Genomic DNA, 72089 nt, shown 5'->3' with positions numbered 1-72089 from the left:
TCTTTTTTATTCTGTAAATTTTTACTTTTTTCTTTTGTAAAACTCTAATAAAAATTTATTTAAAAAAAATAAATTAAAGGATTTCCTTTGCTTTTTAGGCTTCGGTCTTTGCACGCCGATATAATTTGGTCAACAAAAGGGGAGCGACCTCTGTTTTCAGTGTCTCCCTTATCTTCCCAGATGGTTCTAAGAATGATTTAGGAGTACTTACAGTTCCGTATTGCTTATTCTTTTTATGGAGGAATTGGTCACTGATGGTTGCCAGGCTCGGAGCTTCGCAGCTTTGAAGAGAGCAGTGCCGCTGTGCCGTGCCTCCACCCCACTCACTCTCGGGGCTCTTACGAGCTTACCGGGGAATGGGGGAGTCGCAGAAAAGGCATCTGCCAGATAACCAAGTCCTCAGAACGCCCAATCTGAGGTTTTTAATGGGAAACTGTGTCGCTCTCACAGTCTCTCCCTTCTTCAAAGTGCTGGAGTTCTTTCAGCCGAAAGAACTCTCGACTGCCATAACCACGTGACCAACCAGGAAGTCAGGGGTGTGGAAACTTTTTCAATCCCTTCTGGATAACCTTCAGGTACGGTTGCTGGATGAGGCCAGAGGCAAAAGTAGGCAGAGCAATTGCACATACAATAAAAACCACATGAAACCATATTTAAAAAGTTAAAACCAGATAGCTACTGTGGGAAGGCATATTCTTAGCTGCCTGCATAAGCAATAGAAGATAGAAAAGCTTTCAGCAGGTGTTCAAAAGGTTGGCACAGAAGGCGCCCGCTGAATCTCTAGTGGCAGAGTGTTCCACAGGACCAGCCCTTGACACTAAATGGCTGGTTTCTTGTTGTCAGATGAGCCTCCCCATCTTATGAAATGACCAGCAATGTGCCTGCAGATTATCTTAATGGCTGAGCTGGAATATAAGAGTTCAGGCGATCCCTGAAGTTCGCTGAACCAAAGTTGATCAGGACTTTGTAAATTTTTTCAAGGACATTGAACCTGGCTTGGTAGCAGATGGGCAGCCAGTGCAGCTGTTTTAACAAGGGTGTCACATATTGTTGGCCAGGTCACCCCAGCAGCAATCTGGACGTCACATCCTGCACCATCTGCAGCTTCCACACTGGGCAGCCCCACACAGAGTGCATGGCAGTAGCCCAGCCCCAAGGTTACCAGCACATGGACTGTCAGTATATGAGAACATCGCAGCTGCAGACAGCCAGCTTGTTGACATCACAAGATGCGGCTAGCTGTGGGAAAGAAGATTCCCGGAAGTTCACAGGCTTCTCAGAGCTCTGTGAAGAGTGTAATTTGAAACCTTCCGTTTGCGTATGTACAGGAAGTTTGTCAGACTTGCTAGAAGAACTGAATTGATCGGACATGTTTTTCTGTAGTGCTGTAAAGTCAGAAATAAAAGAATGTAAATAGATGTTTCTGACTGTCTCCTTTCGCTGCTAGGGACGCAGGAGGAGGGGGTGTGCATTTACCCACGCTGGGAAAATGTCGCCTATCAAAATCTCCCTGGTCTGTCCGGGATGTCAGCCAGAGGAGGTTACCGGTAAACAAGCTGCGGAAGAGAGTCCCCGCGCCACACTGCGCCGGTTTAGCACAGCACTCGGGGACTCACTGAGTGGGCGGCTTGGTTTGGGGGTGGCTTGTGGGCCGGTTAAACGGCCTTCATGGGCCACTTCCGGCCCATGGACCTTAGGTTGCCGACATTGGGTGCAGGGGTTAGAGTGTTGGACTAGGATCTGGAAGAGACCAGGGTTCGAATTCCCGCTCAGCCATGAAGCTCTCTGGGTGACCTTGGGGGCCAGTCACTGCCTCTCAGCTTAACCTACCTCACAGGGTTGTTGTGGGGACCAAATGAGGAAGGGGAGAATCAAGAAAAGTGGCATATAAATGCAATACATTAAAAATAAATAAATCCCCTCTCCACCTCTCACTCTCTCCACTTCTTCCGTTGGGACTTCAGTCTGGTCTGGAGTGTCTTGGTTGAGTCATCAGCTCTTACTCGGTCAAGAGACACACAACGCACTTCTACTGCTGGGGAGCAAAGGGTCACGGGTAGTGTCATCTTAGAAAATACTGGGCTTCCTGCAAGGAAATGTCTAGCCTGTTCAGCAGCCAAACAGTCCACCCATTTAAAAGACAGTTGGAGAGGCTCACCTTCAAAGCTCATGGGAAAGGAAAGATCACGTGTGGAAATGCAGGAGAAGAGAGTGTGATAGGAAAACTGATGTGGAAGCCTGTGAGTTTCCCCTCAAAGGAATTCCTCTGGCATTTGGACCCAGAAGAAGTGGAGCCTAAGAGCATATTTCTAACCGTCAAGTCGGACTCAGTTGGCAGCAGTTGCGGCAAGGAAGGGGAGGCGAGAGGCTCTCCTGAATACAACCCCTTCCCCACACAAGAGCGCCACTCTTTTCTCACTTATAAACATCCCTGCACATCTATGAACAGGGAAAGAGCTTCTACATGTGTGGGCCCAATAACGCTTAACCCCATAACAAATTTAGAAATTAAGTAATACCACATGACATAAGTTTTTTTCCAATTCATGCATTGTTAGTCTTTTAGTCTAACAGTGGGGGGGGGGGGCGGGGGACAGAATTCTGCTCAACATTTCACTTGGTAGGTCTGCCCTAACAGAGTAGCCTGACTGCCGACATCAGGTGAAAGAGGACTTTCAGCAACAGACTCTGCATCACCTCAGCAATGCTCACCCTGTTTTGTACTCGAGATCTCTTCTTCCCACTGACCACCCCCATCCACTTTATAAGTAATTGGGGCAACAACAATATGTTCCTGCTGCGGCTTAGCCTCAGAAAAATGCTCGCTTGGCGGGGGGGGGGGGACTTTCCTCTTTTTGTGAAGATAAGTAAGTTATGCGCTGTGCCCTTGAGTATAATCTGTGCATTTTTTTATCTGCAATCAGTGTTATTTTCTTATCATAGCTCAAGATAAATTTGCAAAACCAAAGAACTCAGTATCTCCTCTTCCACACGACGCCCTCTTGTGGCACCTGTGTCAAACGTCACCATCCTGGCTGATCTTCAAAACGTTGTTGGACTACAACTCTCATTGGCCATGCTGGCTGGAGCTGATGGGACTTGTAGTCTAAAACACTTAAGAGTGTGTTAAATAGGAGGCCATTTGTGGCTGCAGATCATTGCTGTCACCCAGCTCTAACCTGCAGGCTGAAAATGGCCTGTTACAATAGCCTGAAATCCTGAGGCTTAAGAAAGCACAGCCTACTTGAGAACAGGCTGAGAAGAGCTGTTCTTTGGCTGCTGGGTCAGGCCAAAGGCACAGGGGCCTACTCCTAGGGGCCATGGGGGTTTCGGCCCCCACAATAAAATATTTGAGGGGCCAGGCCTCCACAAAGTGGATGGACATTCCCATTCAAATGGTGTGTGCACACTGCATCATGTGATCAGTTATGCAAGGTGGGGCTTACCTGGCACCCCACAATATTTTCTTTAAGTTGGCACCCCTGGCCAATGGTCCATCTAGCCCAGCCTCCTGTTCCCACAGTGGCCAACCAGATGCCCCAGTGGAGAACTCTCGAGCAGGATCTGAGCACCAGAGCAGTGTGTGTGAGAGTGTGTAGGAACTAACCTACTGCACAAAGGCAATTATTTATAGTAGTTGCTCCACCTACTTCTGCCTCTGGCCTCGCACGCTACGGGCATGTGGCCCTCAGAAGGCTAGCCAGAAGGAAAGTTGGCCCCCGGGCTGAAAAAGCTTCTTCACTCCTGCAGCGATAGGACAATGTGGCTTACATGCTTTCATGTAGGCACAGGCAGGTTTGATGAGGCCCTAAGCTCCTGAAGGTAATGGGGCCCTTTATATGTCCAGCTGTCCTTTGCCAACAACAAATTGTCGCTATTTTTGGTGTTGAATATCGTTATGTACTGAAGTTCTCACCCTGGGCCAGCAGGGGGGTACTGTAGATAGTTTTCACTCAGGTCCACATATGCAAATAAGGAATTGAAAATGAGTTCAGTGATTGGATAGTTACAGAAAGTTGTTACTGTTGCTTTGTAGTTGAGCTCTATATAAGCAGGTTGGCCGAACCCTTCAGCCCAGTTCTGTTATGGCCTGTGAATAAACAAGAGCGGTTTGAAGAATCGCTGTGTCGTCTGATATGTTCACCCACAACTTAACAAATATATGCTATATGGTACATTATGGACCTAATAGGTATCTCAAGCCATTTGCACATAACAAAATATGTATTTTATCAAAGTAATTGTTGAACTGAAATACAATTAAGAAGAAGTATATTAATAGTGAAATAATTATTAAGCTCTAACTGTACATAGGTTTTATTTTGTTTTTTATCTCATATTTTGGAAATGTACATCCAGTTTTTTTCTCCTTTAAATTTTTTTGGGGCCCCCAAGAGAGTGGGGCCCTAAGCTATAGCTTGTTTAGCTTATATGTAAATCTGGCACTGGGCACAAGGCTGGCTGCAAACTAATTCAGACTTAAGAACATATTAAGAGCCTGCTGGATGAAGCCAATGGCTCCTCTGTCCACTTCTGACAGGGGCCAACCAGATGCCCCAGAGGGAAACCCAGAAGCAGGATCCAAGCTTGAGAGCAACTCTTTCCTCCTGCGATTCCCATCAGGTGGTCTTCAGAAGCATTACTGCCTCCGATTGTGGAGGCAGAACATGGCCATTGTGGTTAGCAGCCATTGGGAGAATTGCCTTCCAAGCGTTTCTCCAGTCCTCTGTTAAAGCCATCCCAGTTGGTGGACATCACTGCCCCCTGTGTGGGTGAGCTCCGCAGTTTAACTATGTGGTATGTGAAGAAGGACTTTCTTTTGCCTGACTCTTCCAACTTTCGGTTTCATTGGATATCCTATGTTTGGATGCCATGAGAGAGGGAGAAAATGATTTCTCTGCCCACTTTCTCCATGGGATGCACATTTTATATATTTTAATCATGTCATCTCTTACTCACTAGTTCTCTGTGGGATGTAACATAAGCAGCCAAATACAACACTTCCTGTTTGCCCAGCGTGGACACACACAGAGGAGGACTCACCTGCGTGAGTGCCTGAGGGCCCGCTCCTGCCACTCACTACCTGGCCCAGGGTAGGGCCTGGCAGGCCTCACAAGGACGGTTGCTGTCACTGCTTCTGCTGCCCAGGAGGACCCGGAGGGGGCGCGGAGTTCTTTTTAAAATGTTTTAAAATTTTCCTTTCCCTTTTGACTTTTTTGTATGTGGGGTGGGGGTGGGGGTGGAATGGATGTTTGGTTGGGCTTGGGAATTTAATAATAATAATAATAATAATAAATAAATAAATAAATAAATAAATAAATAAATAAATAATTTTATTTATATCCTGCCCTCCCCAGCCGAAGCCGGGCTCAGGGTGGCTAACAACAATAAAACAGTACAAAAGTACAACACAAGACAACACTCTAAAATCATTCATTAAAAAATTAATTCAAATCAAGCCACTGGCAACCATTGGGCCAGAGCTCCGCGAAGATTGCCGAGGGAGGAGGTCAGGCTGTGCCCTGGCCAAAGGCCTGGTGGAACAGCTCTGTCTTGCGGCCCTGCGGAAAGATGTCAAGTTAAAAAATAATAATAATAATAATTGTTTGATTTTGATGGATTTGTAATTTTTACAGTTTTTTGTTTGTATTGTTTTATTATTTTCTGGGGGGTTTTTTGTTTTGTTTTTGTTTTAAGGTTTTATTTTGTTCTTAAGGGGAGGGGTCAGGGCTGCCAGGGAGTGGGTCCCAGCCAACAAAATGGCTGGGGCATGTTCCACAGAGGGGGATGCGCTGGGACAACCGTTCTCAGTGATCACGCGTAGGAGGAGGAGATACGCTAAGACCAGACCATGTCATTACAGAGGAGGCAGGTTTAGTCGTTGTCTGAGGACTATCCCTGCCTCCGGGTCTGGTCCTGACCGGACGGATACTAGAATCAGCAAGGGATACCCACATGACCTGAAGGTGCTGCTGTGCAATGCCAAGTCAATGATTCATAAGACCACTGCCATCCATGACTTGATCATGGATGGAGGACTTGTCCTGGCATGTGTAACAGAGACTTGGTTGGATGAAGCAGATGGGCCTGTCCTTGCTGCTGCTTGTCCACCAGGTTTCTCTTATGCACAGCAACCCAGGCATTGTGGGCGGGTAGGGGGGGGTTGCAGTGATTTTTAGGAAGTCAATAGTTTGCACCAGGCATCCTATTGGGAAGACCCAGTTCTCTGAGTGCATGTTCTGGAAGTTGGGCAATAGGGGCAGTACAGGATTCCTTTTGGTGTACCGACCTTCCCGCTGCACCAAGGATTCCCTGCCCGAGCTGCTTCAGGTTGTGGTGGATGTTCTCCTGGAGACACCTAGTTTGGTTGTCCTAGGGGATTTTAACATCCATGCCGACACGACCTTACAAGGGGCCGCTCGGGACTTCGTGGAAAGCATGGCCTCCATGGGGCTGTCCATAAATAAGTCTGGCCCAACCCATAGCCGCGGACATGCCTTGGACCTGGTGTTTACCTCTATGGATGTTGGTGATCTGACACTAAGTAAAAGCGAAACGAAAGAAGTGCCATGGTCAGATCACTTCCTGGTGCAACTGGACTTCTCTGCGACCCTTCCCCTCTGCAAGGAGGTGGGACCAATTTGGATGGTCCGCCCCCGCCACTTAATGGATTCAAATGGTTTCCAGAGAGTGGTAGGGGATGCTTTATCCCGTGTTGATGGCCTTTCAGCCGATTCCCTGGTGGCCCGCTGGAATGTGGAGTTAACCAGAGCTATTGACTGTTTGGCTCCGAAGCGCCCTCTCCAATTGCATGGAGCCCGAACAGCCCCATGGTTTTCCACGGATCTGAGGGCAATGAAACAATCGTTGAGATGGCTTGAGCGCCAGTGGCAGATGACCCATTCTGAAGCTGACCGGACACGGGTTAGAGCTCAATGTCGAGCCTACCAAGTGGCGGTAGCGACGGCGAAGAAGACTTTCTTCACCGCCTCTATTGCATCTGCAAAAAACAGCAGCAGGAGACTTTTCCAGGTGGTTCGCAATTTAGCGGAATCACCTGCTACATCGGGGCCCAGTACGGGCCACATGTTCTCCTGCAATGATTTTGCAAAGTTTTTTGCAGATAAAGTTGCTTAGATTCGGGAAGAGGTAGACGCCACCGTGGGAGCAGAGCCGGAGCGGGAGAGTGTTAGAGCCCTGTCTAGTCAAATTGTGTGGGATCAATTCCACCTCCAAGGATGTGGACAGGCTGCTTGGACGAGTGAAACCAACCCCCTGTCTCCTTGATCCTTGCCCATCCTGGCTTATAAAAGCTAGCCGGGAAGGACTGGACGATGGGCTACGTGGGATGGTGAATGCTTCCCTCCGTGAGGGAGCCTTCCCACTGAAAGAGGCGGTTATTAAACCGCTTCTTAAAAAACCATCTTTAGATGCGGCCACAATGGCCAACTATCGCCCAGTCTCAAATCTTCCATTCTTGGGCAAGGTGATTGAGCGAGTGGTTGCTGAACAACTCCAGGCACGCCTGGAAGAAGCGGACCATTTGGATCCCTTCCAGTCGGGATTCAGGCCTCATCATGGGACTGAAACTGCCTTGATCGCACTGGTTGATGATCTCCGGCGGGCTAGGGACAAAGGTGAGAGCTGTTTCCTAGTTCTGCTGGATCTCTCAGCGGTGTTTGATACCATTGACCATAACATCCTTCTGGACCGTCTTGAGGGGCTGGGAGCTGGGGGCACTGTCATACAGTGGTTCCGCTCCTTCCTCCTGGGCCGTGTTCAGAAAGTGGTGGTGGGGGATGAGTGTTCAGACCCCTGGGCTCTCACTTGTGGGATGCCTCAGGGTTCTGTCCTCTCCCCCATGCTTTTCAACATCTACATGCAGCCGCTGGGAGAGATCATCAGGGGGTTTGGGCTGGGTGTTCATCAGTATGTGGATGATACCCAGCTCTACCTCTCTTTCAAATCAGAACCAGTGAAGGCGGTGAAGGTCCTGTGTGAGTGTGTGGAGGCAGTTGGAGGATGGATGGCGGCTAACAGATTGAGATTGAATCCTGACAAGACAGAAGTACTGTTTTTGAGGGACAGGAAGCGGGCAAGTGTGGAGGATTCCCTGGTCCTGAATGGGGTAACTGTGCCCCTGAAGGACCAGGTGCGCAGCCTGGGAGTCATTTTGGACTCACAGCTGTCCATGGAGGCACAGGTCAAATCCGTGCCCAGGGCAGCTGTTTACCAGCTCCATCTGGTACGCAGGCTGAGACCCTATCTATGCAGGCTGAGACCCCTTGCCAGAGTGGTGCATGCTCTGATTATCTCCCGCTTGGACTACTGCAATGCGCTCTACGTGGGGCTACCTTTGAAGGTGACCCGGAAAGTACAACTAATCCAGAATGCGGCAGCCAGACTGGTGACTGGGAGCTGCCGCCGAGACCATATAACACCGGTCTTGAATGAACTACATTGGCTCCCAGTACGTTTCCAAGCACAATTCAAAGTGTTGGTGCTGACCTTGAAAGTCCTAAACGGCCTCGGTCCAGTATATCTGAAGGAGCGTCTCCACCCCCATCGTTCTGCCCTGACGCTGAGGTCCAGTGCCGAGGGCCTTCTGGCGGTTCCCTCACTGTGAGAAGCCAAGTTACAGGGAACCAGGCAGAGGGCCTTCTCGGTAGTGGCACCCACCCTGTGGGACGCCCTCCCACCAGATGTCAAAGAGAAAAACAATTACCTGACATTTAGAAGACATCTGAAGGCAGCCATGTTTAGGGAAGCTTTTAATGTTTGATGCTTTACTGTATTTTAATATTTTGTTGGAAGCCGCCCAGAGTGGCTGGGGAAGCCCAGCCAGATGGGCGGGGTATAAATAATAAATTATTATTATTATTATTATTATTATTATTATTATTATTATTATTATGTTACTCCAGCCAGGAGGACTTCCTGTCACACCTGGTCTGAAGCATCCTCCCCCTGCGTGTGACCAGGTAGATGGGTGTGACCCTGACAGACCCTGTAAAAGGGTCACACAGCCATATCTCTCTCTTGACCATTTTCTCTTTTTTTTAATTTTAAATATTTTTTATTAGGAATTTCAACAAGACATTTTATCAAAAAACATATCATCCTTAATCCCCCCTAATAATAATAATAATAATAAAAATTTTTATTTATATCCTGCCCTCCCCAGCCGAAGCCGGGCTCAGGGCGGCTAACAACAATAAAACAGTACAATACAACACTCTAAAATCATTCATTATAAAATTAATTCAAAACAAACCATTGGCAACCATTGGGCCAGAGCTCCGCGAAGATTGCCGAAGGAGGGAGTCAGGCTGTGCCCTGGGCAAAGGCCTGGTGGAACAGCTCTGTCTTGCAGGCCCTGCGGAAAGATGTCAAGTCCCGCAGGGCCCTAGTCTCTTGTGACAGAGTGTTCCACCAGATCGGAGACACAGCCGAAAAAGCCCTGGCTCTAGTTGAGGCCAGCCTAACCTCTCTGTGGCCTGGGACCTTCAAGATGTTTTTATTTGAAGACCGTAAGTTTCTCTGTGGGACATACCAGGAGAGGCGGTCCCGTAGGTACGAGGGCCCTAGGCCGTATAGGGCTTTAAAGGTTAAAACCAGCACCTTAAACCTGATCCTGTACTCCACCGGGAGCCAGTGCAGCTGGTATAGCCCCGGGTGAATGTGATCTCGCAGCGAGGACCCCGTAAGGAGTCTCGCTGCAGCATTCTGCACCTGCTGGAGTTTCTGGGTCAGTCTCAAGGGCAGCCCCACGTAGAGCGAGTTACAATAATCCAGTCTGGAGGTGACCGTCGCGTGGATCACAGTGGCTAGGTCAGGGCGAGAGAGGTAAGGAGCCAACTGCTTAGCTTGGCGGAGATGGAAAAATGCCGCCTCTGTTATAGCTGCAATCTGCGCCTCCATGGAAAGGGAGGTGTCGAAGATTACACCCAAACTCTTAACGGACAGTGCTGGCACTAATTGCGCCCCCGCAAGAGATGGGAGTTGCCCCCCCAATCCCATATCGTCCCGTCCCAGCCACAGGACCTCTGTCTTCGAAGGATTTAGCTTCAACCGGCTCCCACGTAACCATCCAGCCACAGCTTCCAAACATCTGGTCAGTGTGTCTGGGGCCAAGTCAGGATGGCCATCCATCAACAGATAGAGTTGGGTGTCATCAGCATACTGATGGCAATCCAGCCCAAAACTCCGGACAAGCTGGGCGAGGGGGCGCATAAAGATGTTGAAAAGCATCGGGGAGAGTATCGCACCCTGAGGTACTCCACACACCAAGGAGTGGCGCGATGACAATTCCCCCCCAAGCGCCACCCTCTGTCCCCAACCAGAGAGAAACGAGCAAAGCCATTGAAGGACTGTGCCCTGGATCCCCACGTCGGCAAGGCGGTGGTCCAGGAGTTCGTGATCGGCCATGTTGAAAGCTGCTGACAGATCTAGAAGAATCAGCAGCCCCGACCCGCCTCGATCCAGCTGTCTACGATGATCATCTGTTAGGGCAACCAGAGCCGTCTCGGTCGCATGACCAGCGTGGAAGCCGGACTGGAATGGATCCAGAGCCGATGTTTCATCCAGAAACCCACCAAGCTGTTCAGCAACCGCTCTCTCAATCACCTTACCCAGGAACGGAAGATTCGAAACCGGGCGGTAATTGGATAGATCTAAAGGATCTAACGATGTTCTCTTTAAGAGCGGGCGCACCACTGCCTCCTTCAGTTCCCCTGGGAATGTCCCCGTGCCAAGGGACAAATTGATGATATCCCCCTGGAGGGCCCGCACCTCGTCTGGACACGCTTTAATCAGCCAAGACGGGCACGGGTCGAGAGGACAGGTGGTGGGCTTTCCAGCTTGGAGGAGTCTGTCCACATCAGCTGGGGATATCCGGTCGAAGTGGTCCAATACTGGACCTGAGGACAGTTGAGGGGCCTCCAGTTCCTTTATTGTATCCAAATTGGCAGGGAGGTCATGGCGGAGCAACAAGACCTTCTCCGCAAAAAAGCTCGCAAATGCCTCACAGCTGTGTGTCAGATTGTTATTTAAATTTGGCTGTCCCTCAAGGGACGTTAAAGACCTAATTATACTAAATAATTGCGCCGGACAAGAACTAGCGGATGCAATGGAGGCCGAGAAGTAAGTCTTCTTAGTAGCCTTCAACGCCATCTTGTAGGTTTTCATAAAAGCCCTATAAGATGTTCTTGAGGCTCTGTCACAGGCACCCCGCCATACTCGCTCTAGCCGTCTGAGGTCCCTCTTCATTTTCCGAAGCTCCTCGGTAAACCAGGGAGCCCGGTTTCTGCCGGGTCGCAGAGGGCGCTTAGGTGCGATCTCATCGATGGCTGCCAGGAGCTGGATATTCCAGCCCTCAACAAGCTCAGTCAATGAGTCGCCAGGGGGAGCAAGGTCCCGCAAGGCTTGGCGGAATCTATCAGGGTCCATCAGCCTCTGCGGGCGAGCCCAAATCGGCTCGCCACCGAAGCAGGGTGGGGGTGGAAAGTCAATCCTGGCTTTCAGAGCGTAGTGATCAGACCATGGCACCTTCATCGAAGGAGACATGATCACATCTATACCTACGCCAAAGATCAAATCCAGCGTGTGGCCTGCTTGATGTGTGGGGCCCAAAACAAACTGGGAGAGCCCTAGTGTCGCCATGGAAGACACCAGGTCCAGAGCCTGTGAGGAGGGAGTGGCATCAGCATGGATGTTGAAGTCCCCCAATACCAATAGGTTAGGGAACTCCAAGGCCCACCCGGCCACCGCCTCCAGTAGGCCTGACAGGGTGGCTGCTGGTGCGCTAGGTGGTCGGTACACCAGCCAGACAGCCAAGCTCTAATCGGAGCCCCACACTAGGCCAACACATTCAATGCCGGGGATCGATGGCGATGGTAGAGCCCTGAAAGGACAATCTTCCCGGATTAATAATGCCAACCCTCCCCCCCCCCCGGCCCACAGTCCGCGACTGGTGGAGGACGGAGAAACCCGGGGGCGCCATCTCTCGTAAGGTAACTGTTTCTCCTTCGCGCACCCAGGTCTTCATCACACAAGCCAGGTCGACCCCCTGCGAGGTAAAGAAATCTCGCAGGGTGGCGGTTTTGTTGCCTATAGACCTGGCATTGCACAGCGCCAGTGACGGAGGTGAGTAATCCTTGCTCACCCTACCCTCGTCCCTCGGGATGAGGCGCAGATTGGAAGGGGTACGAGCATATCCATATCTCGATCCCCTTCGCCTATAACATCCCCTATTCCCCCCTCCCCATAAAGTAAACCCCCCTCCCCTCCCCTCCCCCCCAGACTTCCCTCAGCTCCTCTCTCTGGTTTATCAACAAATGTTATGTCACGGCTAAAATGGCTGCTGTTTCTTTAATGCGAATAAAGCTGGGTCAGCATGACTCAGCGGTCTGCACCAAGTTGTATATATAAGTGAGAAATGTTAGTTTGTTGCTGTGGCTGGTGTTTGGGTTGGTTGGTTAGTGCTGGTGTGTATAGTTATTCAGTCGTGTTTTGCACAAAGACTTTTAAGAATAAAACTCTGCAAGGATATTCTCGTGGACTCTTTTATGCAGACAAGGGTCCGAGGACCAGGCTGAAGAGACAAAGGGAGGTCAGAACCCTTTCCTTCTTTTTTTTTTGCTTTTTACAAACACTGACAGGTTATGGGCCCAGTGTTTCTGAGCATGTGCAGAGTGCAAAATGACTGGAAGCATCTCAGCAGGGAGCTGGTGAGTCCTGGTGGTGTATAGAGCCAGTGGCTGTGCGTTGGAGCAGTTGGTGACAAGCTGTAACTGTCTACAGCGACGTTGGAGCGGCTAGGATCTGAGGATCAGGGAAGCACTCAGCGTCGGCTACTGGAACAGTTTGAACTGCTAGAGGACCACAGTAGGCGACTCACAGAGCGGCTACACCAGTTGCAGAGCTGGGCGGGACCTGAGGGTCAACAGAGGCAGCAGCTAGAAGCCGGTGAGTGCCAGCCAGGACCATCCAGTTGGACTCTAAAGAGAGAGTCAGGAGAGATTGCTGGAGGCCCCACAGAAGGGGCTCAGCAAGCACCAGCAGAGATGGCAGATTTCCAGTCTTCCCAAGTTGTAAATATTGGGGGAGGCATCCCTTTTGAACTTCTCTCAGAAAGCAACTGGCTGAGTTGGTCAATTAAAATGCAACAGTTGTTAAGGAGAGATGGACTATGGGACTGTGTTGAAACTGAGGTTTTGAGACGGGACTCTGCTGAGAAAAAACGGCTGGATGAAAGGGCTCGTGCCCAAATTATGCTGTGTTTGAGCAACTCTCAGTTATTGCATGTAGCAAATGCCAGCACAGCGTTTGAGTGCTGGAATTTATTAAGGGCAATGCATGTCAGAGAAACTGCTGGAACTATAATTTCTCTGACCAGAAGGCTGTTCAGGACTGTTATGAAAGAAGGTGAGAGTTTGGCAACTCATCTTCAAACGCTGAAATCTCTGTTTCTTCAACTACAACAGAGAGGTAAGCGTTATGATGAGACCGACCAAACCTACATTATCCTTTCAAGTTTGCCTGAAAGCTGGTTGCCTGTGATTAACAGCATGGAGAGTATGCGTCCCCGAGATCTGACCCTTGAGTATGTGGTTGGAAGATTGACCGAAGAAGCAGAAAGAAGGTCAGATAGACAGGCTGAACTCCAAGAGCGGAGGAGTTACAGTCGAGGGGGCCAGCAGCAGAATCTGCCAATGGAGCAACGCCAAGGCTTGGACTTGGCCATGGCGGTGAGGAGGTGCTATAGATGCAACCAACCCGGGCATCTCCAACGTCAATGCAGGGCAAGACTTCCAGGAGACGACGTGGAGCAGAGACAGCAATCGACGCAGAAACGTAAGCAGAAGGAGTTCTCTTCAGGGAAGAAGAACACGCGTTCTGCTCAGTTTGTGTCTGCATTTTCTCGGGAGGAGAGGAAGATACCTCGAGGAACATGGTTGCTGGACTCTGGGAGCAGCAGGATTATCGGCAACCGCCGGGAGGACTTTAAGACCCTGGGGAAGCCAGCTGATGGAAAACACTCTATCTTGCTGATAGTCATAGAAGCAAGATTGATGGCCAGAGAACATGTTTCCTGCAGTGCTTGAACACTACTCTACCAGAGACTCTGTTTGTCAGCAGTTTGGACTACTGTTTACTGTCTGTAAGCTGTTTGATTAATGCAGGGTATAGTGTTAAGTTCACGCAGGATGGCTGTCTGATAAAGAATGGAACTCAGGTATGTGGCCATGCAAAGATGGAAAATGGATTATATGTAATGCAGGACAAGCCTGTTAAAGCAGCCCAGGTGGTTCAGGATAATTTGCCAGTTCATAAGGGGTGTGTACATGAACTGCACAGAAAACTGGGTCACGCCAATTTCCGTGTGCTTTCAGAAATGCAAAAGGTGTGCAAGAACCTAAAAGTAAATAGCTGTAACTGTTTCCTAAATTGCAATGTATGTAAAATGGCCAAATCTAAGAGGAAGCCTGTGGCTTCTAAAAGTGACAGAGTATCTAAAGAGGTTTTAGAACTTGTCCATTGTGATGTGATAGGTCCTTTTCCACAGAAGACTGAAGGGGGCGCCAGATATGCTTTTCTGGTAATTGATGATAAATCACGTTTTAGTTGGTTGTTTTTGTTAAAGCAGAAATCTGAGTGTTTCTCCACATTCAGAGAATGGGTTGCCCAAGCTGAAAAGCCCTTCGCTCGGCCTGTTGTGCAGCTGCAAACAGATAGGGGCGGAGAATTTCTGAACAAACAATTTGGGGCATGGTTGCGACGTAAGGGGATCACTCATTGCTTGACTAACCCTTATAGCCCTGCTGAAAATGGTCTGTGTGAAAGACGTGGGGCTGTAATACAGTCAGTAAAGGACTGCCTGCTAGTGGATGCAGGATTGGGTCACAACCATAGGCTGTTGGGCGAGGCTTTTCTGACAGCGAACTTTTTGATTAATAGAACCTGGTCTAGCTCTATAAAAGATATTCCTTATCGAGTGTTGTTTGGGAAAGAACCAGAGTGGAAAATGCTCCATAACTGGGGTTCTTGGGCACATGTAAATATCCCCAAAGCTCAGCGCCAGAAAGGGGGCGCTAGAGCGCAGAAACTGCGGTTTGTGGGATATCAGTCCTATGACAAAGGATGGCATTTCAATTTATGCCCAGGACGTGTGGTTCTGTCACGAAGCGCAGACTTTGCTGACCAGGACAGATGGACTGCGATCCATGCCAACCCAGATTGCCTACTGCCCCTGCAAGTAAGAGAAGAGGCTTCTTCTCAGCCATTGGCAACACAGGAGCAGGATGAGGAGGAGGCACAGATTTCCCCAAAAGATGTAGCAATAGATAATACTACTTCTCTAGAGGAAGAGGAAGAAGAGCCAGAGATAAGGGGGGGAAGAAGAAGTAGTTGTGCCTAGGCGCTCCCAGCGTTCAAACAAGGGTGTACCTCCTCAAAGTTTGACCCTAGGAGGAGTGAGAGTATGCAATGTGAGTTGTGTGGAACCACAAAGTTATAATGAAGTCTTAGACTTACCCCCTGGGGAACGTGCTTTGTGGGAACAAGCCATGAAAGAAGAAATGGACTCTTTTAAACGTAACAAAGTGTTTGAGGTTATAATGCCGCCACCTGGTGGCAGAGTGGTGTCATGCAAGTGGGTTTACAAAAGAAAAACCCTTGCATCTGGGGAACCACGTTTTCGAGCCAGATTAGTAGCCAGAGGGTTCACTCAGATTAAAGGGGAGAGTTATGATGAAGTGTTTTCTCCCACCGTAAAGAGTGAAACTTTTCGTTTAATGCTTTCCATTGCTGCTGTAAGACAACTAGCAGTGCACCATTTTGATGTTGATGCTGCATATTTGCATGCAAATTTAGACCATGAAGTGTTAATGAGACAACCCCCTGGGTTTGAAGAGGAGAATGGTGCAGTCTGGCGTTTGAAAAAGGCTGTTTATAGTCTCAAACAAAGTGGAAGGTGTTGGAACCAGTGTTTAAATGAAGCCCTTGTAAAACTTGGTTTTAAAAGGAGTGTGGCTGATCCATGCCTGTACACTAAGGGGACAGGCAACAAATATCTAATCCTCTTAGTCTTTGTTGATGATTTGCTTGTGGCAGGGAGTTCCACAGATGAGATCCAGAAGCTCACAAGTCAACTGGAAAAGAGGTTTAAGCTTAAAGCCTTAGGGCCTGTAAGCAATTACTTGGGAGTAGAAGTAAGGCAGGAAGCAGATGGAAGCTTCCTATTGAGCCAGAAAGAGAAAATTATTCATTTAATAGAGCAGTTTGGCATGGAAAATTGCAAGCCAGTTCAGACTCCCATGACACCAGATTTCCCAAAGACAGTGTGTGATGATGAATTTGATCAGCCTGAGTTGTATCACTCAAAAATAGGATCACTGTTGTATTTAAGCCAGTGGTCAAGGCCAGACATTGCATGTGCTACAAATGTTCTGAGCCAACGTGTATCTAAACCCAGTACTGCCGATTGGTGTGCTTTGAAAAAGGCTTATCAGATATCTAAAGGGGACATTAAATGTATGTTTGAAGATATCTAGTACACAAGATGAAAAACTAAAAGTATTTGTTGATGCGGACTGGGGAAGCTGTGTAGCTACCAGAAAATCTACAAGTGGAATGGCTATGATGTTTGCCAATTCCATAATTGGATGGATATCAAAGAAACAAGGAATTGTTGCAACCTCATCCTGTGAGGCAGAATATGGGAGCCTGTCGCTAGCATGCAATGAAATCATGTGGTTTATACAGATACTAAAAGATCTAGATTGTAAAGTAGATTTGCCTATCTAAGTGTATGAAGATAGCCAATCGTGCATTGCATTAGCGGGCTCGGAAACAATGAAATCCGCATCAAAACATATTGCTATCCGTCATGCGAATGTGAGAGATTGTGTACAGAATGGGGTAATCAAACTGGAGTACTGTCAATCACAAGATAATATTGCTGATTTGTTTACCAAGCCTTTGCCAGCAGCATGTCATAATGAATTGATGACAAAACTGGGTTTATGTATATACTGTATGTATGTATTCTATGTATGTATTGTTTCTGTTGGGGTTTTTCGCATTTAAGAAACAGAAGGGGTGTCACGGCTAAAATGGCCGCTGTTTCTTTAATGCGAATAAAGCTGGGTCAGCATGACTCAGCGGTCTGCACCAAGTTGTATATATAAGTGAGAAATGTTAGTTTGTTGCTGAGGCTGGTGTTTGGGTTGGTTGGTTGATTGGTGCTGGTGTGTATAGTTATTCAGTCGTGTTTTGCACAAAGACTTTTAAGAATATTCAATGGTGGATAATAGTAATTTGATAGATATCTGGCGTCTCAAACACCCACTAGATAAACAATTCACCTTCCACTCGGAACCCAATCAGTCTATGTCACGGATCGACCAGATATGGACCTCAAGTGAATTATGCCCAAGAATTAAACTAATAGAAATAAGACCGAGGGTAATTTCAGATCATAACCCGATAGAGTTAGAAATAAAAAGCCTGGAGCCAAGAAGTTTTAGATGGAGATTGAAGGATTATCTTCTGGAAGACCAAAAAATTGTTGAGACGGCGCAGGAAAGACTAAAGCAATACTTTAAGGAAAACAGTGGTAAAGGAACAAAAGCTAATGTGGTGTGGGACGCAAGCAAGGCAGTAATAAGAGGCTATTTTATCCAGCAAAATGCAATTAAAAATAAGAATAGAGAGAAAGGGAGGGAGGAAATTTTGAGGCAGATAATGGTAAATGAACAAAAATTAGCCCAAAAACCCAATTGTCAGAAAGCAAAAGAAAGAATAAAAATATTACAAGCCCAATTTGCCATAATAATAAACAGAGAGGTGGAGTGGAATATCAAAAAATTAAGACAAAAAAACTTTGAGTTTGCAAATAAATCAGGCAAATGGCTTGCCTGGCAAATAAAAAAGAGGAAGGAACGGAGTACAATAAATAAAATAAAGGTAGGAGAGGAAGAGAAAACAGACCCCAAAGAAATTAGGAGAGAGTTTCATGACTACTATAGAAGACTATACTCTAACAGGGAGAGAACTAATTTAAGGAGAATAGAAAGATTTCTGAGGGACAAAGGGGTGCAGAAAATTTCAATGGAGGGAAAACAACGACTAAATACCCCAATAGGAAGTGACGAAATAGAAGATGTAATAAAAGAGCTAAAGAGAGGAAAAGCCCCAGGTCCAGACGGATTTACTGCAGGTTATTATAAGGAGATGAAAACTGTATTGATGGGACCTATGAAAGAAATTATGGATAATATTCTAAGGAAAGGAGAACTCCCAGAGACTTGGAGGGAGGCATTTATTACGTTCATTCCTAAACAGGACGCGGATTTAACCCAGGTCAAAAATTATAGACCGATCTCACTGCTGAATATAGATTATAAAATTTTTGCAGGGATCCTAGCGAGAAGGTTGAGGAGGTTGTTATCAGAAAATATTCACAGAGATCAAGCAGGATTCCTGCCAGGTCGGCAGATGAGAGACAACACAAGGAATATAATCAATATGTTGGAGTACTTATCTGTTAGGATTAACAAACAAGCTATAATGATGTTTGTAGACGCCGAAAAGGCATTTGACAATGTCATTTGGGACTTTATGCTGAAAAATTTAGAATATATGGAGGTGGGGGAAGATTTCTTTAATGGAGTAAAAGCTATATATACAGACCAGAAAGCCAAATTGATCATTAATAACATAGTGACAGAAGAGATAAAGATACAAAAAGGAACGAGACAGGGCTGCCCGCTCTCCCCGCTTCTGTTCATAATGACATTGGAAGTCCTATTAAATTCTATACGGCAGAACCAAAAAATAAAAGGAGTGTGGGTCGGACAGAATGTATACAAGATCAGAGCATATGCGGATGATGTTGTAATAATGTCAGAGGAACCAACAACTGCAATGGAAGAAATATTGAAAGAATTAGAGCAATTTGGAGAGGTGGCAGGGTTCAAATTAAATAAGAGTAAAACCAAAATAATAAGCAAAAACTTAGATCAGAAAACCACAGAAATAATTCAACAGCAAACACAAATAGAGGTAGTCAAAAAAGTGAAATATCTTGGTATTTGGATAACACCTAAGAACATAGATTTATTTAAAAATAATTATGAACCGACGTGGAGGGAAATAAAAAAAGACTTGGAAATATGGGGGAGGTTAAAACTGTCATTTTGGGGCAGGATTAACACAATTAAGATGAATGTATTACCCAGGTTGATGTTTCTGTTTCAAACTATCCCAATAATTAAAGGAAGCCGAATTTTTAAAGAGTGGCAACGAACGCTCTCGAGATACATCTGGCAGGGAAAGAAGCCGCGGATTCAGTTTAAATTATTGACAGATATAAAAGAAAGGGGAGGTTTCGCATTGCCGGATGTGAAGTTATACTATGAGGCGGTTTGCCTAAGTTGGGTTAAGGACTGGGTAAAGTTGGAGAATAGGGAGTTATTGGATTTGGAGGGTCATGACAACAACTTCGGCTGGCACGCCTATTTATGGCGGGAAAAATGGAGGATACACAGGGGGTTTGGAAATCATATTTTTAGAGGACCACTAATTGAAATTTGGGAAAAATATAAAAACTTGCTGGAACCAAAAACGCCACATTGGCTTTCACCTCTGGAAGTAATGTGCGTAAAGGCTATTAATATGAGAAGTAACTGGGCAAGATATAATCAGCTAATAATTAAAGAAGACGGTAAATGGAAGGTCCGACCATACGATCAGGTCAAAGAGTATGTTTTCGATTGGCTACACCATCTCCAGGTGAATCAGATGTTTAAGAAAGATCTTAAAGAGAGAGGCTATGGAGAGAAGGAATCCAAGTTTCAGATGGAGATTATAAATAAAGAAGAGAAAACTGTTTCGAAAATGTATAGGATACTGTTAGACTGGAGTTTAGGAGATGAGGAAGTTAAATGTGTGATGATTCGCTGGGCACAGGACGTAGGACATAGTATACTATTTGAAGATTGGGAAAGACTTTGGAATGAAGGATTAAATTTTACGGCCTGTACAATGATAAAGGAGAACGTATTGAAGATGTTTTATAGATGGTATCTAACACCCATGAAATTATCAAAGATGTATAAGGTGGATAATAAATGCTGGAAATGCAGGGTTAGTGAGGGTTCCTTCTACCATATGTGGTGGGAGTGTGGAATAGTGAAGCAGTTCTGGGAAAAAATTTATATAGAATTAAAGAAGATCTTAAAATATACGTTCTCAAAGAAAGCAGAACTTTTCTTATTAGGCATGTTAGGCCATGAGATAAAGAAAAAAGATTGTAAACTAGTGTACTATGCAGTTACAGCAGCAAGAGTAATGCTTGCTCAGATGTGGAAAAGACAGGAAATACCAACGGTAGAGGAGTGGAGATCTAAACTACTAGATTACATGGAAATGGATAGACTTGCAGGTAAAGTAAGATACATAAGAGACCAAAAATTTACCAAGGATTGGGGAAAGTATGTGGATTATCTGGAACTTATTAGTCAAGGGAAAATAACGCTAAGGGGATTTAGAGATGCACTGTAAGTGAATATGAGTTATTGTTTGAAGATAATAGGAGTACAAATAATGTATAACGAATAATGAATAGTATATATTAAGAAATAAATATAAAAAAGTATAATGACAATATTTACTAAGAAATGCGTAGCTTAAAGTATTATTTCGAATGATTGTCGGGAAAGCTAAAGGAAGTCCCGAAAGTGTTAATTTAAGAAGGAGTAAATGTGAAAATTAAGTTTTTTTTTTCTTTTATATTTCTTCTGTTCTTACTTTTTTTCTCTTTAGTGGTGTATGATTGTGTATGATTTCTATTTTTATTAGCTCATGTGTGTGTAGATAATTCTTTTGTTTAATCTTTTTCTTGATGCAAGTAATAAAAATTAAATGTGAAAAAAAAAAAAAAAAAGACTTTTAAGAATAAAACTCTGCAAGGATATTCTCGTGGACTCTTTTTGTGCCGACAAGGGTCTGAGGACCAGGCTGAGGAGACAAAGGGAGGTCAGAACCTTTTCCTCCTTTTTTGCTTTTTACAAACACTGACAGTTTGCTTAAGAATAAATCAACAAGGAGTCTTTGAAGGAGGTTTTAATAATAATAATAATAATAATAATAATAATAATAATAATAATAGTCACTCTGGGCGGCTTCCAACAAAACACTAAAATAAAATAACCTATTAAACATTAAACGCTTCCCTAAACAGGGCTGCCTTTAGATGTCTTCTAAAAGTTTGGTAGTTAGTTTTCTCTTTGACATCTGGTGGGAGGGCATTCCACAGGGCGGGCGCCACTACCGAGAAGGCCCTTTGCCTCGTTCCCTGTAACTTGGCTTCTCACAGTGAGGGAACCGCCAGAAGGCCCTCGGCGCTGGACCTCAGAACGATGGAGGTGGAGACTCTCCTTCAGGTATAGTGGACCGAGGCCATTTAGGGCCTTAAAGGTCAGCACCAACACTTTGAATTGTGCTCGGAAACGTACTGGGAGCCAGTGTAGGTCTTTCAAGAACAGTGTTATGTGGTCTCGGTGGCCGCTCCCAGTCACCAGTCTAGCTGCTGCATTCTGGATTAATTGTAGTTTCCGGGTCACCTTCAAAAGTAGCCCCACATAGAGTGCATTGCAGTAGTCTAAGCGAGAGATAACCAGAGCATGCACCACTCTGGCGAGACAGGACCAGGGAGTCTTCCACACCCGCCCGCCCCTTGTCCCATAAAAACAGTACTTCTGTCTTGTCAGGATTCAATCTCACTCTGTTAGCCGCCATCCATCCTCCAATTGCCTCCAGACACTCACACAGGACCTTCACCGCCTTCACTGGTTCCGATTTGAAAGAGAGGTAGAGCTGGGTATCATCCGCATACTGATGAACACCCAGCCCAAACCCCCTGATGATCTCTCCCAGCGGCTGCATGTAGATGTTGAAAAGCATGGGGGAGAGGACAGAACCCTGAGGCACCCCACAAGTGAGAGCCCAGGGGTCTGAACACTCATTCCCCACCACCACTTTCTGAACACGGCCCAGGAGGAAGGAGCAAAACCACTGTATAACAGTGCCCGCAGCTCCCAGCCCCTCTAGACGGTCCAGAAGGATGTTATAGTTGATGGTGTCAAAGGCCGCTGAGAGATCCAGCAGAACTAGGAAACAGCTCTCACCTTTGTCCCTAGCCCGCAGGAGATCATCGACCAGTGCAACCAAGGCAGTTTCAGTCCCATGATGAGGCCTGATCCAAATGGTCCTCTTCTTCCAGGCGTGCCTGGAGTTGTTCAGCAACCACTCGCTCAGTTACCTTCCCCAAGAATGGAAGATTTGAGACTGGGCGATAGTTGACCATATTGGCAGCATCTAAAGATGTTTTTTTAAGAAGCGGTTTAATAACCGCCTCTTTCAGCGGGTCTGGAAAGGCTCCCTCACAAGGAGAAGCATTCACCACCCCGCAAAGCCCATCGCCCAGCCCTTCCCGGCTAGCTTTTATAAGCCAGGATGGGCAAGGATCAAGGAGACAGGTGGCTGGTTTCACTCATCCAAGCAGCCTGTCCACATCCTCGGAGGTAACAGATTGGAATTGATCCCATGCAACTTGACTAGACAGGACTCTAGCACTCTCCCACCCCGGACCTGCTCCCACGGTCTACCTCTTCCTGAATCTGAGTGACTTTATCTGCAAAAAAATTTGCAAAATCATTGCAGGAGATCATGTGGCCCGTACTGGGCCCTGATGTTGCAGGTGGTTCCGCTAAATTGCGAACCACCTGAAAAAGTCTCCTGCTGCAATTGGAATTTTTTATTTTAGTTTTTTATTTTTATTGGATTTGATTTGATTTGATATGTTAATTAGATGTTGTTAGGGAACTGCCATCGGAGCCAGAGGGAGAGGGAGGGCTCCAGAGGGAGTCTGGAGAGCGTCCCGGGAGGGAGAGAAGCAGCACATCTTCTGGGGAAGGAAATCAGCGTAGCACCAGTGGAGAAGGGGGGCAGATGGGGGAATCGGTGAGGTGGCTTCATGACTCCTCGCCGGGGACCAGCGGGGAGAGCACGGGTCCTCTGCTGCCCACACCCTCCCTGCGCAGAAGGCTTCCGCGCAGGGAGAGTAGGCGGAGACTAGGTGTCAAAGAGCTTCTTTGCTGGAAGAAGTTCAAGAAACGCCCACTGACGGATTCTGCCAGCGATTGAGACAGCCACGGGCGAGTGGCTGTCCGGACAGAAAGGGTTCATTCAGGCAACCCAGCCAGGTGTGGCGCCGATTTACGCACGAGCAACCCCTAGAACCATTACAGATGTTCTTATTGGAAAATTAATAAACACTTTTAAAAAAAAAGGGAACTTAGTATTTGTCATTACAAAAGACTGGCCAGGCTCCCCAGGGTATCCAATCAAGTGAGCATTAACAGGGAACCTGCCAGACAGGAGGTAAACAACACACTCAGATTTCTGTTGTAGACCGCCCTTTCTGTGATGTAGGTACGATGTATCTGGGGGGTGGTCTTGGACCTGAATGAACTGCAAGCTTGTCCTACAGTCCTCCCAAAACTCTCTTTTGTGGCAACACTCTGCAGGAGGTAATTGGTAGTAGAAGTTGAGCTGTCTGCAAAAGTGACTGAATCAGTGAGAAGGCTGTTCTGTAATGAAATGCTGACTTTCAGGCATCTCTTGAAGACCTTTTTTATGCCAACAGCTCTGTGCTGCCATTTAAACATTTCTTGAGCACCCAGACATTTTAATTATTTTGACTGATTTTAATGTCCACCGTCCACCCGCTTTTGTACATTGCTGTATTTTATGAAATGCCCTAGCTTCTGAGAAGCCTTTCACTCAAACCAGTTAGACATGACATGAATTAGTAGTTTTATCCTTGCAGCTGCCCCAGTTCTTCTCATTCTGCACAACTAGAGGGATTATTTGATGAAATGCCCCTTAACTACTTGGTTTCTGTTTTCCATGCTGCTTTAATGTGTTTCTTTTCATTATCTCCACACTCCACACTCACACACCCCGCCCCTCAACAGCTCACGCAGGAAAACAGTAAATTACACTTCTCTCTCCACCCGGCATGTATGGAACAGATCCTGACGAATCAAATGACAAAGCATAATTAATCCCCCAGCTGAACTGAACAGGGAGCAGCAGCTGGGGTAGAACATGCAAACAAGAAATTATTTTTTTTTTTAGAATAATATTTATTACTTTTCCAACAATTTAAACACTACAAAAAAAAATGAACAATACAATACAATACAAAAACACTACATAACACTAACACATTAAACTAACAAAACAAAACAAAAACAGTTTAAAACACATCAAACAATTTCAATATCTTATCTTTCATTCACTTATTTCAACGACCTCCTCACACCTCCCTTTTTGTATTCCACTTCTGTTAATTGTTTCAGCAATTCCTTTCCATCTTCCTCTGTTTTCTATCCTATAATTATCTTAACATATTCTAACCTTATTTTTTCCTTTAATACTCTATTAATCTATTTATACTTAATTCCTTATAACATTTCTACTAAAGCCATATAACTTCATTCCCACATTTTTCTAACATTCATTAATTTTACAGTATTTCTGTAAATAGTCTTTAAACTTTTTCCAGTCTTCTTCCACCGACTCTCCTCCCTGGTCTCGGATTCTGCCAGTCATTTCCGCCAATTCCATATAGTCCATCAACAAGTCAAACAAGAAATTATTAGTTCAAGGTACAGAAGCCCCAGAACACCCCAGCCACATGGAGTTAAGAATAGCAATTCCAGATTAAAGGGCTTGCATCTGAGACATTTGTTCCTTCCTTTTTTCCAAGACAGGTGATGTTCCTACGAATACATTGGAAATTTTGAAAGGACCGTGGGCATTTTTCCTCTGCAGCTGAAGATTCAGAGCTATCTGAAGAGGGGGAAATACCAGGTCTTGCTCAGCTGGAGATGCCTTATTTCCTTTGAAGATATAATCTGATGAGAATTTTAGGTTGCCGGGGGTGGGGTAAAATCTGAGGATGGGGAAAATGATATCACTGACAGTCACATGAGAGGCTGCTGAAAATGCACATGGAGAAACAATGGGTCCTTGTACTGAGGGGACTGTTTGACCTGCAGGACGAAGCCAGTTGTTGAAAGGGAACATGGATCTGAGAAGGAGCTTAGAGGGAGATTTCAACATCCAGCTGGAGCCATCAATGGCAATTCGTCACTAGTTCGGAGTTGGGGACTCTTTTTCAGACTTAAGGGCCATATTCTCCTCTGGGAAGCCTTCCAGGGGCCATGTGCCTGTGGTGGGAAGGGCCACAGGTGAAAGTGGGTGGAGTGATGAATGTAAACTTTGCTTTCCTAAGGGAGGCTGGTTTCTACACACATTCAACTCTCCACTCTCTGTCATTCACAACTCAAGGGTGCAAGGGGAGGGGTAGTATCTCGGGGGGGGGACACGTTGTGCTCCTTCTGGGGTAGTTTGTCCACCTTTGGTCACTACAGCTCTCACCTGTGGCTCTTAGAAGCTGTCAGCCTGCAGCAGCAGCCACACCCCAGGAACGGCTTCAACTGGCAGGCTAACCAGGTGAGGGGAGTTGATGGGTCTCAATCCCTCAGTGAGTTAGGGGCTTCCCCTGCATGCAAAGATAGTGTCGGGTACTGGCTAGAGGAAGAGGAATGGTGGGAGACTACAGCCAGGGAACCCCCCAGAGAAGTATCACAGTGAGAAGGAGAAGGAGAAGGAGAAGGAGGAGAAGGAGGAGAAGATGATGATGAAGATGAAGATGAAGATGAAGATGAAGATGAAGATGAAGATGATGATGATGATGATGAAGATGAAGATGAAGATGAAGATGAAGATGAAGATGAAGATGATGAAGATGATGAAGAAGAAGAAGATGAAGAAGAAGAAGATGATGAAGAAGAAGATGATGAAGATGATGAAGATGATGGGATGGAGGCTAAAGAAGCAACAGGCTTAAGTGAGACTGAGGCAGCTGAGGAGGAGGAGGAGGTGGAGGTGGAGGCTGAGGCTGCAACAGATCCCCAGGCACCTGCCATGTCCACTGTTCTCTTCTCCCCTCCTCCTCTGTCGCCAGGAACAAGGGAGGCATTACATGTAGCAGAACAAAAGGCACAGAGAGCCCCTCCACGACTGTTGGGCAGTCAGCCGACTGGAGAGGAGCCTTAGGATAGGGAAGCCATATTTCTAAAAGTAGAAACCAAGACACCCCGAAAGCTGTGGAGCTATTTTTAGGAAGACCCCAAAATTATTGAGCTTCTTCTCTTTTTTTTATAAGATTTTTATTAAGATTTTTACATTACAAAAAATAAAAACAAACAGAAAAAGAAAAAGAAAAAAATCTTTCCATCACATTATTTTTCATTTACTTGTTTCTTGGACCTCCTCATACCTCTCTTTTTTGTATTCCAATTCAATTTATCAACTCAGCAATTTGTTTCCCTCTTTATTCTACCCAAATCTTTATTCTTAAATTGTTGTGTTCTTAATATTTTGCTTTTATAAACCCATTTTTTTTTCATATTCTTTTAACCCATTACAGCTAGAAACCTCTTAATTTTAATCCAACATTATTCTAAAATTCATTAATTTTACAATATCTCTGTAAATACTCTTTAAATTTCTTCCAATCTTCTTCCACTGATTCTTCCCCCTGGTCTCGGATCCTGCCAGTCATTTCCGCCAATTCCATATAGTCCATCACCTTCATCTGCCATTCTTCCAAAGTGGGTAAATCTTGTGTCTTCCAATATTTTGCAATAAGTATTCTTGCTGCTCCCAAAATTATTGAGCTTCTTAAAGGAAGACCCAGAAGCTGTTGATGTATGATAGCCCTACCTTAGGAGGAGGCTAAGATCCTCCGTTCTGGCAACTGGGGCTAGTCCTGCCTGTGGAGTTTCTCTGTCGGGTTTTGTCTCTCTGAATAAAGAGTCCACCTTACTGCTCATCTCTGAGTTTTGATGCTGAACTGCAGCTGAATCAGCCCTGACAGCCAGGCTCTGGACAATTGATCAGATGAGACCACTAGGGGGTTCAACAGTCAAGAAAGTGGCTTCTGCCCGTGCTGTAGAGGGAAGTGAAGAGCAGTGGGGCTCATCCACCTGGGAAAGTAGCTCATTTAAGAGAAGGAAGTCCCTGATCCTAAACCTTATTGATCCATTTAGCCCAGTATTGCCCACTTCCACCCTGAGTGGCAGAAGCTCTCCAAGGCCTTGGGCAGAGAGAGGCTCCTACCTACATTGAGCTTCTAACAGCAGGTGCTAGGGACTGCACCTGGGACCTTCTGCATGCAATGCAGGTGCTGACACACTGAAGCTATGGCGCCTCCACAAAACCTTCAGTTATCTCTACTTAGAAGGCTTCTTGAAAGAGGAAGAGGAAGTAGGCATTGAAAAGATAGCAGAGAAGGGACCCCCGATAAGATGGTACCTGCAGGAAGCCGTCATCTGCAGAGCAGAGCCATCCATTGGGTATATAAGGGGTGATATGATTTTTCAGGTGCCTTGGCCTCAGCCAGTATCTCGAACTATCTCCTTTATGCTTCTGATCAAAAAGGCTATGCCTGCATAAGTTTTTGTTATGCTTTCCTAAAATGCCACAACTCTTTTGTCTCTTCCTTCTGAAGGATCCTGGTGAACAAGCAAAAAGCCCTTGAAAAATACACACGCATACAAGAGGACAAGACAAGACAGGGCTGTGCACCACAAACCATCCCAAAATAAGCCTCCATTCCCCATCAATCAATATTGGGCTAAAAGCTATAGAACACAAAGCTAAATGCACCTAAAAACTGGTTTTGAAATAGCCTTGGTCTTGCCTAGTCCCTCAGCCTTGTGAGTTTGGGAGTTAGTCTGCAAGGGTGAAAATCTAATGGAGGATTCCATTGTTGAATTAACCAAGCAAGGGTCATAGTTGCCACCTATGTACCTTGTGGTTGCTCTGTGCCAGAGGGCAAATGAGGGTGGGCCTCCTCCCTCACCTAGCTGGGAATGAGAAAGGAAAAGGTCAGAGGTGTGTGAGAGAGCTGGGCTGGAAGTTGGCAGAAGTCACAGAGAGAGAGAGAGCCATGCCTGATTTCTTCTTGATTCGAAGGCTGTAACTGGAAGAAGCAAGACCTTCTGGGGCGTTAATGCTGTGAGCCTCTCCATCTTCGGCTCAGGTTGTATATGTGTGTGAATAAACCATATATCACAAAGACACTACAGTCTCCGCTGAGCCTCATTCCAAGGAAACTTGCTCTACCAATCTCACTAATGCAGCCCCTTCAGTCCTTTATTCTAGTTCCCCTTTCCATGCCGTACCATACAAGGCTTTGCCAGTATTTTCAGGGTCATCTTCCACGACAATTTAGGGTTGCCATATGTCTGGGGAAACCCGGACATGTCCTCTTTTTGGGGACCAACATGCCTATCTGGGTGATTTTTGACATTTTAAAGGAAATGTCCAGGTTTGGGGGGGGGAGTTGTTGGGGGCTCGGGCTCACATTTTCATCTATTTTAACTCCCATTGAAATAAGTTTTTCTTCTGTTGCTTTTGCCTTTTCATTTACATTATTTTTTAAATCTTGTATATCTTTCTTCAAACTTAAAATTAATTCTCTCATATCTAGCAGTTGATCCATGTCAATAACAGAAGTTCTCCTGATTTGTGAGGCTGAAACTGCCGCAGAACCTGACACAGTTGTTTTTTTACCAGATATCACTATGAAATTCAATTAGTTCACAAGGTATTTTGTTCTTTTTCTTTCTATCTTACAGACTGGATATCAATTAAATTCAATCTTTCTTAATACAATCACAACAATATTTCCAATCTGATAATAATCTCCAGCCTATGTATTCACTACTTCTTTATATTCACCAGTTTCACTAAATATATTTAAAATTGATTATGAACCATTATCTAATTAGTTACAGCTTATCATCAATACAGCAATATCACAAATTCATCAGAGCAAATAAATATAATAAATGATTGCGATCCTTGCGTTCACTTGCTCATTCAGGGTGATAGATCATATATATAAATCTTTAAACAGGTTAGCGGCTCAATTAATCAGCACCTTGCAACAAAACTAATGACATCCGATGCTAATATCAGCTGCGATAGCTACCGATAGATAGGGAAAGAAAAATCAAACCAAAAACAAAAACAAAAAGCAACAAAAAACCCCAACAACAACACAAGACAAAACCACACAAGTCGAAAACCACACAAAAACACAACCAGAAAAACAAAAAAAGGAAACAAAAAAAGCAAAAAAAATACCCAAACAGAAAATTACAAAAGAAAAAAAAACAAAGAAAAGATGGGAGGGTAAAAGAAAAATAAAGCAAGAGAAAGTAATAATAAAAATGCTATTTATAATTTGTAAAGGAATAAAGAGGGGGAAGAAAATACAAAAAGTATATATAAATAATAGGAGAACAGCTGGGGAGTATTTTCAATTAATAATGTACAGTGCAATAATATTATGTACTATTATGTTCTCACTGGATGTTACTCTTCCAGAGGCAGCAGGAATGTTATTCCAGTAATGGGGTATTACTGTTACGAAAAAGGAGAAATGCTGAGTGCTCCAGATGGCTGGAAAGCCAAACAGGATGTTGATGTTTTGGGACTGTACCGTGGGAACAAAGGAACAGTATATTCACACCACTGAGCACCGGATGTTAGCTCAGAGTGTCATCTGACCTGTACTGGAAGTACATGGGAGGAGTTATTCTCTCTCTGCTGTTGATGTTAAGAGAGTGCAGGCACGTTTTCTCTGTACTGCTGGAAAGACAGAAATAAAGGCATGTAAATACATTTCTGTCTGTCTCTCTCCCCTCCCTGGGGATGGAAGGGGAGGAGTGGTGTGTTCTTCTCACGTTGAGGAGGATCGCCGATAGAGATCTCGCCTTGTCTTGCCGGGAGTCGCTGACGGGGGAGATCAACAAGGAACTCAAGCCGGGCACCTGGAGAGTGGCCAATTCCTCTGACTAAGGCTTGAATTCCGACAACTGGTAGCATAAGCCGTTGGTTATCTGATCCATGGGAATCAGCATGAGAGGTGAGAGGTCGATGGATCGTGTGCCATCCTCTGCACCAAGGAAAGAAGATAATGTCTGCATTGCAGCCAGAAGCTGAACAGACGGCTGGACACTGAGAGGGGGTGTTTTCCGTGCAACGGAGCCCCAAAAGGTATGCTGAATTTCGGGCTAAAAGTGTGAACGCAGATTGAGTCATTCTCTGGTTCACGGGAGCTGCGTTTGGAAAAACAGCTCTGAGAGCAAAGGCTTGCATACCAGGAATTATTGTGGTTGATAAGTTTTCCTGTCTGAAGAAAGGTATAAGGAATGCACAGTTGCTAGGCAACGACAGTCAGTACAGTGGAGAGTTACTGGCTCAGTCAGAAAGCCTGGGAAGTGGAATTGTTTTGACTATCTTAGCAAGGACTTTGAAACAGCTTGCAGTGAACCTGCCAGAGAAGGCAGTAAACAGCCCAAAACAGACTTTTGGAATTTACAAGCTCGAAAGTAAGAGCAGAGACTTGGATTCAAAATGGATGCCAAGAAGGGGGGAGGTTTACCTTATCCACCTCCCCTGACTAATGACAATTATTCATCTTGGTCTGTAAAGATGAAGGCCCTGCTGCAGAATCAGAGGATCTTTGGGGTAATTGAGAACCCCATCCCTGCAGCACCAACGCGAGGTTGGGAATCACAGAATATAAAGGCCAGGACGGCTATAATTCTGTGTGTCTCAGATAGCCAATTGGTGCATATTCAGAATTTAGAGTATGCGCGAGAAATTTGGGAGACGCTGCGTAGAACACATCAGAGGGATGCTGGTTCTTCAGCGTTGCTGTATTTTGAGAAGCTGACCAATCTGAGGCTTGCGCCTGATGGAGATGTTCAAGCGCACTTGACGGAGATAAAATATCTGTGCCAACAGATGGAGGAACGCAATTTCCGTCTACAGGAGGAAGTGTTCTGCTTCATGATGATAAACAGCCTAAATCGGACTTACAAAACGGTTGCCAGTCAGCTTGGTTCCCTTCCGGCTCAAGATTTGACCGCGGAGAGGGTGTGTGCCGTTGTTTTGAATGAACACGACCGCCTTGCTGCACTGGAAGTAAAGGACAGGGGGAGGGAGGAACGGAGTTCTAATTCCCCCACTGATGTTGCTACTGGAGAGAATGCTGTAGCTTTGAACGTTGTCCGATGTTACAATTGTGGACAGGCTGGGCATCTTCAGCGGAACTGCAAGAAGCCACGCCAGCCAAAAGAAGCTAAGGGCTGCTCAGCAAAGCCTGAGGAAGCAGGCAAAGGTCATACCAAGTCTTCGGTGAAACCTGCAAAGGCTTTGATGGCGAAAGGAACCACGCCAGATGTTGAAAACTCGTTTATAATCGACACAGGCTGTAATTTTCATATGTCCCCACACAAGGCGCTCTTTTCAACGTTTAAGAAGCAAAGCTTCGCTGTGGAACAAGCCAACGGTCAGAAGCTGGAAGCGACCGGGATTGGAACTGTGTATCTGAAGAGTCTGAACCTGACTATACACAATGTTTACTTGGTTCCTGAATTGAAGTTCAATCTGCTGAGTGTTTCGCAGATTGCAAAGAAAGGACTGAAACTGTCCTATGATGCTGAGAGCTGCAAGATCTTCAAAGATGGAGAGTTGTATCTTTCTGCCAGAGAGAAAGATGGACTGTATTTGTTGACTTTTGACCAAAGTGATTACATGGAATGTAATTCTGAGTCTAACTTGATTTCTCTTGCAGGTGTGACCAAACCGAGCGCCAAGAAGGTGGCCAGGGTCGACAGAGCGTTTCAGCGGGTGTATGCTGATGTGATTGGTCCTCTAGAACCATCTAGAGGCAATGCAAGATTTTATCTTGTGTGTGTGGATCATTTCTCTAACTTTGTCTGGATTTATGTGTTACAGAGGCCACAGGAAGCCTTGGAAAGGTTTCAGGAGTTTTGTGACAAGGTTAAAAATATGCATGATGCTAACATTGATTGTCTTTTAACAGATGAGAAGCAAATTTTTCTTTTACAGGATTTTCAGGAGTTCCTGCAGAAGAAAGGGATAAGACACAAGGTTGCTGTTTCAGCGGAAGTGTGGAACAGGGGTGTCTGTGTACGGGTGAACAAAGAATTGCAAAAGGGGATGAATGCGCAGTTGCTTAGTTCACATCTGCCACATGAGTACTGGGCGGAGTCGCTAATGTCGTTTTGTTATGCGTGGGTGAGAAAGGTTTCAAAAGAGTTGGGAAGTTCTCCTTTTGAGAAACTATTCCATAGAAAACCTTCTGTTGCCCATTTAAAGGTTTTTGGGTCTCATGTGAGGACAGAAGCTCCAGGTGGAGTAAAGAATGCCAGAGGCATTTTTGTGGGATATGAAAAGGGTCTCTACAGAGTAATTTTGTCTGAATCTGGTCAGGTGATACTCACAAAATTTCTAGAGAGTGCTCCTGAACAGGAGAGAGTGATAGTACACACATTTCCCACAGAGGACAATTCAGATGATGATGATGATTTTACAGATTACAGTGGTACTGAGAGCGACAGTGATAGCTCAAAGAGCTCAGTTGTCACAGTCATTGAGAGGAAGTCTCACACAATGGATAGACCTTCACAAGTGAAGGATGAACCACTGTTTACTATTGGAACTGGTTCTCCTAAGAGTCCTGAGACTGAACCAGTGAGCAGAGAGGATCAGCACCTCATACGAAGGTCTGAGAGAGTTACAAAGGGTGAACCACCCAAAAGGTACTCTAAAGAGTTTGCTAACTTAGCTGTTGCATGTGTTGCTGTTGTACACAACCGAGGACAGGTTGGAGCTGTGTCTAAGTCAGAGACAAAGACACAACAGAAAGTTGCTAGCCAAGGTAATGCAGATGCACTCATTCCTTGGAAGCCAGACAACCAGAGAGGTACACTGGGGAAACCAGTGGCGAGGAGTTCCAAGGGTGGAACTGTAACAACAGGGGAGTGTTATGTATATAACAACTGTTTGTTTTCTTCTCTGGATCACGCTTTGCTTGCCGCAACACGCATTGATTCTTTTGGGGGAGGATGTTACGAAAAAGGAGCAATGCTGAGTGCTCCAGATGGCTGGAAAGCCAAACAGGATGTTGATGTTTTGGGACTGTACCGTGGGAACAAAGGAACAGTCTATTCACACCACTGAGCACCGGATGTTAGCTCAGAGTGTCATCTGACCTGTACTGGAAGTACATGGGAGGAGTTATTCTCTCTCTGCTGTTGATGTTAAGAGAGTGCAGGCACGTTTTCTCTGTACTGCTGGAAAGACAGAAATAAAGGCATGTAAATACATTTCTGTCTGTCTCTCTCCCCTCCCTGGGGATGGAAGGGGAGGAGTGGTGTGTTCTTCTCACGTTGAGGAGGATCGCCGATAGAGATCTCGCCTTGTCTTGCCGGGAGTCGCTGACGGGGGAGATCAACAAGGAACTCAAGCCGGGCACCTGGAGAGTGGCCAATTCCTCTGACTAAGGCTTGAATTCCGACAATTACAACAGGACTCCAACTCACTGCAAGACGAAGCAAGATGGAAGCCCCGAACAAAAGAATACCCCCAACTTTTATTAGCTACCAATCCCCCATGCTACACCCCTAAGACTACATCATAATTACATCACGACTACATCATTGATACATCACAAAAAAGAGGGGTTGAGGGAGGGGTTGAGGTGGTAATCTGTGTGTCCTGTCACCTGTCCAATTCCTCCTTTCATGAGTACATTCCAGAGGACAAAGAGGAGTTCACGGTTTCCTGCTCCCAGAGGGAAGGGCTGGTCACTGTCCTTTGTTTTAGTCCGTACTGAATCCACTTCCATATGCAGGTTCTTTGTTAGTGAAATGGTCCACTGTCTGGCACCATCAATGTTGGCATGCCAGGTGGGGTGGGCTCGCTGCGGACATGATGGTACGCTTGGGGGATTATGGCTGCCCTATGTCAAGCCTCCGCCCTTCGATAGTCCTTCTTCCAAGGTGCAGAACAAAAGTGGAACGGTACAGATCCGATGTACGGCTGATTTTCTATGAATTTATAACAGAAACACTACAGAGGTAAAAACACTTTCACCCAAAAAGGAAACACTTGGATACATTTTGACTGGATCAGTCACGGTCAATTAAACCCGGATATATTGTATTAGCAGCTGTCAACAGTCATTGAGAGGAAGACATCGGCCCTGCAGTACCTGCTTGTCGCCACAAGGGGCGCTGTTCTGTTACACTCATTGGCTGGAGTGCAGCAGTTCATTTGCATGGGGAAACTGGTCTACCTGCATTGAAAATAGTGAATGGGGTTCCGTGGGGATAGAGTTACGATTCTGTATTTACTGAAGGCTTTTCAAATTAAGTTTATTGAAGGAAGTGGCATGTATGTCATGTGTGCGTGTGTGTCATGCTTGTGCAAACTGAATGGTTGGGGGCGGTTCCTGCAACAGTTCCCCCCTTCGGAGATAAGATTGCGAAGGTGGGTACCTCACAATCCTTCCCTCCACACAAATTTGACATCTGACATGTCAAAACCAAAGCCTGTATCTCTCTGAGACCTGAGGGGCCTCATCTCGATGTAAGTGGAGTGATCATCCCATACCTGAGGCCCCGTTCTGGAGCGAATTGACGTTCGCGGCTGATGAACTGGGATGCAGGCGTTGCATGTTTGACAGCAGAGTGGAAAGCAGTGGATCGCGCAGCAGAATAAAGCAACGCAAGCTGCCGCAGCGATCAGTATCATGAGGCCATTCCCCAAAAGTTGCTTTATCCATCCAGACCTGTGTAGCCAGCTCCAGAATTGTGTGTCAGAAAGGCCTTCATGTTGTGTATGTTGTTTAAATGTCCTGTGATGTTCAGGGTTTGATTGTAGACATACGTATAGCACTCTGTTCCCATGAGGGCACAAATGCCTCCGGTAGAGGCCTAAATATAATCTAAAGCTAATCTATGTGTCCTGCATCTGAGGAGGAGCTTCCTACATCCGGGAGCTGAGTTCTTTGTCTGTGAGTTACTTTCACTTCTCAACGGAGAAGAAAGAAAGACACACGCGATGTCTGCTGTCTAGGACGGTGTTTGTTATTTTATCTGTCTGTGTAAATAAAGCTGTTTAGTTTAGAAAGAAACAGCATATGGACTCTCTCTTCACTCACAGATCAAGCACGCACTGCCACTCTACTGCTGACTGGGAATTATGGAGCAATGGAAACGTACCGGACCCAGCCAGATGTCCAACAGGTTATGGAAGGTCCCAGGCCACGTTTGTGCGGAGTGTGAGGATGAGACAAAGCGGAGTCCAGCTCTGAGATCCTGCCTGCTGCTGGGAAAGGGGCAGAGGCAGTTGTGATCTTGCTGGTGAAAGCGGAGCTTGCTGCAGGAAGCATCTTTGAAGCAACCGGCCGGCAGGAAGCGTGAGTAAGCTTATAGCCCCGGGAGGATGCTATCTCAATCCATCTCAATCACATGAGACTTTTAATGTTCCTTTTGAGCAATTGGATGGCCGCACTTGGGAGGACTGGTCGAGGTGGATCAAATATTGGCTGTTGGCCAAGCAACTCTGGGAGTGTACCCAAAATGAGCCACCAGTTGCAGCTGCTGGGGCGAATGCTGCTGAGATTGAGAAAGTTAACGCCGCAGTTAAGAAGGACCAGAAAGCTATGTCCCATATTGTAATGGCCCTTGAGGCATCTCAATTGCTTCACATTGATGGGTTATTGTCTAGCATTGGGATTTGGACAGCTTTGGTCAGAGTGCATCAAAGAACCACAGCTGGTGCCAAGATCCATGTGATACACTCTCTTTTTGAGAAGAGGCTGTCTCCAGGGGAATCGGTACGTGATCACATCACACAGATGCTGTCCATTTTCACTAAGCTGCGTCAGCTGAATGTATCTTTCCCTGATGAGCTGAAGGCATACACCCTGCTGAGCTCTTTGGACAGGAGTTATGAGAACCTGGTTCTGACGATGGAGACTATGCCTTCGGACCAGCTTTCTCTGGAGTATATTACTGGGAGATTAGTTGATGAACAGGAGAAGAGACTGAGAGCTGGGCGAGCAGAGGCAGGATGTGTCCCAAGGAGGAGTGGGGGTGCAGCAAGAAGCAATGAGGAGTCTGTAAAAGCCTTTGCTTCGAGACGCTGCTACAGATGCGGGCCCCCCTCCCATCTCGTGAGAGACTGTCCGACAGAGGCTCAGGAATGCAAGGTCAAGCAACAGATACAGATAAGGGGCTCTTCCACGGCAGCGAGGTGTGGGAAAATGTTCAAAAGTTCCAGCCGAGCCGAAAGCAAAGCCGAGCCAGTATCATCTTGCAGCTTCCATGGCAACGGTTAAAGGCTGTAAACAGGAAGCTGGGTTGACCTTCGTCATTGACTCTGGAGCAACGCATTCTCTGGTTCCATCTGCTGGGCTTCTTCGGGATTGCAAGGCTGTTAAGAATGAACGTAGTGTCACGCTGGCAGATGGGAATCGTGGCTCTCTGACCATGTCTGGGAATCTTTACTGTCCGTTCTTGGAGCATGAGATTCAAGCCTATATGGTTCCAGAAATGTCCAGTTGTCTTTTGTCTGTCTCTGCATTAGTCGCTGACGGCTTCAGCGTTTGTTTTGAGAATAACGTGTTCTTTTTCCAGGGGTGGGAGACAACTGTTCAGTGTTGAATGCAAGAACAGGCTGTTTGTGGTGGAGATGCCTATTGCAAATAACAGTCCCACTGAGGTAGCACAGGTGCAGTGTGCAAATGTCCCAACACATGATGGCTGTTCCCACTTATGGCATTGCAGGATGGCACATGTGAATTGGAATTATGTCAAGAGGGCCCCGGGGTGTACAGAGGGGTGTCAAATGAAGGCATGTGATAAGTTTTTAGATTGCAGATTGCAGAGCTTGTAAGCAGTCCAAGGTAAAAACGTGCTCGTATCCCAAGTCTAGCAGGAAACAACCAAGCCTTTTGAGCTGGTGCATGCAGACTTGTGTGGCCCTATGCCAGTAGCCAGTCTGGGTGGGGCAAAATTTATTTTGCTTCTTTTGGATGATTTTTCGAGGAACTCTTGGGTCTTCTCGATTAAACACAAAGGGGAAGCTGCTGCATTGGTGAAAGACTGGATCTCTGCTGTAGAATTGCAATTCTCTGCAAAGGTCTGCAACTTTCAGAGTGATAGAGGGGCAGAGTTCACTGGGTCTGCACTGCAGAATTACTTCTGCCAGAAGGGTATAAGCCACAGGTTGACAGCACCACACAGTCCTCAACAGAATGGTGTTGCTGAACGCAAGAACAGAACACTGCAAGAGGCCGTGGCTGCTATGCTGTTTGATTCTGGGCTCCCACAGCACTTTTGGGCCGAAGCCTGGCGCTGCGCGTCGTTTTCTCAGAATCGCTTGTTTTGTTCTGTTGTAGGGGACATGCCCTATTTTCTACTGCACGGCAAAAAGCCCAAGGTGCATTTCTTCCGTGTTTTTGGCTGTGAGGCTTGGGTTCTTATACCAAAGGCCAAACGCAGAAAGGGTGGACCAAGGTCCAGGAAGGTGATCTTCGTTGGGCATGAACCAGGTACCAAGGGGTGGAGATTTGCCTATCCAGAAGGCAATCAGTCCAGATTGCTAGTAAGCAACAGTGCTGAGGTCTGTGAGCAAAGTGGGTGGACACGCATACATGGTAACCCAGATGTTCTTTCAGAGAGTTTTCTTGACTCAGATGAGGAGGAGGAGGTGGAACCTGATCCTGCTGCTGAGGAACAGAGTCCAGAGCAGGAGCAGCCTAGAACCTCTCCAAAGGCTGCCAAGACAGAGCCAAAGAGTGAACCATCCTCGCTCACAGGTCCAGCTGTAAGGTTCAAAAGATGCAGCAGGTCAGAGGGGGAGCTCTCTGATGCTGGGGATGGTCTAGCTGGCCCTAGTGGGTCAGAGGGGGTACCAGAGCTCATGATGAGGAGATCAACCCGGACCACGAAGGGTAAACCGCCTGACAGGTTTGAGGCCACAAGTGTGTGGGTTGGGGTGGCTCAGTGTGAACCTGAAAGTTTTGAGGATATTCAGAAATTGCTTCAAGAAGAAGCCAGTAAATGGCAAGAGGCGATGCAGAAGGAGATGAGCTTAATGGAATCTCTAGGTGTGTTCTCCCTCACAACATTGCCGGCTGGCAAACAGGCTGTAAGCAGCAGGTGGGTTTATCACCTTAAACCCACAGAATCCGGAGAACCACAGTACAAGGCTAGGTTAATAGCCAGAGGGTTCACGCAGCAGAAGGGGCTGCATTACACTGAGGTGTATGCTCCTACTTCCAGAAGTGAAATTCTGCGCATGCTATTAGCCATAGCTGCACAAAGAGGTTGGAAGGTGCACCACTTTGATGTGGATGTAGCCTACTTGAACTCAGACCTCCAGGAGGAGTTGTACATGCTTCCTCCTCCAGGGTTTGAGGTCAAGGGGCAAGGCATTGTTTGGCGATTGCACAAATCGATCTATGGGTTGAGGCAATTGGCCAGGAATTGGAATTTGTGTCTGAATGAAGCCTTAGAGAAGCTAGGTTTCGAGAGAAGTCTTGCTGATAACTGTCTGTACCTTAAAGGGTCAGGTGAGTCACAGGAGTTGATTTTGTTTTTTTTTTTTAAATAATATTTATTGAAGTTTCCAAAATACAGAAAGAGAAGAAAAGAAATTATGAAGATACATTCAGAACCTTATTTTCAAACATCCACTTTCTGGGACTCCCCCCTTCCCCCACCCCTACTGTATTCCCCTTTCATATTGTTGTTTCCACAAGTTCTATTTCTGATTTAAAGCACAATTTATATACCCCATTGTTCAAATTTAAATTTATACAAACCTTATGCAACACCCTTGATAAAAAAAAAAGCAAAAGATCTCTCCCCATAGCCCACCCCCTTTTCTTTCCACAATGTCCCCCTTTTTTCCCATTAAAGTAAAAGCACACAGAATAAAAGTATAAAAAAATAAAAAATATATTAGAAAAAAGAAAACCAATTCAGAAAATAGTTGCAAGCCTTTGGATTCTAATTCTCCCTCCCCTTCCCCGGTTTAATTTCCCTTATCCTCCAATCTATGTTTCCAGCCTGGAAATCTTAAGTCCATCAATCCCATTTTTCCCCCAACTCCTTGCAGAATTATTTCCCATTTCTAGGATTACTTTCTTTAAAAATTAATTCCTAAATCTTTAAAAATGTCAAATTATAAAATTCCCCCCATTGTTCTTTCAAGGTTATAGTCCAGCTTCCTCTTGTTCCGCTGCTAAAACTTTCTTATTCCGAAGTTTAGTAACTCTACATGGGTTGTTGTTATTCAGGAACAAAAACTTGCGTTCAGTCCCTTCCTTCTTCAGTAAGGTATTCTGTTGTCTCCTTTTAGTCTAAACACCCTGTAGACAAGATTCAGTTTCCGTTTTGCAGCTTTCCCAGGAGATAACCAGTTCTGTGAAATTCCGGAGTGTTGTATTTTTCCCGGCTTACGCCCATCTTTGTAATGTCCCGAAACTCCTCTAGGGGGGTTGTTGTAACTTTGTTTCCAAAAATCCGATTGTTCTCCGTATTTTCGCCATTTTGTATTCAAGTCTTAACAAATTATATCAAGTTGTAACAAATTTGACCAGCAAGGTCCTTGTAATAAAATCCTCTTTAATATTCCGACTTTGACAGCTACTTTGACAGCTGTCAAAATCACCGGCTCTTTTCACCAGGCTCACTCCTCAATCGCCCCGGTTCCCAGGGAGGGGGGTGCATTTTCCTTCTCCTTCAATTCTTCCTCCAGCACAATTCTTGTACTTTCCCATCATGGAATTCTTAATTTAGCAAAGATACCGTTCTTTTTGGGCCTTGGCTTCCCAATCCTTGTTTTAAAATGTCTACAATAGGGAGGGGGACTGACTTCCTTTTTAGATCCCCCCCCGCTCGTCTCAAATCCCAAAAATTTTTCTTCTTTTAAACCCGATTTCCAATTTACTCACGGGTTGTTGTTAAAAGTCCAAATTCTCAATGGAAGAAGTCAGCGCTCTCCGCCGGATGGCATGCGGCTTCGCTCGGCAGGGATGGCAGAGGACTCAAAGCACCACGCTTCTCCCCGGCACCCGATCCGTAGCCTTTAAAAAGGCTCCTTCACGAGTCGGGAGGGCGCTAGCGGTGCTAGCCGAGTCTCCAAGTCCACGGCCCCCGTGGCCGTGGTTTCTAAGGGTCCCCGCATCGCCGGTGCGGTAAAACCCAGCCCCTGCCGAGCCGGCTCCCTCCGGAGCTCGGAGGGAGTCCGCCATTCGGCGATGGCGCCAACCCGGAAGTCTTCCACAGGAGTTGATTTTGATCTTTGTTGGTGATATAGTCCATGTCTCAAAGACACGTACACAGGTGGAGAAGTTTGCCAAAGAGCTTGGTAAACGGTTCAAGCTCAAGAACCTGGGTACAGTAAGGATCTACCTAGGTGTGGAGATTTTTAGAGCTGAAGATGGAAGTTTCTTGCTCAGTCAGAAAGGCAAGATTAAGGAGTTGCTTGAGAAGTTCTGGATGTCTGAATGTGCAGGGGTCAGGAAACGCATGGAGAATAGCTACGTGAAAGACAGTCAGCAAGTAAAACGTGCTGTGTTTGAAAATGCTGAGCTCTTTCAGTCAGTTCTAGGTAGTCTGTTGTATCTGTCCCAGTGGAGCAGACCTGACATAACGTTTGCTACCAATCTGCTCAGCCGGGGAGCTACAAGCCCAAGCGTACAAGCCTGGAATGGTGTCAAGCGGGCGCTGCGTTACCTGCAAGATACCAAAGACTTTTGCCTCAAGCTGTCAGCCAAGGGCAACATCAAGGTGACATGCTGGGCAGACAGCGATTGGGCGAATCTGGCAGACAGGAAGTCTGTGTCTGGTATGGTGGTGAAGTTCGGGGACTCTTTGGTTGGGTGGAAGTCCCGGGAAGCAAAGCCTCACAGCGCTCTCCTCTACTGAGGCTGAGTTTAGTGTGCTGTCTGAGATTTGCAGGGAATTGGAGTTCTATGTGTGCATGGTTCAAGAGATCTGCGGAGAGTGTTGTTTGCCTGTCACGGTTTGGGAGGACAATCAACCCTGTCTGAAGTTGGCAGAGTCTGGGCAGTTTAAGGCCAGAGCCAAACACCTAGACATCCGGTTTCAGAATGTGTGCCAGAGTGATCGGTCAGGATTAGTACAACTGAAACACTGTCCCAGTGCTAAGAACCTCAGAATGGTTTCATGAAACCGCTAATCTTCCAGCGTCATGGGGAGTTCTGTGAAGGTCTGTGTTTGGGGTAAGTGGTTATACTTACAGATACAGGACAAGAGGGGGTGAGAGGTTTCGTATTTATGGGGTTAACCTCTATGTGTCCTGCATCTGGGGAGGAGCTTCCTACATCCGGGAGCTGAGTTCTTTGTCTGTGAGTTACTTTCACTTCTCAACGGAGAAGAAAGAGAGACACACGCGATGTCTGCTGTCTCGGACGGTGTTTGTTATTTTATCTGTCTGTGTAAATAAAGCTGTTTAGTTTAGAAAGAAACAGCGTATGGACTCTCTCTTCACTCACAGATCAAGCACGCACTGCCACTCTACTGCTGACTGGGAATTATGGAGCAGTGGAAACGTACGGGACCCAGCCAGATGTCCAACATGTTCTTCTCATTATAGGGGATTGGAATTGTTGTTGTTTTAGTCGTTTAGTCGTTTCCGACTCTTCGTGACCCCATGGACCAGAGCACGCCAGGCACTCCTGTCTTCCACCGCCTCCCACAGTTTGGTCAGGCTCATGTTTGTAGCTTCAAGAACACTGTCCAACCATCTTGTCCTCTGTTGTCCCCTTCTCCTAGTGCCCTCCATCTTTCCCAACATCAGGGTCTTTTCCAGGGAGTCTTCTCTTCTCATGAGGTGGCCAAAGTATTGGAGCCTCAACTTCACGATCTGTCCTTCCAGTGAGCACTCAGGGCTGATTTCCTTAAGAACGGATAGGTTTGATCTTCTTGCAGTCCATGGTACTCTCAAGAGTCTCCTCCAGCACCATAATTCAAAAGCATCAATTCTTCGGCGATCAGCCTTCTTGATGGTCCAGCTCTCACTTCCATACATCACTACTGGGAAAACCATAGCTTTTACTATACGGACCTTTGTTGGCAAGGTGATGTCTCTGCTTTTTAAGATGCTGTCTAGGTTTGCCATCGCCTTTCTCCCAAGGAGCAGGCGTCTTTTAATTTCGTGACTGCTGTCACCATCTGCAGTGATCATGGAGCCCAAAAAAGTAAAATCTCTCACTGCCTCCATTTCTTCCCCTTCTACTTGCCAGGAGGTGATGGGCCCAGTGGCCATGATCTTTGTTTTTTTGATGTTGAGCTTCAGACCATATTTTGCGCTCTCCTCTTTCACCCTCATTAAAAGGTTCTTTAATTCCTCCTCACTTTCTGCCATCAAGGTTGTGTCATCTGCATATCTGAGGTTGTTGATATTTCTTCCGGCGATCTTAATTCCGGCTTGGGATTCATCCAGTCCAGCCTTTCGCATGATGAATTCTGCATATAAGTTAAATAAGCAGGGAGACAATATACAGCCTTGCCGTACTCCTTTCCCAATTTTGAACCAATCAGTTGTTCCATATCCAGTTCTAACTGTAGCTTCTTGTCCAACATAGAGACTTCTCAGGAGACAGATAAGGTGATCAGGCACTCCCATTTCTTTAAGAACTTGCCATAGTTTGCTGTGGTTGACACAGTCAAAGGCTTTTGCATAGTCAATGAAGCAGAAGTAAATGTATTTCTGGAACTCTCTAGCTTTCTCCATAATCCAGCGCATGTTTGCAATTTGGTCTCTGGTTCCTCTGCCCCTTCGAAATCCAGCTTGCACTTCTGGGAGTTCTCTGTCCACATACTGCTTGAGCCTGCCTTGTATAATTTTAAGCATACATTTTAAGGGGATTGGAATGCTACTACATTATTCCACAACATCCATTTCAATGTAAAGGAAACACAATTCTGTTTGGAAGGGCAGTTCATAGAATCAAAGGACTTCAGAGTTGGAAGGGAACCTCAGGGTCATGTAGTCCTCCCATGTGGATTTATGAACCGTTCGCCACTGCACCCCGTCGGAAAACACGCTCGGCTGACATACCAGCAGTTGCAGGCGGCAGCTCCCAAAATTGGGGAAAGGATCAGTGGCCTCCAGAAAGGATAGCGGCCCATTATGATCCGGCTTCTTGGAATCAGGGAGAATTAATAACAGGGGCGAGGGAACCAATTTATAATTTGAACCGCATTATTAGACTCCAAGCGGTAATAGAGATTGTCACCAATGCCACAGCCACAGCCCTCCGGTTAATCGCCACCCAATTAGATGAGACACGCACAGCAGTCCTCCAACTCCGGCTAGGGATGGACTTTCTCCTGGCAAAACAGGGAGGATTTTGTGCCGTGTTAAATTTAACAGGAGGAGCCTGTTGCTTTAACATCTCTGACCATGGTGAAGCTATTTGATATTTGGCAGCAGAAATAGAGAAAGTGGCCCATGTTCCTGTCCCAACGTGGAACGGATGGGACATGTCCTGGTGGACTGATTGGTTTCCGAACCTAGGGTGGTTTAGAGGACTTATAATGATGTTAATGGGCCCCTTGATAATCTTGCTTCTCTGCTCCTGTATACCCTGCTTATTGCAACGCTTGCAAAATATGATGCATAAAATGGTGTCACGAATGATTTGGCCCCAGATTATAGCACTGACACGAAAATACCGGCCAGTACCTTGGGACGAGCAGGAAGGCTGTCCAACAGAAGAGGAGGGAATGAAGGAACAAGTTACCCAAACCTGACTGTGCACCCACCCGAACCGGGCCCCAAAATTCCCCAATTCCTTCTTCAAGGATCCATTAGCTAAAATCCATTAGCTTGAGCTGTATAACCCATTAGCTTGAGCTGTATAACACAAACCCAGCTGTGTAAACAAAGCCTTCTCCTTTATCAGTCCATGAAGGCTTAATTGATGGTCTTGTCAGTTCCGAGTGGAGACGGGATGGCTCTGGGACTTATCTTATATCCTGACCACGCTGACGCACAGACCTTGCAAGGTCTGCCTGTCAGCCCCCACGCCCGGGAATGGCTCCAGGAGTACTCCTATAGTTGGGTGACCTTCTTACCCCAAGATAAGAGTACAGGAACAGGAATATCTGTTCATGCTCCACGATGTAAACTTACGTGTACAAACTCATGAGGGTGGACTCCTGGGGAGGGGGAAAGGGGACCTGAAGGGTATATAAGCTGTATGTAACTGCTCTTTAAGTGTGCTTGCTGTGACTGATCACGCAGTGCCTTTCTGCTATCCGGAAAGCAGAAATGAACTCTTTCTCTGAACCAACCCTCAGTGTCTATTGACTCCTTCCTCCCTCCCGGGAGCAACACACACCCAACCAATGGGAAAGGTCTGAATGGCTACACCAGCAGCTGGTAATCTGGAACATTGCTGGACAGGCCTTTCCAAAACATGGATGTTGGTGGTCTCCTTGAGCATGTTGTTGAGAGCTGAGGGGGTGAGGGGCAGTTCCTGTTCATCTGTGTTTGTGTCCAGAGGAATTCAAGGACAGCCTCGGATGTGGTCAGCCACACTGGAGATTGCAGGAGATTCCAGCCCTGCCTATTGCCCAGAGGAACTGTGCACAACATCTGACCTTGACACAATATATGCAGGGAAATGTGGGAGTGCAGTCTGCAGAGGAGCCAGGTTTGGCTTGTCTGGTACCTGCTTCTGATCCCCGCCCCCAAAGACCCCTTCTTTCTGCTCAGAAGTTGATTTGCACCAGTTCAGGCAGCCTTGCCTCCTCCCCTCCTGCGCATGGCAGTGGAGCAGGGCCGTCTGTGTGGGTATGAGCGACACCTCGCCCCCCACAACCTCTCCTACAAATAGTTGCACCAGCAGTGGTTGAGGGTGGTATTGGCTGCATCTGCTAGGCCTGCAAGGTTGCACACCAGCCCTGGGGCGGCAGGGGTCAAGCAGTGACCTTTTCTGCACTGGGAAGCTGCTTTGTTAGTGCTGAAGTCTCAGGATCTTGGTCAGTCCGGCCCAGCGTTGCCTACACTGACTGGCAGCAGCTGCTGCTCTTTGGGGTCTCAGGCTTGCGGTTTTATCCCAGCCTCTACCCGTAGAATGCCATTTGGCAACTGAACCCAGCAACTGAAATGCAGAGCTTCTGCCTGTTCTGTGGAAGTGCTCAGCGCTGCAGTTCTCTGAGGAAAATGACACCAGCGGCAGTATCCTTCCTGACGTTTGCCAAAACTGTTGTCCAGGCTCCTTTGAGAAAAAAGGTTCAGAAAAGTTTCCTCCTTTTGGCAAATGCTGTGTTTGCCCATTTCATGCCTAAAACCTGCCCAGGATTCTGTACCTGAATTGTGCAACCTGAATGCAAATCAAGCCTCTTTATTTTGCATAAATCGAGCCGTGAGGCTGGATGAGGCCAGTGGCCCACCTAGTCCAGCCTCCTGTTCCCACATTGGCCAGCCAGGTGCCCCTGTGGAAAACCCACAAGCAGGGCTTGAGCACATGAACACTCTTCCCTCCTGCCAGAGCTATAGCTAGGTGATCTTGCACCCCTGGCAGAACAGTCCAGATTGTGCCCCCTAGCCATGGACAAATTAGCTCTTCTTTCCACCTCTCTCCCCCCCCCCAATTCAATTCACTCTATTCTTATGAGGCAATAATCAATATTTATATTTATGGACATATTTTTAGCCAATTTTGAGGGGCCCCCCATCACCTGCACCCCTGGCGGGGGGCCACCTCACTACCCCCTAGCTATGGACCTGCCTCCCATCAGCCAGTTATGACCCAGCTGCAGAGTGGCACAGCTGTGAAACGGCTTCATGGTACATTCTGTACGGCATCCCTCTAGGGACGCTTCCTGTAGTGGTCAAGAGACTAGGGTATGGAAGTCAGAACCGCTAGCTAAAGGTTGCAACTTGAGCAATAATGGAAATTAAGAACTGGTATAGACACACACAGCTCTTCTAGCTCCTTGATCTTGAACTCAAAGCATGAGCTCCATAAACAGACAAAAGAACGTTGCAGGTTTGGCTGCTTCAGATTTAGCACACTCAAAAGCTTCTAAATACCACCAATTCCCTGCCTTGTCCCTTAGCCACATGGTGCAAAGCAACAGGAACTGCAGCCGTCCCCATTCCCAAAGAGAGCAAGGTTTCAAGCTCGGGAACTGAGCAAAGGCAGTGGAAGCGGAGCATAACCATTGTGACTAATCATCATCATCATCATTTATTATTTATACCCCGCCCATCTGGCTGGGCTTCCCCAGCCACTCTGGGCGGCTTCCAACAAAATATTAAAATACAGTAATGCATCAAACATTAAAAGCTTCCCTAAACAGGGCTGCCTTCAGATGTCTTCTAAAAGTCTGGTAGTTGTTGTTCTCTTTGACACCTGGTGGGAGGGCGTCCCACAGGGTGGGTGCCACTACCGAGAAGGCCCTCTGCCTGGTTCCCTGTAACTTGGCTTCTCACAGTGAGGGAACCGCCAGAAGGCCCTCGGCGCTGGACCTCAGTGTCCGGGCAGAACGATGGGGGTGGAGACGCTGCTTCAGATATCCTGAACCGAGGCCGTTTAGGGCTTTCAAGGTCAGCACCAACACTTTCAATTGTGCTCAGAAACGTACTGGGAGCCAATCTAGGTCTTTCAGGACTGGTGTTATGTGGTCTCGGCGGTCACTCCCAGTCTCCAGTCTGGCTGCTGCATTCTGGATTAGTTGTAGTTTCTGGGTCACTTTCAAAGGTAGCCCCACATAGAGCGCATTGCAGTAGTCCAAGCGGGAAATAACCTTTGTAGTAGCTTTTGTACTAGCCTTTGATAGCCCTCTCCTCCTCCTCCACGAATCTGTCAAATCCTCTTCTAAAGTCATCTAAGTTGGTGGCCATCACTGCCTCCTAGGGGAGAGCGTTCCATAGTTTAATCATGCACTGTGTGAAGAAGGGTTTCCTTTCTTCCTGCCGGAAGAATTCTGGGTCAAACTATCTTCTTCAGAGCATATAAGACAAGCTCTGCACTTGGGTCAGGCCAAAGGGGGCCCATCGAGTCCAGAACCCTGGTCTCAAAGATGCCCCAATGGGCAGCCCATAGGCAGGACCTGAGTGCCAGTGCACTCTCTTCTCCTGTGGGTTTTCAGCAACTGGTGTTTCTCTTTGGCTTTGCGGCAAAGGACCCCCCCCCCCCCCGGCCTCCATGATGCCTTCCCTTCCCTTTTTGCGCATTGCGTTAAAACTTCCACCTGCCGGTGTGGAAGCTTTTCTCCTTCACCAAAGAAAATCAGGAACAAAAGGTTGCCCTCTGCCCATCCCCCGTGCCCAACTTCCCTCTCTGAGCGTGGTGCCGATTATGCTGCAAGCCGTGTGCCCTCTGCAGGCTCGGCTGTACGGGAGCTGCCACCTCCTCGCTTATATATGCCGGCTGTATTTGCCCTGAAGAAAAGAATGTCTTCTCTCTCTCTCTTTCTCCCTCCAGCTCACAAGCTGCACTTGGGATCTGTGTGTGTGTGTGTGTGTGCGCGCGCACACACACACACACACACAAACACAAGCGTGCAAGAGGGGGAGGAAAGGACACCATTTGAGTCTAAATAGATTTTTCTCATGAGCAGGTAAAAGAGGTTTATTTATTTTTCCCCCCTCTTTATTAATTTTCATACACACATATACACACATATGTACAGAAAATAAATTCTTCACGAAAAAATAATAAGAAGAAGAACAACATAACTTAATTATAAGAAGAAGAAAAACAAAAACAAAGACAAACATGTAAATTATTGACTTCCCTCCACCTCAGTTTTGGGTTATGTTGTACATTTTTTCCAGCAGTTTATCTTTAAAACTTTTGTATGTCGAAGGGTTATATTAAGCCTACTGTGATCTTTGGATTTTTTAAATCTACTTCAATATAGGTTATGAATTTATTCCATTCTTTAATAAACTTTGTTTCTTTCTGGTCTCTGATTTTTTGTGTTAATTTTGCCAATTCTGAATATTCAAATAATTTACTTTGCCAATCTCTTACTGTTGGGATATTGATTGATTTCCAATTTTGGGCGATTAAAATTCTAGAAGCTGTTGTTATGTACTGGAATAAGGTCTGGTCCTCTTTCTTAATTTCATTGCCAATCATTCCCAGAAGAAAATTTTCAGGTTTTTTAACAAAAGTATATTTAAACATTTTTTTTAGTTCATTATAAATGAGCTCCCAGAAGTTCTTGATTTTTTCACAAGTCCACCACATGTGGTAAAAACTACCTTCCTTGTTTTTACACCTCCAGCACATTTTATCTCCATTCTTATAGATTTTTCCTAATTTTACAGGGGTGATGTACCATCTGTACATCATTTTTTCCATGTTTTCTCTTAAGGCAACACAAGCAGTGAACTTCATATCTTTATTCCAAAACTTAATCCAACTATCGTATTCCAGATTATATCCTAGATCTATCGCCCATTTCACCATAACTTCTTTTATTTCCTCGTCCTTAGTATCCCATTCTAGCAGTTGATTATACATTTTTGATAAGAGTTTTGAATTTCCTTCCAGTATTTCTATCTGGAATCTTGATTTTTTTTTTTGTTTATCCCAATCTTTTTATCTTCTGTCCACAGTGCATTAATTTGATGGAATTGTAACCAACTCGTTAATTTATCTCCTAGTTCTTCATACGTTTTGATTTGCCAACCTTTTTCTGTTCTCACCAATAAATCTTCATATGTCCATCTTTTACCTTCTCTGTTTGTTTTTTTAATTGTTAAAATATCTATTGGTGACAACCACCAGGGAGTTTTCCTTTCAAGAAGATTTTTATTTCTTTCCCAAACCTCTAGCAGAGGTCCTCTAATGATGTGACTGGAGAATTCTTTATGTACTTTTGCTTTATTATGCCACAAATATGCGTGCCAACTGAATCTGGTGTTAAAGCCTTCTAAATCTAGTAGGTCAGTGTTTTTTATTACAATCCATTCTTTAATCCAACAGAGGCATGAGGCCTCGTAATACAGTTTCAAATTCGGTACCGCAAAACCTCCTCTTTCTCTTCTATCTGTAAGCAATTTAAATTTAATTCTAGGCCTTTTTCCCTGCCAAATGAATTTAGATAAAATTTTCTGCCAATCTTTGTTTCCTCTTATCACCGGAATATTTTGAAATAGAAATAACAACTTTAGAAGTATATTCATCTTAATTGCGGCCATTCTTCCTGACCATGATAATTTTATTCTGTTCCATATATCTAAATCTTTTTTAATTTCTTTCCAGGTTGTTTCATAATTGTCCGTCATTAGATTTATGTTCTTCATAGTTAGCCAAATTCCCAGGTATTTTACTTTTTTTACCGCTTTAATTCCAATTTTAGCCTCCAGCTGGTTTTTCATAACTTCTTCCATGTTCTTCGTCATCATTTTAGTTTTTGATTTGTTTAACTTAAAACCCGATAACTTTCCAAATTCTTCTAACAATTCTATTACCTTATGGACACTTTTTTGTGGATCTTCTAATGATACCATCAGATCATCAGCGTATGCTTTCAGTTTGTATTCTTTTTTTCCAATTTTAATTCCACGTATTTCTGGAGTTGTTCTTATCTTATTTGCTATAATTTCTAGTATCGTTATAAATAAAAGAGGTGATAGAGGGCACCCCTGTCTCGTACCCTTTGAAATTTCGAAATAATCAGTTAAATCATTATTAATAATCAATTTTGCTTTCTGGCTTGAGTAGATAGCTTTTATCCCTTCCAGGAAGGCGCCCTCTATCCCTACTGTTTCTAGACATCTTACAAGGAATTGCCAAGATACATTATCGAAGGCCTTTTCGGCGTCAATAAAAATTAGTGCCGCAGGTATTTCATTCTTGGCCTCTAGATATTCAATGATGTTAATTATATGTCTTATGTTGTCTTTTAATTGTCTGTTAGGTAAGAATCCGACTTGATCTGTATGGATAAGGTTTCTTAAACATTTCTTAAGACGGTTGGCCATTACTTCCGCAAATACTTTATAATCATTATTTAATAATGATATTGGTCTGTAGTTTTTCATATCTAATTTATCTGTGTCTGGCTTAGATATTAATGTAATACAGTGGTGCCTCGCAAGACGAAAAGAATCCATTCCGCGAGTCTCTTCGTCTTGCGGTTTTTTCGTCTTGCGAAGCAAGCCCATTAGCGGCTTAGCGGATTAGCGCTATTAGCGGCTTAGCGGATTAGCGCTATTAGCGGCTTAGCGGGCTTAGCAGATCAGCTGATAAGCGGCTTAGTGGATTAGCGGATCAGCTGATAAGTGGCTTAGCGACTTAGCGGATCAGCTGATAAGCGGCTTAGCGGCTTGGGAAAAAGGGGGGGGGAGAAAAAAACCCCTGCAGGAACTCGCAAGACATTTTCGTCTTGCGAAGCAAGCCCATAGGAAATTCATTTTGCGAAGCACCTCCAAAACGGAAAACCCTTTCGTCTAGCGGGTTTTCCGCCTTGCGAGGCATTCGTCTTGCGGGGCACCACTGTATAGGCTTCCTTCCATGGGTCTGGTGTCTTTCCGCCGCTTAAGATGTTATTCGCTACTTCGCACAGCACCGGGGCTAAATATTCCTCTAGAACTTTGTAGTATTTAGCTGAAAGGCCGTCAGGCCCTGGAGCCTTTCCTAATTTCATTCTTTTTATCGCATCCTGGATTTCTTCAATTTTTATAGGATTATTTAATTGTGTTATTTCTTCTTCTGTTAATCCTTTTAGTCTATTTTCTTCTAAATATTTCTTTATTTCTGTGCTGTCTTCTTTTTCTCTTTTGTATAATTTACCATAAAATTTGATGAAATTTTCCTTTATTTTCTTAGGTTCTTCCACAATTTGCTCTTCTATTCTTAATTTGTTAATCATATTTTGTTTTTTGTTTTTTCGTAATTGCCACGCTAGTAATTTTCCGGTTTTATTAGCTGATTTTTGCTTCCATATCTTGATTCTCCATTCTACTTCTTGGCCTACTAAATTTGAGTATTGTGTTTGTAATATTCTATAAGTTTGTTTAACCTGCTCCTCAGCTGGATTTATTGCTAGTTTTCTTTCGCAATCTCTTAATTGATTGAGTATTTCTTTCTTTTTTTTTTTTTTGCTTTCTTAACTTTTTCCTATAGCTGTTCTGATTAATTAAAAATCCTCTTAACACTGCCTTACTGGCATCCCAAACTATCTCTATATTAGTCTATTTATTTAAATTCATCTCAAAATATTCTTTTAATGTTCTTTTGGCCTTCTCAATTATTTCCTCATTTTCAAAAAGATAATCGTTCATTCTCCATCTGTATGTTCCTTGTAATCTGCTTTTTATCTCCAACGTTACTGAGCTATGATCTGAAAGAGTTCTGGGTTGGATTTCAAATTTAAGTGCTCTTAATGTTAATTCTCTTGAGACCCATATTTGATCCAACCTGGCCCAACTTTGGTGTGGTTCTGACAGGTGTGTATATTGTTTCGTTGTTGGATTTTTATGTCTCCAGATGTCTATCAGATCTAGATTTTCCACCAGATTATTAAATGTTCTTGGTTTTCTTCTTTTCACGCTTCTATCTAATTCAGGTGTTGGCACGGCATTCAAATCTCCAAGTAAAATCATCTTATGATCCTCCAATTCTATTAGCATTTGTTCCAATTTTTAAAGAATTCAGCTTTATTCATATTTGGTGCATAGACATTTATAACGTTAATCTTTTCTCCCTGATGGTTGATTTGTACTCCTAAGATCCTTCCTTCATCGTCCTTACATATTAATATTGGGTCCCATTTCTCCTTCACGTATATCACAACTCCTCTTTTTTTATTAGTGTCTGAATTAACAAACTCTACCCCCAACCTTTTATTTGCTAGTATATGTTTGTGTTTTTTTGCCACATGTGTTTCCTGACAACAGATCACATCATAATTTTTATTCTTTAACACCTTTTGAATTTTATGCCTTTTAGATTTTTCGTTCAAACCATTAACATTCCAGGACAGAACCTTTAACGACATTATATTGTTTGACTTTAATTTATATTCTAGTCGACCGTTAACTCTTCTTCTTCCTCCTCCTCTTCTTCTCCACCTACTGCTCCTTCCTCTTCCACTACCTCTTCTTTCTCTTTTCTCTCTCTCTTTTGCTTCTCTGTGTTTTTTGCCTTCTTTTCCTTCCTCCTTTCTGTATATCTCCCTCCTCCTCCGTACCTTTCTTCCCCTTTTCCAAGCTCCTTCTCATATCTTCTCAAAAAATATTCTGCTTCTTGTGTATCTGTCAATCTGAATCTTTTATCTTTATAATAGAAGGTAATTCCTTCAGGGAACTCCCATCTATATTGTATATTGTTTCTCTGTAAGACACTTACTATTTGTCGGTATCCTTGTCTTTTATGCAAAAGTCTAACTGGTATTTCTTTGTATATAATAATTGCTCTGTTTTCAATTATTAATTTTTTTCTGATAACTTGTTCTTAATATCATATTTTTCATCTCAATTGAGTTGAAAATCATCAAACAATCACGAGGAGATTTTTTTAGTTTGAGCTGCTGGGATTTCACCCTTATTCTAAATGCACTTTCTACAGTACAAGCTACTTCTTCCTCTTTTATTTCCAACCATTTTGCTAATTCTCTTATCATTTTTTCTTTTATATTCTCATTGATTTCTTCTTCTACTCCTCTGAATTTTAAATTGAGTTGTTTCTCATGCATTTCTGTCATAGCTAAGCTATCCTCAATCTGTTCTTGTGATTTGTTCAAATCTCTTATTTCCTCCATTTTTTCTGTCTCCCTTTTATGTTCCTTCATTTCTTTTTGAATTTTCTTATTTGATTCTTCTATTACTTTTGATCTAACTGATAGGTCTTGTATTTTATTAGTGAGTTCTCCCACAGCTCTTTCAATTTTTTTATCTATCTGTTCCTGCACCTCTCCTAATTTACTTTCCATATGCAATTCACTCTGTTTAAATTCCTCTTTGATCTTTAACCACAATATGTCCAGGTCTTTAATTTCCTCCTGTCGTGAGGCCTTTCTGTCTCCAGGAGTCCCTCCTACCTTTTTTCCGTTTTTCCCTGACATTTTGTGATTATTTACACAATAGTCTGTGTTAATTTTCTGTCTCTCCCCTGAGGGGCGCACAATCTTTTTTTTTTTTGTTATTCTTATTTTTCTATGTCTTAACTGTCGGAATCAAGCCTTCAGTCAGAGGAATTTGGCCACTCTCCAGGTGCCCGGCTTGGATTCCTTGTTGATCTCCCCCGTCAGCGACTCCCGGCAAGACAAGGCGAGATCCCGGCGATCCTCCACAAACGTGAGAAGGACACACCAACCCTCCTCCCCCTCATTCCCAGGGAGGGGAGAGAGACAGACAGAAATGTATTTACATGCCTTTATTTCTGTCTTTCCAGCAGTACAGAGAAAACGTGTCTGCACTCTTTCAACACCAACAGCAGAGAGAGAATTACTCCTCCCATGTACTTCCAGTACAGGGTCATGTGACACTCTGAGCTAACAACCGGTGCTCAGTGCACATAATAGACTGTTCCTTGTTCCCACGGTACAGTCCCAAAACATCAACATCCTGTTTGGCTTTCCAGCCATCTGGAGCACTCAGCAGCATTGCTCCTTTTTCGTAACATCCTCCCCCAAAAGAATCAATACGTGTTGCGGCAAGCAAAGCGTGATCCAGAGAAGAAAACAAACAGTTGTTATATACATAACACTCCCCTGTTGTTACAGTTCCACCCTTGGAACTCCTCGCCACTGGTTTCCCCAGTGTACCTCTCTGGTTGTCTGGCTTCCAAGGAATGAGTGCATCTGCATTACCTTGGCTAGCAACTCTCTGTTGTGTCTTTGTCTCTGACTTAGACACAGCTCCAACCTGTCCCCGGTTGTTTACAACAGCAACACATGCAACAGCTAAGTTAGTAAACTCTTCTGAGTACCTTTTGGGTGGTTCACCCTTTGTAACTCTCTCAGACCTGCGTAAGAGGTGCTGATCCTCTCTGCTCACTGGTTCAGTCTCAGGACTCTTAGGAGAACCAGTTCCAATAGTAAACAGTGGTTCGTCCTTCACCTGTGAAGGTCTAGCCATTGTGTGAGATTTCCTCTCAATGACTGTGACAACTGAGCTCTCTGAGCTATCACTGTCGCTCTCAGTACCACTGTAATCTGTAAAATCATCATCATCATCTGAATCGTCCTCTGTGGGAAATGTGTGTACTATCACTCTCTCCTGTTCAGGAGCACTCTCTAGAAATTTTGTGAGAATCACCTGACCAGATTCAGACAAAATTACTCTGTGGAGACCCTTTTCATATCCCACAAAAATGCCTCTGGCATTCTTTACTCCACCTGGAGCTTCTGTCCTCACATGAGACCCAAAAACCTTTAAATGGGCAACAGAAGGTTTTCTATGGAACAGTTTCTCAAAAGGAGAACTTCCCAACTCTTTTGAAACCTTTCTCAACCACGTATAACAATACGACATTAGCGACTCGGCCCAGAACTCATGTGGCAGATGTGAACTAAGCAATTGCGCATTCATCCCCTTTTGCAATTCTTTGTTCACCCGTACACAGACACCCCTGTTCCACGTTTCCGCTGAAACAGCAACCCTGTGTCTTATCCCTTTCTTCTGCAGGAACTCCTGAAAATCCTGTAAAAGAAAAATTTGCTTTTCATCTGTGAAAAGACAATCAATGTTAGCATCATGCATATTTTTAACCTTGTCACAAAACTCCTGAAACCTTTCCAAGGCTTCCTGTGGCCTCTGTAACACATAAATCCAGACAAAGTTAGAGAAATGATCCACACACACAAGATAAAATCTTGCATTGCCTCTAGATGGTTCTAGAGGACCAATCACATCAGCATACACCCGCTGAAACGCTCTGTCGACCCTGGCCATCTTCTTGGCGCTCGTTTTGGTCACACCTGCAAGAGAAATCAAGTTAGACTCAGAATTACATTCCATGTAATCACTTTGGTCAAAAGTCAACAAATACAGTCCATCTTTCTCTCTGGCAGAAATATACAACTCTCCATTTTTGAAGATCTTGCAGCTCTCAGCATCATAGGACAGTTTCAGTCCTTTCTTTGCAATCTGCGAAACACTCAGCAGATTGAACTTCAATTCAGGAACCAAGTAAACATTGTGTATTGTCAGGTTCAGACTCTTAAGATACACAGTTCCAATCCCGGTCGCGTCCAGCTCCTGACTGTTGGCTTGTTTCACAGCGAAGCTTTGCTTCTTAAACGTTGAAAAGAGCTCTCTGTGTGGAGACATATGAACAGTACAGCCCGTATCGATCACAAACGAATTTCCAACATCTGGCGTGGTTCCTTTCGCCATCAGGGCCTTTGCAGGTTTCACCGAAGACTTGGTATGACCTTTGCCTGCTGCCTCAGGCTTTGCTGAGCGGCCCTTAGCTCCTTTTGGCTGGCGTGGCTTCTTACAGTTCCGCTGAAGATGCCCAGCCTGTCCACAATTGTAACATCGGACAACGTTCAAAGCTACAGCAGTCTCTCCAGTAGCAATATCAGTGGGGGAATTAGAACTCCGTTCCTCCCTCCCCCTGTCCTTCACCTCCAGTGCAGCAAGCCTGTCGTGTTCATTCAAAACAACGGCAGACACCCTCTCCGCGGTCAAATCTTGCACCGGAAGGGAACCAAGCTGACTGGCAACGGTTTTGTAAGTCCGATTTAAGCTGTTTATCATCATGAAGCAGAACACTTCCTCCTGTAGACGGAAATTGCGTTCCACCACCTGTTGGCGCAGAGATTTCATTTCCGTCAGGTGCGCTTGAACATCTCCATCAGGCGCAAGCCTCAGATTGGTCAGCTTCTCAAAATACAGCAACGCTGAAGAACCAGCATCCCTCTGATGTGTTCTACGCAGTGTCTCCCAAATCTCTTGCGCGTATTCCAAATCCTGAATATGCACAAGTTGATCATCCGAGACACACAGAATTATAGCCGTCCTGGCCTTCACATTCTGTGATTCCCAACCTCGCGTTGGTGCTTGAGGGATGGGGGTTCTCAATCACCCCAAAAATCCTCTGATTCTGAAGCAGGGCCTTCATCTTTACAGACCAAGATGAAAAATTGTCATTAGTCAGGGGAGGCGGGTAAGGCAAAGCTCCCCCCTTCTTGGCATCCATTTTGAATCCAAGTCTCAGCTCTCACTCTCGAGCTAGTAAAATCCAAAAGTCTCTTTTGAGCTGTTTACTGCCTTTCTGGCAGGCAATCTGCAAGCTGTCTCAAAGTCAAAACAAACTTTGAGTTCCCAGGCTCTCAGTGAGCCAGCCCCACGTGTCAGTAACTTTCCACTGTACTGACTGTCGTTGCTTAGCAACTGTGCATACCTTACTTTAGACAGGATTTCTTATCTAGCCACAAGTATTCCTGGTATGCAAGCCTTTGCTCTCAGAGCTGTTTTTCCAAACGCAGCTCTCGTGAACCAGAGAATTAAATAAATCTGCGTTCACACTTTTAGCCCGATATTCAGCATACCTTTTCGGGGCTCCGATGCTTGGAAAACACCCCCTTTCGGTGTCCAGCCGTCTGTTCAGCTTCTGGCTGCAATGCAGATGTTATCTTCTTTCCTTGGTGCAGAGGATGGCACACGATCCATCAACCTCTCACCTCTCATGCTGATTCCCATGGATCAGATAACCAGCGGCGTCTGCTACCATTTGTCGGAATCAAGCCTTCAGTCAGAGGAATTTGGCCACTCTCCAGGTGCCCGGCTTGGATTCCTTGTTGATCTCCCCCGTCAGCGACTCCCGGCAAGACAAGGCGAGATCCCGGCGATCCTCCACAAACGTGAGAAGGACACACCAACCCTCCTCCCCCTCATTCCCAGGGAGGGGAGAGAGACAGACAGAAATGTATTTACATGCCTTTATTTCTGTCTTTCCAGCAGTACAGAGAAAACGTGTCTGCACTCTTTCAACACCAACAGCAGAGAGAGAATTACTCCTCCCATGTACTTCCAGTACAGGGTCATGTGACACTCTGAGCTAACATCCGGTGCTCAGTGCACATAATAGACTGTTCCTTGTTCCCACGGTACAGTCCCAAAACATCAACATCCTGTTTGGCTTTCCAGCCATCTGGAGCACTCAGCAGCATTGCTCCTTTTTCGTAACATCAACCACTCTCCTTTAATTTACCTTATTACACCCGTGCGATTTTGTTTTTCTTATTTTATATTCTTACAATTTCTTTTATATCACTTTCTATTGTATTTCCTTTTTTTCAGATAGAGTATTACCTTTGAAGTCAATTAATTCAACTGTATCCTAAAGTACAACCATAGTGTCTCCGAGTACCACCAATGTCTGCTAGAAAATATGTACTATTATAATATACAGTTACAGATCCTGTTGGATAATAAAATATCCAGAAATCAAAGAAATTAGCTTCACTTATAATCCCAGTATATCTCGACCTTGGCAATCTTAAAGTCTTCTTTATACACCTTAGTACCTTCCCTAGGCTCTTGTTTTTCTTTAAATGATTCCTCCCTCCTAGGGTATTATTAATAATATATGACAATATAGTTTGTGTTTTCCCAAACCGTCCCTTAAAACATTAACACCCTCTGAAAGTTTGGTAATTTTTTCCAAGACTCAAATAATTATTACTTATGTATGAGTTATTCCTGTTGAGGTGGTTTTCTAAAGTCCAAGTAGATGCTGATGGAAGAGCAGTAGTTCCTTTTTTTAAAATTAAATAATTAAATAATTAATTAATGTTCAGTTCCGATTTCTTTTAATTTCTTTAATCTTCCACCACTTGCCGGTTTAATCCATCACGTGTAAAGGATATTCTATAACTTAGTCCGTGTCCTAATCCAAGGTCTAGTAAGGCTAATAATTCAGGCTTTAATCCACGATCTAAATCAGACCTGTAAACCAATTAGATCCCAATGTCACAAAATCACTGGTCCGGTCTCTATCACGAAATCACTGTTTCAGTCTCTGTCCCTGAAGAAAAAGAGATCACTGGTCCAATCTCTATCACCAAATCACTGTTTCAGTCTCTATCACAAAAAAGAAGAAATCACTGGTCCATTCTCTGTCACCAAATCACTGGTCCGGATTCTGTCCCAATTTCCTGTTTATATTTTCAAGTCCATAAGAAATGTGAATGTCCAATTCAAAATGTTGTAAATGTCCAATTATAGTCTACTGGGGTGTAAAACCCCCTGTTTTTAACACTTAAAGTTATTTTCCGAATTTTTCCAGGATTTATCGGGTGATATTTTCCACATTCCAATTATTTCTGTTTTTTTCTAGCTCCAACGCTTAAATGTAAATCTTTCCCAGAGAGAAAAAAAACAACGAAAAAGAAAACGGGAAAGAGGGGGTTAACTTAAGTCCAGTTTTTCAGCAGTAAGGACCGAAAGAGTACCCAAGATCATTGCAGTCAAATATAACCTTTTTTCTTAGGCAGTTCTTATTTAAAAGAGAAGAGACGTTTCTGCCAATCTTTCCTTATTCTTGTCTTTACTGTAACTTTGTTGTTTTTAACGCAGCTTCCAAGCTTTCCCTGTTTTCTTTTAAATTAAACTTCTACTAGTCGTTTCAAGCTGCTCTTTCAATCAGCTCTGTGGTTATTACGTTTCTAATCATCTCTCTCACCGAGAGGGAACAACAAAGTCTCTGGATAGTCCTTAATCTGTTACTTTGTTTTACAAATTCGAAAGTCTATTTGCCTCGACAGAAGCTGCCGTGGGCTTTTGTTATGTACTCACGCAGTCAGGCTAGAGGCTGCTTCTTTCCTTTACCCCTGCAACTTTGTATCCTGCGCCATTTTAACTCCTCCACCGGGATGGATTCCTTAATTTAATCCTTCAACATCCAGCTTTCACTTAGTGTGTTCTTCAAAATTTTGATTTTAAAATACTTCTCTCACACTAAGGGTCCGTTCTTAAATTTTTGGAGATTCGCCGCTTTCTCTAGCGAGAGCCAGACGCATCGCAACACAGGGTCGGTACCTTCCTCTTGTGCTTGCGATCACATCGTCTTCGAGCTCTTCAAGAAAAAAACCCCGAAAAAACGTCCGGACCGCTTTCGCGCTGCCGGTTAGCCATCCCTCAAGGGTATCCCACTTGAGATTTTTTGGGGGTGCAGTGCCTTTGCAACTCCCCCAAGCCCCTGTGTTGTTCAGAAAACCCCGACGAGACTTTCCGCGCTCCCTTTCTGTCCGCGGCGGAAATCGGAAGTCGAGCAGGTAAAAGAGGTTTAATTAAAATTAGGGCTCCTCTGAACAGCAATATTTATGAGGGGTGGCACAGGTTAGCTTTGTTCTCCAGAAGGGCTTAATAGAAGCTTAATGGATCAACACCCCCCCTCCACATGTGCCGGCCTGACTTCCATTCTCCAGCCAGCCACTCGAGGGGATGCGAAGTGTTATGTACAGTGGACGCTCGGGTTGCGAACGTGATCCGTGCGGGAGGCACGTCCGCAACCCGCAGTGGCACGTCTGCACACGCACGGATTGCGATTCATGGGCGACTGCCGAAAGCCGGAAATAACCCATTCCGGTGCTTCCAGGTTTCTGTCGCCTGCAACCCCAAAAAACACAACCTGAAGTGTCTGTAACCCGAGGTATGACTGTATTAAGATCAGCTGCAGTTCTCACTCAGGGCCACCAGTATGCAAATGAAGGACTGAGAACTGTCGCTCACTGACTGGTTAGCTAGTTGGGAGTTGTTACTGTTACAAGTTACTTAGTATTATATAAAGCAGCCAGCTAGGCTGCAGTCAGTCTGACTCCAGGAGCAGTTCTAACTGCTGTAATAAAGAGCTGAGAATCTAACAGAGCTGTGTCCTTCATCCATCTTCCCCACTATTTAACATGGAGCAAGAGCGGCTTTTGTGCACCTGCATTCCCTTAAGCGATTGCAATTTATCTGACGCCTCCAGCAGACAAAAGCGGCACTGAATGCAAAGAACTCTTAAGGGCATAGAAATGGTCCCGACAGCTCTGCCTGTGTGTAAGGCTCCAAGGAGGCCTCGGGTATATGGGGTGGGGTGGGTGTTTATTTGGGTGTGGGAATTTGTTTAATTTAATTTAATTTAATTATGTTGTGTTTGTAACTTTCTTTGTTTTTTGTTTTTACTGTTTTATTGTTTTGTTGGTTTGTTTTTTGTATAGGTTTTATTTTGATTTTAAGGGGTGGGGCCAGGGCTGCCTGGGAGTGGGTCCCAGCAAACAAAATGGCTGGGGCAGGTTCCACAGGACAACCGATCTCAGTGATCACGGGTAGGAGGAGGAGTTACGCTAAGACCAGACCATGTCATTACCGAGGAAGCAGGCTTAGTCGTTGCTTGAGGACTATCCCTGCCTCCAGGTCTGGTCCTGACCGGATGGATACTGGAATCAGCAAGGGATACCCACACGACCTGAAGGTGCTGCTGTGCAATGCCAGGTCAATGATCCATAAAACTACTGTGATCCATGACTTGATCGTGGATGGAGGATTTGACCTGGCATGTGTAACGGAGACTTGGTTGGATGAAGCAGATGGGCCTGTCCTTGCCGCTGCTTGTCCACCAGGTTTCTCTTACGCACAGCAACCCAGGTTTTGTGGGCGGGGAGGGGGGGTTGCAGTGATTTTTAGGAAGTCACTAGCTTGCATCAGGCATCCTATTGGGAAGACCCAGTTCTCTGAGTGTATGTTCTGGAAGTTGGGCAATAGGGGCAGTACAGGATTCCTATTGGTGTACCGACCTCCCCGCTGCACCAAGGATTCCCTGCCCGAGCTGCTTCAGGTCATGGTGGATGTTCTCCTGGAGACACCTAGTTTGGTTGTCCTAGGGGATTTTAACATCCATGCCAACACGACCTTAAAAGGGGCCGCTCGGGACTTTGTGGAAAGCATGGCCTGCATGGGGCTGTCCCTGAATAAGTCTGGCCCAACCCATAGCCGCAGACATGCCTTGGACCTGGTGTTTACCTCTATGGATGTTGGTGATCTGACACTAAGTAAAAGCGAAACGAAAGAAGTGCCATGGTCAGATCACTTCCTGGTGCAACTGGACTTCTCCATGACCCTTCCCCTCTGCAGGGAGGTGGGACCAATTCAGATGGTCCGCCCCCGCCACTTAATGGATCCAAATGGTTTCCAGAGAGTGGTAGGGGATGTTTTATCCCATGTTGATGGCCTTTCAGCTGATTCCCTGGTGGCCCGCTGGAATGTGGAGTTAACCAGGGCTATTGACTGTTTGGCTCCGAAGCGCCCTCTCCGATTGCATGGAGTCCGAACAGCCCCGTGGTTTTCCACGGATCTGAGGGCAATGAAACAATCGTTGAGACGGCTAGAGCGCCGGTGGCGGATGACCCATTCTGAAGCTGACTGGACACGGGTTAGAGCTCAATGTCGAGCCTACCAAGTGGCGGTAGCGACGGCGAAGAAGACTTTCTTCACCGCCTCTGTTGCATCTGCAGAAAACAGCAGCAGGAGACTTTTTCAGGTGGTTCGCAATTTAGCGGAACCACCTGCTACATTGGGGCCCAGTACGGGCCACATGATCTCCTGCAACGATTTTGCAAAGTTTTTTGCAGATAAAGTCGCTCAGATTCGGGAAGAGGTAGACGCCACCGTGGGAGCAGGGCCGAGGCGAGAGAGTGCCAGATTCCTGTCTAGTCAAATTGCGTGGGATCAGTTCCAATCTGTTACCTCCAAGGATGTGGACAGGCTGCTTGGACGAATGAAACCAACCACCTGTCTCCTTGATCCTTGCCCATCCTGGCTCATAAAAGCTAGCCGGGAAGGGCTGGGCGATGGGCTTCGTGGAGTGGTGAATGCTTCCCTCTGTGAGGGAGCCTTCCCAGACCCGCTGAAAGAGGCGGTTATTAAACCGCTTCTTAAAAAACCATCTTTAGATGCGGCCACGATGGCCAACTATTGCCCAGTCTCAAATCTTCCATTCTTGGGCAAGGTGATTGAGCGAGTGGTTGCTGAACAACTCCAGGCACGCCTGGAAGAAGCGGACCATTTGGATCCCTTCCAGTCGGGATTCAGGCCTCATCATGGGACTGAAACTGCCTTGGTCGCACTGGTTGATGATCTCCGGCGGGCTAGGGACAAAGGTGAGAGCTGTTTCCTAGTTCTGCTGGATCTCTCAGCGGCATTTGATACCATCAACCATAACATCCTTCTGGACCGTCTTGAGGGGCTGGGAGCTGGGGGCACTGTCATACAGTGGTTCCGCTCCTTTCTTCTGGGCCGTGTTCAGAAAGTGGTGGTGGGGGATGAGTGTTCAGACCCCTGGGCTCTCACTTGTGGGGTGCCTCAGGGTTCTGTCCTCTCCCCCATGCTTTTCAACATCTACATGCAGCCGCTGGGAGAGATCATCAGGGGGTTTGGGCTGGGTGTTCATCAGTATGCAGATGATACCCAGCTCTACCTCTCTTTCAAATCAGAACCAGTGAAGGCGGTGAAGGTCCTGTGTGAGTGCCTGGAGGCGGTTGGAGGTTGGATGGCGGCTAACAGATTGAGGTTGAATCCTGACAAGACAGAAGTACCGTTCTTGGGGGACAGGAGGCGGGCAGGTGTGGAGGATTCCCTGGTTCTGAATGGGGTAACTGTGCCCCTGAAGGACCAAGTGCGCAGCCTGGGAGTCATTTTTGACTCGTAGCTGTCCATGGAGGCACAGGTTAAATCTGTGTCCAGGGCAGCTGTTTACCAGCTCCATCTGGTACGCAGGCTGAGACCCTATCTGCCTGCGGACTGTCTTGCCAGAGTGGTGCATGCTCTGGTTATCTCCCGCTTGGACTACTGCAATGCGCTCTACGTGGGGCTACCTTTGAAGGGGACCCGGAAACTACAGCTAATCCAGAACGCGGCAGCTAGACTGGTGACTGGGAGCGGCCGCCGAGACCACATAACACCGGTCTTAAAAGACCTACATTGGCTCCCAGTACGTTTCCGAGCACAATTCAAAGTGTTGGTGCTGACCTTTAAAGCCCTAAATGGCCTCGGCCCAGTATACCTAAAGGAGCGTCTCCACCCCCATCGTTCTGCCCGGACACTGAGATCCAGCGCCGAGGGCCTTCTGGCGGTTCCCTCACTGCGAGAAGCCAAGTTACAGGGAACCAGGCAGAGGGCCTTCTCAGTAGTGGCACCCTCCCTGTGGAACGCCCTCCCACCAGATGTCAAAGAGAACAACAACTATCAGACTTTTAGAAGACATCTGAAGGCAGCCCTATTTAGGGAAGCTTTTAATGTTTGATGTATTAGAGGATTTTAATATTTTGTTGGAAGCCGCCCAGAGTGGCTAGGGAAGCCCAGCCAGATGGGTGGGGTACAAATAAAAAATTATTATTATTATTATTATTATTATTATTATTATTATTATTATGAGGCGGCTTTTGTCGCAGGACGGAGTCTTTGCGGCCGCTCTCTCTCAGTGGAGTGTGTCAATGTTATTTGGACAACATTCTTTATGCCTTACAGGAATGAAAAGATTATTCAAATATTCAATTAAATCGTGAATAGGGTTTCTTCTCCAAACCAGGTAAGTTGATCAAGACGAACCCTCTATTTTTGTGCCACCTCAAAGTGTGTGTGGGGGGGGGTGGTAGGGAAGAGAAGGCTTTAGCAACGTAACTTCTAGGGTGTGTGAGTGTGAGAACTGCGTGTCCCCCCCCTCTTTCTCCTGAAAATGAAAATCACAATACAGTGGTACCTCTGGTTGCAAATGGGATCCGTTCCGGAGCCCCGTTCACAACCTGAGCAGAATACAACCTGTGTCTGTGCGTGCGCAGGTCGCCACGTCTGCGTATGCGCATGACGTCATTTTGAGTGTCTGCGCATGCACGAGCGGCAAAACGCGGAAGTAACCCATTCAGTTACTTCCTGATCGCTGCGGTACGTATCCTGAAAGAACGTAACCTGAACTGAATGTAACAAGAGGTATGACTGTAATGTTATGCAGATGAAGAGAGTCCATAATTGCGTGCCTGATTATCCCAGCAGTGACTCAGAAATGAAAGGGGGCAGTCAGCACTTCAACTGCTAAGCACAAGGCCCAGGTCAGGGGAATGTCAAAAGAGCCCTGAGGCAGGATGGGACCAGTGGCCCTCCCCGCAGGAAGCAATATGTTGTTGTTGTTTTCAGTTAAAGGTGGTTAGGCTCGGTTGTATCCCCTGGGAACTGTGTGCAAGCCTTAGGGTGAGGTGCCACTGAAGCCAGGCTGTCCACAGTTGTCTGCAAGACCCCTGGGGGAAGGAGATGTCTCTTGAAACATTGGCGGACACTTGAGGGCCTTTTGACAGTGAATCTGGGCCCTGAAGGAGGGCTGCCCCTCATGGTGCCCCCATCTCCAACATTGCTGCTGGATGTCTTGAGAGTCTACAAAATGAGAGCTTGCCACTGTCAGGAGTTCAGCCTACACTCGAGTAGGACCCTGGCAGAGACACATGCCTGACTGGCATGTTCTCCCCCTCCTGGTCTTTTGTTCGGGAGCTTCATAAGCTTTCTTCAGCCCGAACATCACAGCGACCGATGCCAACCGACATCGGCACACTTAGGGATCCGCAGAGTCTTCGCAGCATTGCGTAACAGACCTCAGCAACTCGGCATTTTGGCTAATCTACAGTGGTACCTCGGGTTAAGCACTTAATTTGTTCTGGAGGTCCGTTCTTAACCTGGAACTGTTCTTAACCTGAAGCACCACTTTAGCTAATGGGGCCTCCTGCTGCCGCCGCGCTGCCAGAGCACGATTTCTGTTCTCATCCTGAAGCAAAGTTCTTAACCCGAGGTACTATTTCTGGGTTAGCGGAGTATGCAACCTGAAGTGTATGTAACCCGAGGTACCACTGTACTTTATTTACATACAGTATAAACACACACGGAGCACTGCAACATGGCTCCCTCCCTCTCTAGCATCAGACAGCAAAGAGAAAAAGAACAAAGGACAATAGTCCCACTTCATGGAACACAGTGACACAAACATCCTGCCGCCGTCACTTCCCACTCTGTGGAGTCAAAACATATACCGTCATGTGATAAACAATCCCATGACTGCAATCATAGATCAGGAATTCTAACAGCCACTTCTCCAGAGAAGGTTCTAGGAAGGGATCTCGAGGAAAAGCAGATTTGCAAAAAGGCTCCTGGGGGAGGGCAATAGCTCAGTGGAAGAGCTTCCGCTTTGCGTGCAGAAGGTCCTGGGTTCAATCCTCAGCAGCATCTCCAGGTAGGTAGGCCTGGGAGGGGGCTAAATATCTCCTGCCGTGGAGAGCCATGGCTGCCAGTACGTGTAGACAGTACTGATCCTTTTTTTAAGAATCCCCCCCAATGCTTTATTAATTTTAAAAACATAACATTACAAAACTAATACAAAACAAAACAAGATGCATCAAGCCACAAAGGGCAATCCAGTAATTAATACTCCCTACACCATACGTACATACCGAAAAAGGAAAGATTAAGTTCATCCATCACTAATTCTAACGTAACTTCCGGTCCCCCCACTGTGGTTCCTAAATTTCATTACGCTGCGCAATTAACTTTTTCTCTCCTAAGTTCTTCTGTTATATTAATTCTGTAATGATTTCTTAATTCATGCAGAAATCAATCCAGGCCTGCCAAAGAATTTATATTATTACAATGTTTGTTTAAATATTCTCTGTAGATATTCCACTCTTTATTAAATACTTGATCTGTATGGTCTCAGAATCTTGCTAGTTCTGCATATTCTAGCATTTTATTTTGCCAGTCTAATTTTGAGGGAATAGAATCTCCTTTCCATACTTTAGCAATTAGAATTCTAGCTGCTGTTACCGCATACATAAAGATTTTCCTTACCTGTTTAGGGATTTCATTGCTCATTATGTCTAGCAAGAAGGCTTCGGGCCTCTTTGGGAAGGAACATTTAAACAATTTTTTAAGTTCATTGTAGATTGTTTCCCAAAATTCCCTGATTTTTTTGTCATTCCACCACACGTGGATCATGGTGCCTTCCGCCTCCTTGCATCTCCAACAGATGTTTGATCTAGATTTATACATTTTGGCCAGTTTTACAGGTGTTAAGTACCATCTGTAGAGCATCTTCATGAAATTCTCTTTCAAATCGTAGCACACTGTGAATTTTAGGTTCTCCTTCCACAACCTCTCCCATGATTCCATCTGGATGTTGTGCCCAAAATCTCTGGCCCATTGTACAATGACAGATTTTACTTCTTCCTCCCTGACCTCCCAGTCAAGGAGGCACCTGTACACGTTAGAGAGTGTTTGTGTGTGTGTGTTTATTAAACAGTAATAATAATAATAATAATAATAATAATAATAATAATAATAATAATAATAATTTGTACCCCACCCTCCCTGGCCAGAGCCGGACTCAGGGCAGCTAACACCAGTAAAATTACAAGAAAAACATAATGGGGGGGACCGACCAATTTAAAATGCAGGTTAAAATGCAATTTAAAATGCAGCCTCATTTTCTTTTTTTTTATAATAAATTTTTATTGGTTTTACAACATATATTAACAGACAAAAACTAACAATTCACGACATAACACATTAACAAACAAACATATAAACACGTATAATTTCATAACCTTTTTTTCTTAAACCTTATTTCAACGACTTCCCCATACCTCCCTTTTCTGCATCCCTGTTTTAAACTTTTTCAGCAACCCCTAATTTCAATTACTTATGGTTCAATTTCTTTAATCCTTTTTCTCTCACCCACTCATTTATCACTGCAATTCTATTTTACATTACCCATAACATTTTAGCACTCAATAATTTTACAACAGTTCTTAAGATAAACTTTAAATTTCTTCCAATCTTCTTCCACCGTCTCTTTCCCTTGGTCACGGATTCTGCCATTCATCTCGGCCAGTCCCATATAGTCAATCACCTTCGTCTGCCACTCTTCCAGCGTGGGTAGTGTTAGGATATTTCCGTTCCACCTTAAAGGGAGCAGGATGTTTGTATAACAGCCTGCGTAAGTTCCTGTCTCACAGGATGTTTATGCTATATGTTCCTTTCGTTTTCTGTCTGTTTTGCCTGAGCAGTCGGAGCAGATGGTCATGTTTTCTTTGTTCTGACCAACGCCAAATAAACTGTAAATATGCTGTCCTGCTTGTGCAACTTTTGCTGTGTGAATTCTGCTGTTAAGAGTGTGCACTAAGCCAGAGGCTTAGTGTCGCTAAATTGCTGATACTGCATGACTACGGGAGGTCGATGGATCGTTCGGCACCGAGCTTGGGGGCTCAGATGGACCATTATCTCCCTGGCAGTATCCCAACAACAGGTTATGGGCCCAGCACGCTTCCGCTGCGCCACTCTGCTGAGGTATGTGTGGGAAAAGCGAAAGCAGAGGCTTTTCTGTTGCCGCGGCAGAGTCTTTGATGTCCGGCTGGCCTAATTGGCCTGGGAGCCGAGCCAAGCAAGCTTCGTGATTTATGAGAGCCAAGATAAGGAGTCTCTGAAGTGAAGAAGACTCACGGCTGGCGTTAAGAGGTGGAATGGAGTTTTTCCAAGCCTCTGAAACTGCTGAGTGCCCAAAATTAAATCGGGACAATTATGAGACCTGGGCAAAATGGTGTGAGAGTTTGCTGCGTCAGTTTGGAGTCTGGCATACTGTATGTGAAGCCCCTCCAGTTCCTCTGACAGGGAGATGGGAGGCTCAGAATTCGAGAGCCATAGACGTAATAGTCTTGTCCGTCTCTCTGGAGGAAATTGCTACGCTAGCTGGCAACACCACTGCACGTCAGATGTGGAATGCTTTGAAGATAGCCCATCTGCCAGTCAACCCAGCCCAGAGTTTGACTGCATCGGAGGTCCTGGCTGTTTCCCAGAATGCGAGTGAATGCACGGAAGCCGAGGGCACCGGTTGCAAGCTGCAGGGGGAGCTGACTGTGATGTCATCCCAGGCAGCATTCCAGCCTCCAGGGGGAGCCAAGGAGTCGGCAGCTGAGAGCTCTGTTTCCCATGGGAGCCAAGGTCAACTTTGCAGAGGCCGGAAGGCCAGAAGTAAACAAAGGAAAAAGCCTGCAGATGGCCCGAAGCAGAAGGGGGGTGAAAGGCCCACGCCAGTGGAAAACAAGGTTTTGTTTGCTGGCACAGCTTCACCAAAGGCTGAAGGCAAGTCTGATGGCCAGGAGCAGGGGGGCAAGCAGCAAAAGCCCACGCCAGTGGAAAACAAGGTTTTGTTTGCTGGCACTGCTTCACCGAAAGCCAAAGGCAGGTTTATTGTGGATTCAGGATGCACGCGACATATCACCAAAGACCGCCATCTGTTCATCTCCTTCACACCTCAAGATGGAGAGATCCACCTGGCTGATGGAAGGACTTTGCAAGCTGCAGGAGTTGGGACTGTGAAACTTGCAAGTCTGCATACTACCATCAGAGATGTACTTTTTGTTCCAGGAGCTGCGGACAATTTGCTTAGTGTCCCACAGCTCAATGGGCGTGGTTTTGAAATTACATTCAAGAGGACTGTCTGTGTCATCAGAAAAGGCAAAGAGGACTTTTTGCATGCAAAGTTGTTGGATGGTTTGTTCTGTCTAACTTATGATGACAATGCTGTTGTATCTAATGCTGATTCTTGTTGTGTTGCACAAACTAACAAGGTTCTTCATGCAGGATGCATTCACGATGCACATAGAAGATTTTGTCACCTCTCTTGGCAAGCGCTAGCCAAGATGCCTGAGTTGGTTGAAGGTTTGGACATCAAACCTTGTAAATTTCACATGAAATGTGTATCTTGTGCAGAGAACAAGGTGAAGGTTGCTCCAAAAGGCAAGGAGTCTAGCAGGCAGGCTTCCAAACCCTACCAGCTAGTTCACGCAGACCTGGTTGGGCCTCTAGCGCCCTCTTTGGGAGGAGCAAGGTACTTCATGGTTCTAATTGATTCTTTTTCCAGGTACATTCATGTGTTTGTGCTCGAGCAGAAATCGCAAGCATATCCTAGGTTCAAGGCATTCTGTGCTTGGTTGGAGAATGCTCATGGTAAACGTATTGGCTGTCTGTTTACTGATCGGGGCGGGGAGTTCACTTCTCAGCAGTTTGAAGCTTTCCTGACTGAGAAGGGAATCCAGCATGACTTGTCAACGCCTAGATCGCCATGGATGAATGGGCTTGCGGAGAGAGCAAATCAAACGTTGCTGCAAGGAATAAAAACCTTGTTGCATGATGCCAACCTCCCTGAGAAGTTTTGGGGGGAGGCTCTCTCGAATTTTGTTTACTCTTTTAATCGCAGACTGTCATCACCTATTGGCTGCACTCCCTATGAGAAAATGTTTGGTAAGAAACCTAACACCAAGCACTTGAGAATCTTTGGTTCTGACATGTGGGTACACACCCCACAAAGCAACAAGCTTGGGAAGTGTGGGGCACATGGTTTGTTCATGGGGTACGATAAAGGTGCATACAGAGTATGGATGACTAACTCAAAATCCATAAAGTTCACAAGGAGTGTTGAGTACAATCCTAAGTGGGGGGAAAATGTGGGAATTTTCCAGAGTTACCCAGAGGAGGATGAAGGTGATGTGAAGAAAGCAGATCATGCTGAGAAAGCTGAGGAAACTGAGGATGATGATGATGATCAGAGTTCGGATTCCAGTTCAGTGGGCGGCGCTGCTGCTGCTGTCAGTGACAGTGATGACACAGCAGACTACAAGAGCGCAAAGGCCTCAGTCAGACCATCTGATGCGTCTGACAATGAACTGGAAGAACCACTGTTCACCATTGGTCACTTTTCTCCTAAGAAGGAGGAAATGAGTCCAGAAGACTTGTGTCTAGTTCGCAGGTCTGAAAGGGCGACCAAAGGCAAACCTCCAAAGAGATTTGCTGATGAGTTTGCTAAGACGGCAACTGCTGTTCTTAGTAGCTCAGAGAAGGTGTGGGAACCTTCAAGCTTCAAAGAGGTCCAGGAGTTAACCTCTAAAGATGCTGAGCCTTGGCTTAATGCCATGAAGGCTGAAGTTGATTCCTTGAATAGGAACCAGACTTGGGAGCTGGTACCGGTAGTCCCAGGGATGAGACTGGTTGGCAGCAAATGGGTCTTCAAGGCCAAGACAGACCAGAATAGCAAGGTTGTCAGACACAAAGCCAGATTGGTTGCCAGAGGTTTTTCACAGGTACCAGGGCAGGATTACCACGAGACCTACTCACCCACGGTCAAATATGAGAGCATTCGGCTGATGCTCAAGATAGCTGCGGAGGAGAAACTGCATGTTTCCCATCATGACATAAATACAGCTTTTTTGTACGGGATTTTGGGGGAGGAGCTATACATGCTTCCACCTGACGGGATGCAGATACAGAAGGGAATGGTCTGTAAACTGCGGAAATCCTTATATGGTCTCAAGCAGAGTGCCAGGTGTTGGAACACAAAACTCACTGAAACGTTGCTTTCTCTAGGTTTTCACCAGGGCAAAGCTGATCCGTGTGTGTTTGTCAAGGAGGAGGGGCAAAACAAACTGTATTGTTTATGTTTTGTTGATGATCTTCTGATGTTTTGGAAGAATCAGGCTTTCTACCAAAGCACCCTAGCTCAGCTGAAGGAGCACTTTGACATGAAGGATCTTGGTGAGGTATCCAACTATCTTTCTCTGCAGGTGGAGAGGGACCAAGCAGGTAATTTTCTGGTACACCAAACACAGAAAATTGCTGATGTATTAACCAGGTTGAATTTGGTTGATGCAAACCCAGCAGACACACCGATGGTGACAGGTTACCAGGTAGACAGTACTGCTGAAGCGTTTTCTGACACAATGCTGTACAGATGCATTCTAGGCAAGTTGAATTTCATTGCTAGATGTTCAAGACCTGACATTGCTGTAAGCACTAACCTGCTTAGCAGACATGCTAACAATCCTACTGTTCAGGATTGGAAAGCTCTGAAGCGCATAGCCCGGTATTTGAAAGGGACTATGCACTACAGGCTGAGGTTCACCAGTCAGAAGACTGGAGGTCTTGAAATCTTTGCAGATGCAAGTTTTGGAAGTGACACCACGGATGGTACAAGCACTTCTGGAGTATGCTACATGTACAACCACTGCCTGTTTGACTGGTTGTGCAAAAAGCAGACGACAGTTAGCCTAAGTTCCTGTGAAGCAGAACTCAATGCTCTGTCATTTTCACTCATGGATTGTGAATGGTTGATGCAACTGTTTAAGGACATTGGGGTTTCTGTGAAATGTCCTATACAAGTGTATCAAGACAATAGATCTTGTTTGGCTTTGCTGAACTCGGAGAGTTGCAAGCAAAGGACCAAGTACTTGCAGATTAAGCTACATCGTGCAAGAGAGTGTATTCAGAAAGGACTCATTCAAGTGTCCTACATGCCAGGAAATGAAATTCCTGCTGATCTGTTGTCTAAGGTTGTTAACAGAGAACAACTTAAGGTTTACGTACAAATGTTGCAATTGGGTTGAACCACAGGTACTACAGGTTACACGGAAAGGGGGAGGATGTTAGGATATTTCCGTTCCACCTTAAAGGGAGCAGGATGTTTGTATAACAGCCTGCGTAAGTTCCTGTCTCACAGGATGTTTATGCTATATGTTCCTTTCGTTTTCTGTCTGTTTTGCCTGAGCAGTCGGAGCAGATGGTCATGTTTTCTTTGTTCTGACCAACGCCAAATAAACTGTAAATATGCTGTCCTGCTTGTGCAACTTTTGCTGTGTGAATTCTGCTGTTAAGAGTGTGCACTAAGCCAGAGGCTTAGTGTCGCTAAATTGCTGATACTGCATGACTACGGGAGGTCGATGGATCGTTCGGCACCGAGCTTGGGGGCTCAGATGGACCATTATCTCCCTGGCAGTATCCCAACAGGTAGTTCTTGTGTCTTCCAATACTTTGCTAAAAGAACTCTTGCTGCTGTTGTAGCATACATAAAAAACGTCCTATCTTTCCTTGACACCAATTGGCCTACCATGCCCAAGAGGAAGGCCTCTGGTTTCTTGTGAAAAGTACACTTAAGTACCTTCTTAATTTCATTATAGATCATTTCCCAAAAGGCCTTGATCTTTGGGCACGTCCACCAAAGGTGGTAGAAAGTACCTTCAGTTTCCTTACATTTCCAG

This window comes from Podarcis filfolensis (genome assembly GCF_964270895.1).
Source record: "Podarcis filfolensis genome assembly, chromosome: W".
Classification (NCBI taxonomy): Eukaryota; Metazoa; Chordata; class Lepidosauria; order Squamata; family Lacertidae; genus Podarcis; species Podarcis filfolensis.
Note: the sequence above shows the minus strand (reverse complement) of the source record.